Source organism: Lucilia sericata, unplaced genomic scaffold, assembly GCF_015586225.1.
Source record: "Lucilia sericata isolate MDLA Ls3-8-SP2 unplaced genomic scaffold, ASM1558622v1 Contig000064F_arrow, whole genome shotgun sequence".
In the NCBI taxonomy this organism is placed as follows: Eukaryota; Metazoa; Arthropoda; class Insecta; order Diptera; family Calliphoridae; genus Lucilia; species Lucilia sericata.
The window spans coordinates 695,994-765,975 of NW_023994099.1; the positions used below are offsets into that span (position 1 = coordinate 695,994).

The following is a 69,982-nucleotide window of genomic DNA, read 5'->3' on the forward strand; positions in this document are numbered from 1 at the left end:
GATGCTCATAAAAGGCATTATAAACTAATTTTTATTTTTTAATTTTTAAGAAACATTTTGTATAAAAGTATTTTTAATAAAATTTAAAGGTAGAACTATTCTGTTATCCGGAATCTTACATGTTTTGTCCGCAACTTAAATCAGTCCAGTAAACGGCTAAATCGCAGTCTGTAAGTTAAAAACATGATGGTATCGCGGATGGATATTAATCCGCGTTATAATATGTTTCTCATATAAAATGTGTCCTATCTACATAACAAAAAATAAATAAGAAAGTATAGTCGAGCGTGACCGACCATATGATTGCCTAGAGTGTCCCGAGGAATAGCCTTTAAGAATTTCATGTAGGAATACCTTTCAATCGATCATATTAATGTACTGAACAGGAGAAAAATATTTTTTTTTCGATTCGTCCTCAGTTCCCTATCAGCGATTGAAAATCCTGACCTCTTTATAATTTGTGAAAAATAAAATATCTTCGATGTTTTTGAAATGGGTCTCAAAAATTTCGTAATTATGAGCTGATTACGGGAAAAATAATTTTAAAGTTTTTGTAGAGTATTTTTGGTCCTCAAAATGATTTTTTAAAACGCTTTTTATGGAAATAGGTTTAAAAATTGTCGTAATTTTAAAATATGTATACTGAAAAATATTTTAAAATTAGTTTGGTCCATTTCGGAATTTTTTAGATTATTTTGAAAGTTATATGCACTATATATTTATATTTATATTTATAATACACTATATGTTATTTTGCGTACCAGAAATACACTAACGAAAATGTTAATAATGTGAAATAATGGACTGATTTTAATTATTCTCAATAGGCTTCGTCCTTGCGCAAAAAAATTCAAATTATTTTTAAAATTGCCCAAAAGCTTTACATAAACAGGCAGCCAGAGGGGTGGACCGACGAAATGGCTTATTAATGAATATATGGTATAGCGATAAAATATGTACGTCACAAACATGTGTAATGTCAACCAAAATCTCTAAAAGATTTCATAAGAATCTATCCGTAATAACCTTATTCCATATACAATACATATAATTTACCTTTTTAAATTTATTTCAAACACGTTAATGTAATGTTTTGATGATGGGTATGTAAGATTCGATAAAATATACTTACTTTTTTTTAAATTAAAAACTGGGAGAAAACTTAGTATATAAAATTCTTAATAACAGACATTTTTGTAAAATTATAATACTATATGATACACAGAGGGAAAAATACGTTTTAATTTAATTCACATCAAAGTGTTTATAATTTTTCAATAACATCCGTTGTCAAAGTATGTACGCATAGTTGTCAAATCAACAACAAACAATAATAAAATGACAACGATTCGTTTTCGAAATCAATGTTGCAATGACAATGATGCCAAAATTACAACAGTATGAGTCAAAATGATAACTGGGTGTTATTTAAACTTTATACACAACTTTTGCCTAAACGTTAACAAAAGTGGTAAGCTCATCTTTGACAACGGATTGTATCAATTTCGTTACTTTTCTACCGACTTTTCCCTCTGTGATTTTATAACTTTCCATCAATGTTCGGCACGGGTTTCCAATATCAGTAATAAACAAAATAAGACCCATTTAAAGAAAAATCTATACATATATTTTGATAACCTCTAATGTACATATTATGAGTTTTTATTGTTTATTTATTGTTAATACTATTCTGAACTTTTTGTAATGTAATGTTGAAATGAATTACTTCCTCTAACTGGTTGAGTGACCGTCATTACCATACATTGGCAAATGTTAGATCACTAACACTAAGCAACATAAACGGCTACAGTTGACTTGTGTTAAGTCACCCAAATGCAAAGTGATGGCGCCATCAAATGTCAAGAATTCTATTCTGTGATACCAACTAAAACTGACCTAACATTAACACCAACATTTACTTGTTTATTAAAATTTATAACTTATCCATTGTGTTTACTTTCCTATATGTATATTATTCCCCGGATGGAAATTTTATTTGCAAATTTTGTATGAAAAGCACTAAAAAAATATTTAAAAATTAATTAGTTTTCATACAAACTTTTAAACATTAGTTTCTGTCCGATTTGTATACTTGTATTTTAAATTAAATCTGATTTATTCAAAATTTTTATATTTTAATATAATTCAGAAAATAAGATTATTTATGCCGAGTTGATCTTATTTCAAGCTAATTATAACATTTACTGCCAATGATCATCTTCCGGTAAACAAATCGAAAGCACAATTTCATTGGTCATACTATGCGCTTATTCTTTCTGAGAATTTGCCACAAAAACAAATAATAAATTCCTTAATGGGATACAGGCCACAGAAATTCCACACCAAACTCTCATTTATTGAAAACCAAATGAAATCAAACCACTAACACGATGGATGGATGGATGGATGGATGAGCTGATCGACGTATAGAACAGACATGCCAAAACAAACAGAAATTCTTTAGGATGTGTTTTAAGAATGAGCCTCACACAACAATCATATTTTTTTTTGCAAAAAAAAGTACAACTTAAAAGGGACAACGATACATACATATGTATGTATGTATCTGTATGTATGAATTTCTAAAGTTGAGTCGTCAACGGCAATGTCGAATATGAAGGCAAGCATGCGTTGAAAACAAAAGGAGAAATTAATTTTTCAACCAAAAGAAGATCGAATACGATACGTTTGTCTGTTGAAAAAATCCCGAATACTGTACTATATTAGTAGGAATGGTCTCTTCCTAACATTATGTAATTTTTGTTAAATATTAAAATACTATTTAAATATTTGTTATTGGTTTGGTTTATTTATGTATATAAACGTCAATCAATCATAGCAAAAATATTGTCCAAGTTTTAATTGAAAATTTTCAATATTATTATCTTTGGCTAGTGCCAACATTCAGTTAAAAGTTTATTGTTAAAGAAGACTAAAAAATTAGATCCATTTTGGATTATTTTGTTAACGGTGTATATTTAGGTTAAGTTAGGATAGGTTGATAGGCCACTATGTTGTGTGCTCCTTTTTATGAAGAAAAATTAATGAATTATTTTTTAGTGTTTAGAAACTCAGTTTTCTGGACGTAATTCCTAAGAATCTTCCGATCAGTGTTAGTCAGGAATGTTATTTGCGGAATAATATCACTTCCAAGATACTTGGATCTAACTTCGACGAATGCCTGGCAGTGGCAATGAAAGTGCTCCACATGCTCTACATTCGTCTAAATCCGCACGTCCAATTTCGCATAGATGTGCTCGTAATCCTGTGTGTCCACTCAGAATACGTACCATCATACTAACTTCTGACTTGCTCATTTTGAGGAGATTTTTCGTCTTCCTCTGATCATGGTCACCCCATAGGATCTTTGTGGTTCAACCTACTGTTTCATTATTCCAAGAGGCCTTATGGGATTCTCTCACCCATATTTTTAGTTCACCATTTGTCGCGTCGGTTTTGTGTTTGTCAGGTTAACTTCCTAGAGCTCCCTTGCCTTTAAAGCTATTACATTCGCCCTTTTGTTGATGTTCCGCTTGACCAAGAAATTCTATTTGGGATCAGCGTTTCAAAGTTTCCGACATATTCTGTGTCTGGTAAGCGATCAGTCACGTTTCAATGACAATGGTCTGCAATGAAATCCTCAAAGTCAAATTTGTTCTTTATTAGCGAAGTTCGTAATAAGATGGGTGATGTTTTTGTAGCTCTATATAAATATAATGTCATTTTTCGCAATTAAAATAATATGAATTATAATTTATTTCATATTCTTTACAAAATACCACCATTGATTTTATTTGTTCACATATTTCTTAAATTTAAGTTTTTTTCCGAACAGAGCTAAATATTTTCTTATGATTTCAACATATAATTTTGAAGTTCGTTATAAAAAAGGATAATTGTATGAAATTGTACTTGAGGGACTGAAAAAGCAGTCCGTTTTATCTGAGGATTCGTTATGACCGAGTTCTTTATAATAGATTTTTTTTATATGAAAATAGTTACCAAAATATCGGGACTGGATAAATTGTACGTAATAAACGAGAATTCGTTAAAAGCGAGTTTGACTGTATAATAGAATTCAAGATATTAATATACAAAACCTACATATAGTCACCTGAAACGCAAACGGCCCTAACTAACCAAAAATTCAAAATCGATTTTATAGTTGATTAATGTATTGCATCAAAACGAATGTCCGCACAAATTGGACTCCTCCGACCAAAAGTAGCGATTGTATTGACAAAAAACAAAAGGCCCTATCTACAAAAACATTTAAATATTGGAGGTAAAAAGTCCAATTTATCCATTTTTATATCGTCATATGAAATCCAAAAAGCGCTAAGTTACATTGAACAAATTTTTCAGGAGAAGCAAAAAACCGTCTAGGTTTCACTATTAAACAATTTGCTTATTTCCTACAAATAAATCGCGTTGATAGAAACAACATTTTCAATTTGAATAGTTTTTTGCTTCTCCTGTAAAATTTTAAAAATGTTAGATAGGGCCGTTTGCGTTTTAGGTATAGTAAAGGTACATCTATCAAATATTCGTTAAAGTTTTATCGTTAGAACATCTTTTTAATTTGTTTAATCAATTATGTTATATTCAAAAAACATAAAAAATAGTGGTCACAATTTTTGATATCTTATCAAATTCTCCAATAATGTGCTCTGTGATTCCGGTAACTATCCCTTTCTTTTACAAAACACCACTTCGCTTTTTGCAGGCAGTTTAAGTATTAAGGTCTTTTTGCCATTACCCACAAAACGTGCGTTTAAATGTCAGTTTGAACAAATACAAAAAATGCTTACATACCCAGCAAAAACTTACATTTAAAAGCAATGAGTTAAAAATGTAATAAGACCACCTTTCTACACAGGAAAAATAGAGAGTTTCACACAGAAAAACATTTGTTATCTTGCGATCAAATAAAATATGCAAACAAAATAGCAAAGCCGATAATACACACATAAGTACTAATATATCAGGTTTAACGTAAATCATTAGTAGACTCCTTATAACGCTGGAGGTCCACACTACGCGTTTTTGCGTGCTTTACATACCTTCTTCGCATTTTACGTTTCAAGTTACATGTGACGCATTTTGACCGTCAATTTTTTTTGTTTTATTTTCAAAGAATTTCATGCTTTTCTACAACTTTTATTTATATTCTCACCATTTAACATTAATGTATAAATTTGACAAATACACAATAGAAAGAAAGTGGATCTATTTTAAGCATTCTACGCGTCGAGGCATTCATCCTAAAGGTCCAAACACATACAATCCTTTACGACGAACTGCGACTGACAGCTCACAATCAATACGTCCAACTTGTGCACGAAGTAAAAAAGTTGAAACATATTCAACCAAGATATATTAATTATAAGGTACTGTTATCAAAACAGCTGATCGTTTTTTGCTATTATGTTCATTTTTCGCTGTGGTGTTCATTTTGTTAATGTCAAACTGGTTTAATTTTGTATATGTGAATTTTGTGATTAAAGTGAAATTGTGTGATTTGGGTATATTTTTGTGTTTTTAATCTTTAAAAGTTTAAACATCAAAATAAATTATAAATAGATTCAAATTTATAAAAATTTTTTGTTTAATATAAATTCGCTTTGATTTATTTGTCAGATGTTTTTGAAAATTTTCTCTTACAGCCAATTCGCCTTCAAGTGCAAACTACATATAAAAAAATATAACCAATTCGCTTGGTATTCTGAATTCGCCGATGACACTACCTTATAAAATTAATATACCTTGTATTCAACTTTTGCGTACGAAAAAGAAGAAAGAGAAAATGAGAACAAAAACAAAACTGTCAAAATTATTGTTTGTCTTTTTTGTTGTGTATAATTGTGATTTGTGTGTGTGCGAAAAACACCATTTTTATACATTAAATATTTTAAATTGAATATTTTTTATATTTATAAAACATATTTAATTATTTTTTCACTTTATCAACGCAACGATTGGACATCAATTTTTTTACGTTGCATAACTGTCAGACGCAGTTCGTCGTAAAGTATTGTATGTGTTTGGACCTTACCCAGCGGGAAAAAATGGTAGGACTTCGATTTTTAGGCCTTCTAAGAGACATATTTACTCATTCTAAAAGATGCGATACTCATTCCTCATTGCCTTCTCGCGGAAGATATTCCACAAGCACATAGCTTCCCCTTCTTGTAGGATTCATGCACATTACAAGTTGCATTGCAAAACAATGCCAAACAAACAATTATTAAAATTCAAACATGATTGGGTTTGCAATTATTGGCTCTCTAAAATCGACTCTATAAAATTTATTTTGCCCTCTTTTTTATAAACCGCTACCTGAAAACAGAAGAATGTATTTTTTTACATTCCAAATAAAATTTAGTCTTTTGCAAAACTTTATGTTGTAAAGTTCTCGTAAAGTAGGCTTTTATAATTAAAAATACGCATGTGCCAATTTCTTATGTTTAATGTCGAATTTATTAATAATGTCTTCCCTAATAACCCATGCTTCCGCATGCTTTGTAGAATGTCTGCTTAGGTAATTATATTAAAAGTCTTAGGATAAGAATTTATCAATTTTTTATGAAAATTTGTTTTATAAAACTTTGATAAACTCCTATGAATATATCCCTAAAACTTTTATAATAATTTCCTATACAGACAAAGCCTTTGACTGAAGATCTTCTAATATGACTTTAACGGAAGACCATCTTATATACATTACGTTATAGGTCTTCTTATAAGCGTTCAGAGAAAGATCTTCTAATAGGCCTACAACGGAAGACCGTTTAATAGGCCTTTTTATGTAAGCCTTCTATCAGCCCTTTAATAGAAGCGAGAAGGCAAGCACTTGGCTGACAATGACACGCCGTGTAAAATTGAAATGATTTTGCAATGCAGTGGGGTGTGCTTGTGTCTGCAAAATAATGCCTTTAGTAAGGCCTCTTTACTGCCTCTTTTTCCCGCTGGGTAAGTATTTGTGCAGCATACTATTTTTTTGACAGAGCGTAGAATATGAGAAAATATGGACCGCTTCGTGGGACAGCATGCTTAAGAGTTGACGAGGTAAAAGTCATTACCATGTTTTTGTTGGGTGAGTGTAAAAAACAGTTGCTATGTGCAAATCATAGCAAAACTAAAGCTAAAAACGCCGCTTTTCACTACTTCTTCATTGGAGGCAAGTACTTACCACGATCGCTTACAAATAACTCCATAAATAAGGAGTTAAAAAGTAGTTTTGTTTTAAAAATAAAAAATTGCTCACAAAGAATTCGAACCTGGGCTTCTTGTTCCTTAGTTCGCTGTCATACTCACAACACTACTGCTTAGTTATTTTATTGTGCGTCAAATAACGGGTTTCACATTAAAAAAACTATTTATTATCTTTCTGTGTGAGTAAAAAACAGTTGTTAGCGCGCGATTCAATAAAATGTGCAAATAAAACGACAAAACTCAAAATAAAGTACTTACGTATTTGATTATATGTATTAAGTACTTATATTATAAGAGTACTTAAAAGTAATGCAGATGGTAAGTAGTAGTCATTGTAAGTTATGTTTGTAAGTACAAGTTATTACCGAGTTTTTGCTGGGTAAGTACTTTCGTATATGATTATATGTATATATGTAAGTCATTACTAGAGTACTTAAAAGTAATTCAGGCAGTATTTAATTGAGTTGTTGTGTTAGTACAAGCTATTACCAAGTTTTTGCTGGGTAGTTAGATACATACATATGTATATTAGACCGACTCACTCTGTATGGAAAGCAAAAACGGGTTTTTGTTACCCGTCTCAAAATTTGCCTTGCTCTGTTTTATGATGATTCCCAAAATATTTTAATATATTTAAGCGATGACTGTTCGTGGGCTGCACCAAATTTATTTTTTTTAATTTTAGTTTTGTTTTGAAACAATATATCCAATATGGGGTATCGTTTGAAAGGGGTTGTAAAGTTGCGTTCAAAGATGTATTAATCATAAATAACAAATAGCAAATTTTGCACACCACTAGATGTGGCTTTAAAAACCCTTTCAAATGATACCACATATTGTATATTTTGTTAAATAAAATACAGTAAAATTTAAAAAAACAACTAAACAAGTAAGAGTGCTATATTCGGCTGTGCCGAATCTTATATACCCTTCACCATAGTGTATTTAAAAAATATAAATTTTATAAAATTTATATTTATGTACCTATTTAATTTTTCCGATTATATCATTATTATAGCAATAGCAAAACAAGATGAACAACAACAACGCTAAACGAAATAAACACTCAAAAAACAAAATACACAAGGCAGTAAAACCAACAGCCAACCAAACATACAAAACTGAATACACCAAGAAACAAAAACAATATACACAAGGCACTGAAACACACAGCCATCCAAACATACGAAACGAAATACTCGAAAAAAAAAACAAAATACACAACGCAATCAAACCAACAGACATCCAAACATACGAAACTGAATACACCAAGAAACAAAAACAATATGTATACACATGCCAATGAAACACACAGCCATCCAAACATGTGAAACGAAATACTCAATGAATAAGCAGTGTTGTTGTTGTTGCTTATTAATCAAAGCATGAAAAAATTGTCTTTTTTAATGAAATTTTCAGAGGTTGTCTCGGATTTTTGCTTATATCTCCGTCATTTATGGACCGATTTTGCTGATTTTAAATAGCGATCTTCTCGAAAGCTTGTCTAACAGAACTATTGAAGATTCGGATCTCGCCGATATCTGGGGTCCTCTAAAAACTGATTTCAACAGACAGACAGACAGACGGACATGGCTTAATCGACTCCGCTATCTATAAGGATCCAGAATATATATACTTTATAGGGTCGGAAAATTATATTATAGAAACGGAATGACAAACTTATATATACCCTTCTCACGAAGGTGAAGGGTATAAAAAGGACTTTTTTTGTAACCGGTCCAGCTCACGAACGGCCACCGATAGACAAGAAATTTTTTGGGAACCATGATAAAACTAAACAAAGAGTTTTTGAAGCTGGGTAAAATATTGAATTGGACATGAAAAATCTTGTCCTCCATAGGATATTTTCTTGAAAACTGTCCAGCTCACGAACGGACAACACTGAACCCAAAATATTTTGGGAAACATTATATTACATAACAACGAATATTTAGAGGGGGTTAACTCAAGCACCATTTTTTGTGAGTCACTCTAATGTAAATACATTAATACTTCAATCTTAGTTTGTATAGCGAATTTTACTACTTGAGTATCTGCCGTCCGTTGTAACCGTTATGTCAATACCCACATACCCGGGTATGTTTTTCATTTTTGAAATGATATATCTCGAGATCTATATATCGTATCGGCTTGAAATTTGGACTATGCTTTCAGAGTATATCAATTTTCTAAAAATTTTCCAAAAAATAGTTAGATATATATATATATATATATATATATATATATATATATATATATATATATATATATATATATATATATTAAACCGATTTATGACCGATGTTCTATTCTTACCTCGTGTATCAATACCCAACATATATGTACAAATTATATGTCAGTTATCGGACAAAATTTAAGTTTCATTATAAATTGTATGTTTTATTATTAGAATTATATATATTCTTGTATCTTATGAAACAATTGAATTAAACAACAAATTTAGTTTCAAATACAGAGTCATGTGTCTTTATTCATAAATTTGAATGTGATATATTTATTTGTGGACCCTGTAACATTAACAAATATCGGCCGATTTTGATGAAATATTTTTTTTTATTGTATATGACTAAGTAAAGAAAAATTATGCTGATTATAAGAATTTTATTCTCATATAAACAAAAATATTTAAGTTTAAATTTTAAAATTTTAATTTTTGGCCATGACTTAGCAATTTTTTTTTTTGCAAAAAAGTTCCCTACGTACGAAAGTAAAACGATTTTATACATCTTAATAAATAATATATAAAAAGTTTTGTTCAATTATCTTTCCCGGTCACTGAGTAATAGCTTCTTGAAGTCAAAATTTTATAAAGTCAAATTCTGCATAATGTATATTATTCGTTATGAAGGCGTTTTTCTTTATGTTTTCTTGCATACGATATTTTTGTTAATAGGAAAGCAATAAGAAAACTTTAAAAAAATTGCTAAAATTTAATGGTTTATAATCAAAAACTATTTAATTTATATAAAATTAAAAAAAATAATTATCTGAATTATACACTAGAAATGTATAAAAAGATGAAATAGCCATATAAATTGTATGACATACCCGGGTATGTTGGGTATTGATGTACGTAATTTAGCTCGGGTATAGACCTCGGGTATGATCATAAACCATTAAATTTTAGCAATTTTTTTTTAAGTTTTCTTATTGCTTTCCTATTAACAAAAATATCATATGCAAAACACCTAAAGAAAAACGCCTTCATAACGTATAATGTACATTATACAGAATTTGACATTGCAAAATTTTGACTTCAAGCAGCTATTACTCAGTGACCGGGAAAGGTAATTGAACAAAACTTTATATATATTATTTATTAAGATTTTTTGTTTTTGCTTTCGTAAGTAGGGAACTTTTTTGCAAAAAAAGATTGCTAAGTCATGGTCAAAAATTAAAATTTTAACTTAAATATTTTTGGTTTTATGAGAATAAAATTATTATAATCAGCATAATTTTACTTTACTAAGTCATATACAACAAAAAAAATTTACTTTATCAAAATCGGCTCATATTTGTTAATGTTACAGGGTCCACATATATATCACAAATATATATTTATGATTAAAGACACATGACTCTGTATTTGAAACTAAATTTGTTGTTTAATTCAATTGTTTCATAAGATACAAGAATATATATAATTCTAATAATAAAACATAAAATTTATAATGAAACTTAATTTTTGTCCGATAACTGACATATAATTTTTATACATACCGGGGTATGTTGGGTATAGATACACGAGGTAAAAATGGAAAATCGGTCATAAATCGCTAACTAATTTAATGGAAAATGTATAGAAAACATTACTCTGAAAGCATAGTCCAAATTTCAAGCCGATACGATATATAGATTTCGAGGTATATCACTTCAAAAATTAAAAACATACCTGGGTATGTGGGTATTGACATAACGGTTAATAGTATGTATAGTAGGAACGAGACATGATTATTTGCAAGAAAAAAGAAAAAACAATCAATGTGAGCTGAACGGCGACTTACTGCGATTGCTAGGAACGAAATTGACGCGGTCACAGATAACTCTAATACATGTGGCAACTACACAAATAAAAAATAATAAAAAACAGCCATTAATGCCACCAAAATGAAAGCACTTTTCGACTTTTGTTTCTGAGGTTTTCGTTAAATTGAGAAACTCATCAATCAGGTAAATAATAAGCTAATTATAAATAAGCTAAACTGTGATGAATTAAATTAATGAAGGGACGAATGCAAAATAGTAATAAACATCTTTACAATAATCATACAATAATAACAATTTTAAATGTAACAACCTTTGTAAAAGTTGAAAGATTAAGTTTGAAAAATTCCCCACAATTCAATTTGTATTTAAACAAGAAGAAACAAATGTTAACATCCAAAGAAGCGAAAAGAAAGTAGAATTTACTGCATGGAAGTACTAAAAAAGACCTGAAGAAGTAATGATTTTAACACAGGCTTGTCATGGGAGGGTTGTCCTTTCTCAAGAAGTAATTATAATGCTCTTTTTTGGAAGTTATTCGGAAGTGAAATTGTAGTATTATAAAACACAACTAATTTGACTTACATAAATAATATTAACATTAATTACGGTAATAGAAACATTAAATACAAAAGCCCAAATATAAAATTTTTTATCACATAAAAATGTAAGAACAAAAAATATATCTTCAACATTGAAAAAATAGAATTATTTTCGCTTCTTCGGAAGTCTTTAAACATCACTTCCTCAGAAGGTAAAAAAATCAATCAGTGCTACTTTTGAAGTGGTGAAAAATGTTATTCTTTTGGAAGTACATACTTCGTTTTATTTTTGCTGGGTACCATCGCTAACTTTAGCAATAACAACACAATAACAACATATCAAATATACGTGAAAAATAGGGTAAGTATTGACGTTTACAACAAAAAATCACTCGTATACCGAAAATAATAGACATTTTTGAAAATAGAAAAAACTATGGGGACGACTTTAATATGACACATACATATTTTCTAGTTTAGGTTAAGATTTCAATACTTATTGTAAATTTCTATGTAAGAAAGATTCAATAAATAATAACTAAAATGAAAAAAAAAAAAAAAAAAAATATTTTCTAGTGTTCAGTTCAAAAAACCCGATCTTTGGATTATGCCAGTTTTTGTAGTAAATGTGCGATATGTATGTACACACCTTAGGGTGGGTCGAAAATAGGATTTTCTCTCGTAAAAACTTCTAATATTGAAATTAAAAAAGTAAAGTAAAGTATTATTAAATTATTTTGAGGGTAAGAGCATGTGCATCGCCGCAAAGGTTGTAAATGCGATTATATGAAAAAAACACTTTTTGGAGTTTTTAAATTTTTTCACCATTTCACAATTTCACGATTTTGCTATAAAATCGTACAAAACTTGGTTAAAAAAGTTTTGAGTTATTAAAATTTCTCCCGAAAATTTCGTCTTTCAGACAACATATAGAACCCTATTGTCAAAAATACCGACTTTCAAAAGGGCGTAACAACAAATTAGTCATTTCCGCAAGTAAGAAGTCCTAAAAAGCAAGAAGTATTTCGGGAAAACGTAAATTTATGCCAATAATTAAGTAAAAACAAGTACGAAAGTATTGTCGGGCATGGCCGACCATATGATACCCTACACCATCGAGTATGTAAAAAATGTGGATTATTTTTAATAATAAAGCATTTAAGTTATTACCTTAATTCCGAAATATTTTAACAATTTGTTGAGAAAAAGTGATTTTCTAGAAGAGGAGTTATATGGGGTCAAGGGTAAATATTGGCCTATCCTTATAAATTTTGGTAAATGGCTTTACGTTTACATTAAAGTTATGTATGCTGAATCCCCACCAAATTACCCAAAGGGTACTTTGGGTGGGAAATAAAGTCCGATAATTACGAAAATCGTTAGTATTATTAAGACGTATATACAATACAATATTTAACATAATTATTAACTCAAAGGCCCTTTTCGGGGATTGGGTTGTATGGGGGCTACGTGAAATAATGGACCGATTTCAATCATTTTCAATAGGGCCGAAAAACACGTCCTTGGGCCGAAAAACACGTATGGTCCAAATTTCATCAAAATATCTTGAAAATTGCGACCTGTACCTTGCGCTCAAAGTTTACATGAACAGACGGACGGACATGGCTTAATCGACTCAGAAAGTGATTCTGTGTCGATCGGTATACTTTAAGGTGGATGTAGGACCAATATTTTTGTGCGTTACAAATATCAGCACTAACGTTTAATACCCTACCCACTATGGTGTGTAGGGTATAATGATATCAATAGAAATTGTTGCTTATTTTTGATGAAATAAATTGGTATTATTATTTGCGAGTCCATAGAAAGTTATTTCTGATCAAATTTCCGAAATTAAGTATCATTAACCCTTTAAAACCCGGAGTCAAAATAAAAATTCTCGGGGGAATAATTCAATACTTTTTTAACCAATATAAAGTTTTTCTAACTTTGTATACATTACGCTTTTGCTATAAAATGGTGCAAAAGTGAATTTTTTCCATATAAGAGCATTTACTAACTTTGCCGACGATGCGCGGGCTTTTACCCTCAAAATAATTGAATAATATTTTACAGTCTTCCATTAGACGTTGAAATAGAACATAATTTCTCTATTATAAGTTGATTAGAGAGAGTAAAGCCTATTTTCGAACCACCCATACGTAACATGTTGTACTTGTTGTATTTAGTTTTTATTCTGGCTTGAAATCTACTAGATTTGCGTAAACCTCTCAAGATGTTTCCACTGATCTTATTCGTTTTTTGATATTCGAGTTTTCGAACAAATCATGTCATTTTATTTTGATATAAAGAAAATAAAGTAAATTTTCTTTAAATTTAAACAAAAATACAAAATTACAGTTGTAATTGTATAAATTTATTTATTTAATGCCACTAATTTTGAAATTATATTTTGGTCTTTTTTTCACATCGAAATTAAATGAAATCATTCCATTTGCATTTGTAGCTTATAGTTGTATTTGCTTATGTCAAATTTCATTACTCTGATTTTTAAGCCAGTTATGACTGTTTAAACTGTATTGCAGGTGTCACTTGTATGAGGGCCAGGTGAAACCGTGAACCGATCTTGCCCACTACTACATCCTTAATTTCATTTCATTTGTTAGATCCAATTTAAAACTGAAAAAATTAACCTTATAGTAATTAAAGTGAATGTATGTATGTATGTATGTATGTATGTATGTATGTATGTATGTATGTATGTATGTATGTATGTATGTATGTATGTATGTATGTATGTATGTATGTATGTATGTATGTATGTATGTATGTATGTATGTATGTATGTATGTATGTATGTATGTATGTATGTATGTATGTATGTATGTATGTATGTATGTATGTATGTATGTATGTACATTAGGATTATAACTTTTTGCAATTTTGCGAATATCAAAAATACCATAGCAAGACCTTGTAGGGCGGGAACAGATGTTAAGGAATATGATATTATTTTTTCGCGATCGTGAAAAAATTTCCGCACCAAAGGCGATGAAGTGTTGTATAAATATTTTTGCATTTATATTACATTATCTTAAAGAGAAAATTGTTCCTAATGTACATATGCATGGCGGTTACATAGAATAAACAGGCTGCGCTGAATCCGAATCAGACTTTCTGTACCAGAACTGGTATTCGAGATATCGTATCCTGAAATTAAAAAAAAAAAAACGCTATTTTGGTCCTTTTTGAGACGTTATAACAGCGCCAAAACAACTTTATACATATAATGTTGAATGCCATCTTGAAGTTCATTCTACTATAAGCTTTAAAATAATGGTTTAACATCCGACATATCTTCTTACTTCCTCGATACATCTTCAACCAAAAATTGATACAACAATAAATTTACAAATCTATTCGTACCTTTCGCCTTTATTATTTCCCAATTTTTAAAATTTTTTTCTTATAAAAATACTTTTGGAATTGTTTATAAAATCTGCTGTAATTGCTGAGATATCATCATTGAAGTTGATGGATGGACAGACATTGTTAAATCGAATCAGAAAGGGATCCTCAGTTTAGTGTGTATCGAATATTTTTGTTTGTATTACGCTGCAACTAGGGATGCCAATCCCGATCCCGAAAATCGGGATCCTGGGAATTTTTCGCGATTAGGATATCCCAAAACCCGCGACTTTTTAAAATGAATCCTGGGATTTGTTTCAATTTTTTTTTTTATTTTCTTTATTGAGCCATAATTTTTATTAGTTTGAAAATTACGATCTTATTTTTTTGACTTATGCAAAACTAAATTCAGCACAGAAAATTGCATACATATTTGAACCTTTTATTTTTTTAAATAGTATGATTCCATAAACATAGTACATATAAATTGACACATGAAAACCTCATAGGACCTCCTCTGAAAATCACATTGATGTTCATTAGAATGACCGCAAAAAGTCGATGTTGGAATCTTTTTCATCTTAACCCCATAAAATGATTCCGCTTTCCAGATATTGAGATAACTGAAACTTGAGCTCGATTAATAGATGTTAACACATGCCGCTCGTCGCTCAAACTTTGAAAAATCCAAATTTTTGGCCAAAAAGCTAACATATAAAGATATAACTCCAGAACGGTAAATAAGGTAATGGACACGCTTAGTACCTCAAAACAAAGCTAATATTGTATGTACTTCAAAATGTATATTATATACATAATTCTTGCTACTTAAAGTCAAACAGATTTTGTCTCCAAAAACGTGACCTGGTCGCGGTAGGAGCATATTTCGTATACATATTTTGATATTATGTGATAAATATTGCTATTAGGTAAATTTTTATATATTAAGAATTTTTATTATTTAAAGAATCATAATGTACATAGATTCAGTATTTCAAAAAGTTGTAAAACACAAAAATTGGTTGAAAAATGTAAAAGTTATTAAAAATTCCGCAGGCCATTAACGTGTCTTAGAGCGCTTGATTAGGAAATGTGGAAAAAATTAACTTATTTTAGAAAATATTCTAATAAAACTATTTTATATCTATATTTACTCAAATATAAGTTTTTGTCCTTAAAAGATATCGTGAACCTGTCCTCAGCTATGATAAAAAAAAAATTTTTTTTTGACAAATTTAAAAATTTTTGTAATATCACCGGGGGATAAATTAGGCAATAAAACAGTGAAAAAATAGGTCAATACCTCTTATAGTTTAGCTGTACTTGCGATTTGAATTCTGCGAATTTCGCGAAAAACTAATTTGTATTGTTAATATTTTACAAAATATGTCCTAATTCTTTACTGTTATACATTTTAAACAAAATATTTACAGAATATTATTTCTCAGATAATATAAAATATGTCCCTGAAGTTATATATAAATAGGGAAATCCTAAGGCGTAAACTTTGGAGGTCAAAGGTGAAATTTTGCAATATTTGGAAATTCTCATTGTAACATACATATCTAAATATTATTTATTTGTTGACCATATTTATTAAAATTACAGGAATTTATAGTATATTGTCGGGTTTGCAATTTTTAAAATCCCGAATCCTGTCATTTGTAAAAGCCAGTCCCGTTTGGCATCCCTAGCTGCAACAGTACTTCGAAGAATGTCGAATTATTTGTTTCTCACAAGAATTGAGAAATTATAACTTTGACTTCTTTTAAATCTAAAAACATTTGGGTCAAATGGAAATGCATTTTGATTTTATCAAATTAACTTAGGTTTGAACATCTTTATCAATACTATTACTCTGGATATTTGTAAAATATATTTAATGAATCATCTGGTAACCTTGTTTTAACCAAGAGAGAATAGTATTCACAAGATACTATTCGTATGTGTGGATTTTTTTTATAAGAATTTGGTCGCTATAAAGTATCTCACAGATACACATTTATTGTAAGAGAAAAACAACAGCTAGAGATACATGAGAGTGTGCGAGAGAATCAATAATAGTCACTAACAAATTTCTTTGCATTTTCTGAATTTAGTTGGTGTTTAAAACTAGTCCGCACAACACGTTGGCGTATAGTAATAAAGCAAAATAAAATTTAAAGAAAAAAATTTTATAGAATTTATTTTTTATATTTTTATAAAAAAAAATCTGCTGACACACAACTAAACGGTATCAAAGTGTGTGTACAAAAAATACTATATTATCAACAACAACAACAGCCACAATAAAATTCATACAACCAGAAAGAAAAACAACCAAAAAGTCTGAAGAATATGTAATACAAAACGTAAAAATTTAATACTTCGTTTTTTAAAAAAAGTTTAATTTTTTATAATTAATAAAAAAGAATAAGTGAAAACATAATATAAATAAAGAAATAAAGAAAATATTCACATACATATGCATATCATTTGATACAGAACGAATAATTAAATTGAAATAATTTGTTAAAAAAAATAAAGAAGATATTGCACATGTGTATATAATAAATTTGAATATAAGTTATTGATTATTGAAAAAATAAATAAATAAAAAGTGCAAAACAAAAAAAAAAAAAAAAAAAGAAAAATAATTTTCGTGAAACAATTTCCGGGCTGATTTCTTAACATAATTTTGTTTCTTTTTGATTTCGAAGAAAATTTTTAAATAGACAAAAATCATTACGATTTATTTTACATAGAACTGAAAATACATACAATTAAACTTACGTACGAGAGAGTACCGACCGTCCGACGTACAAACAAACATACATTCATTCTGCACGTAATCGGTTGGTTGTACATGTGAATGTGTTTGTATCTTTTTCACTTGTGTGTAGGAATTCTAAAATCCAACTACAGAAACAACGACGACCACAATCCGAGCAGAAAAAGAATCATCATCATAACATTGGACACAAACAATTTTGCTCTTTATTTTGTTGTGCTCTACTGGTGGCCAACCCGAGTCGGTGTATGCTGAATTTAAACATTTTGCCTGTGCTTATTAGAGAGAGAGCGCCAGAGATTGTACTTGTTCGCTTTTTATCGCCTTGCGCTACGAGCCGTAACACAATAAGCCCCACTCCCCCGTTTGGTTCAAGTGCTCCGCTCTTGCGGCTGTCATTTTATGAGTTTAAAAAATAAAACCAAACAGCAACACAACAGCAATCTCAACATTTGATTTGGTTTATTTTTTATTTTTTGTTGGTTTCTTCTCTGCATATTTTGTTAAATAAAGCAAAAATAAAGTAAAACAAGACTTCATGTAACAATAAAAATAAAATCAGAGAGAAAGATTACAAATCGATTGATACTCGTCCCCCATTTAAAAACAACAACTACATCCATCTTCACTGTAAATAACAGTATAGGGGAAAACAATAATAATCCATCAATCGCTTTGGAATTTAAGCGCAACAACAATTGTGGAAAACTTGACAACTTATCAACCAAACCGCCCGCCCGACCATCTGTAGTTCACATTTAAAGAGGAAATCTAAATAGTTCTTTTAAAAATTGAGGATTTATCGCATACCAGTCGTCCGATAGATCTATTATTTCCTCTTACTTGGGCCAAGTGCAATAATAGTAATGATAATTTAACATTGAAAATAATTAAAAGGGTGTTTAAGTAGCGACTGGAAGAGAGATTAAGAGGAGAGAACGAAAAACCATTACACGATTTGTAAAATACAACCGGTGAAATTCGCCCATTATACACTTGCAGAGGTGAAATATTAAATACTACAAGAACACCAACAACAACTGCTGCTGACAACAGCAGCAGAGTGATTTGTTTTTAAAAATTCAAAACACGTAATATTTGTTTGCTGCCTGAATGAATGTTGTTGTACTTAAGAATTTATAAATTTATAAATTTATAAATACTTAACAATTGTTGTGTTTATTAGTTTTCTACAAAATTGCGAACAAACACAAAATAAAATTAAAATAATAAAATAAAATAAAAAGACCAGCAACCAACAACAAACCTCAATTCAAAATTAAATGTGTGAAGAAACCGAGTTAAAGAAATAAAAAACAACTATTTTAAAACGTGGTTAGACTGAAATATATGAAATAAAACAACAACAAAATCGTACCTCATATTGGCATTATACATATGTATGTTGCTGTTGTTGTTTTTTATGTTTTGCCGTATTTGTTTTATGCAGTGAATAGTGAAAAATTAATTATTATTGCTCTTTATTTATGTTCTGTGTTTTTTTGTACGTGTGCTCGGGTGTGTTTTTGTTATTGCTTTTGAGTAAATGTCATAAACATACATACATTTCATACATAAATAACGGTGTATGTGTGTGTATCGGGTGTTTTATGATTTGTTTTTTCGCATAAACCTCTCTAAACAAAATCTATTCTATTCAAAACAAGCAATAATCTAATGATCTATTTTTAAATACATATTAGATATTTAGATGGATAGATACAAAGATACAACAAAACAAAATAAAACAAACTAAACTAAATAAACAAACAAGCGAGCGAGCAAAAATAATAAATAACGAAAAATTAAATAAAAAATAACAACAAGATAAATTCAACAATTTTTCAAATGTAGTTGAAAATAATTTAAATAAATTTCACTAGCAACCTAAACATATCAATTATACTACAATAATTCATACATATAAATAAATAAATACAAAACATAATCAAAAGTTCTCTAAGAACAATATTTTATTTAAAATAAAATCAAATTAAAAATCATAATCATATCAAATTGTTTGAATAATAATAGAAAATAAAATATCACATTTAAATTAAAATAAAATTTAATCAAATGAATTGGATAAAGAAAAGCACAGGCGATCAATAAAAAGCTGCATAATAAATAAATTAATAAATCATGTAAGTTCATATTGATATTATCCAAAAAATTTATATTTGTTATACAGATCGTTCATTCGCTTCAATAGTGTCCTAACTCAATATTGGGTCCTATTTAAAACTGTTTATGAAATATTAAAAAGTCTTGAAATATTCAAAGCCATTTGTTGTGTTATTGCACTATTGAAGTAAATGCTGAATTTAAACAGTTTCATGATATTTGTTTTTCATTTTGAAATTTCGAAGAGTGCGAATCAGATTATTGTTAGTTATATTCGGCTATGTCGAGTTCCATTAAAACATGTGCATTAAAAAATAACACTGATGCTACCTTTTATTGGATTTGAACGTCATTCTTATTTTTTTGTTGGATCAATATGTCACATCATATCAATATGTCGATCATTTACTACAAGATTGGCATAATCCAATATACGGTTTTTATACCCTCCACCACCATCAGTGGTGGTAGAGGGTATATATAAGTTTGTCGTTCCGTGTGTAACACCAAGAAATATTCATCTAAGACCCAAGAAAGTATATATATTCTGGGTCCTTATGAAATTCTGAGTCGATTTAGCTATGTCCGTCTGTCCGTCTGTCTGTCTGTCTGTGTAAAATACGCTCACGTTAAAACTAAGCAAAGGCAATCAACCAAATTCACCCAAAATATTTATTATTATCCTAAGCAGTTTGGTATTGAAAATCAGCAAAATCGGTTCACAACGTAAAAAGTTATGAGTAAAAATTTCAGACTACCTCGAAAAAAAATACGTTTTTTTCATAATTCTTTTGAAATTTTCTCAGAAACTACCAAAGATATTTCGATGAATTTTGTCATACGTTATTTTTTCAGGCAGTGACCAATTATATTCAAAATCTTTACAATCGATCCGATATTTCCCATAGCCCCCATACAAAGGTATATATTCCCGGAAATTAGTTTATCGTTAATAACTCCCTCAAATATATCGGTATCAACACGAAATTTTGTACATGTAAATATAATATGAACAGAAATCATACTGTCAACGTAGATCTCAGTCGGTCCACAATTGGTCATAGCTCCCATATAAGGTCCACTTCCGAAAATCAGCTAAACGCACATATTTCATTGACGAATAAAACTATTGCGATAAAATTCGAGTTGGATATGTCTCGTGTACATACAAATCATTTTACCAAATTTTTTTACGGATCGGTCCATTATTGGTCATAGCTCCCTTATAAGGCCCACTTCCGAAAATCATTTAAAAGCTCATATTTCATTGTCAACTAAAGCTATTTTGATGAAATTCGACACAAATATGTTTAGTCTAAATATAAATCACTCTACGAAATTTTTTCCGGATAGGCCCATAATTGGTCATAGCTCCCAAATAAGGTCCACTGCCGAAAATCACTTAAACGCATATATTTCATTGAATTATAAAGCTATCGGGATAAAATACGACACAAATCTGTTATGTATACATACAAATCATTCTACAAAATTTTTTACGGATCGGTCCATAATTGGTCATAGATCCCATATAAGGACCACTTCCGAAAATCACTTAAAAGAACATATTTCAATACCAAGTAAAGCTATATTGATAAAATTCTACACAAATATGTTTTAACTAAACATGAATCATTCTACGAATTTTTTTCCGGATAGGCCCATAATTGGTCATAGCTCCCATATAAGGTCCACTTCCGAAAATCACTTAAACGCATATATTTCATTGAATTCTAAAGCTATCGGTATAAAATTCGACAGAAATATGTTTTGTGTGCATTCAAATCATTGCACTATTTTTTTACGGATCGGTCCCTTATTGGTCATAGCTCCCATATTAGGCCCACTTCCGAAAATCACTTAAAAGCACATATTTCAATGTCAAGTAAAGCTATCTTGACAAAATTCGACACAAATATGTTTTGCCTAAACATGAATAACTCTACCAAATTTTTTCCCGATAGGCCTATAATTGGTCATAGCTCCCATATAAGGTCCACTTCCGAAAATCACTTAAACGCATATATTTCATTGAATTCTAAAGCTATTGGGATAAAATTCGACTTGAATATGTTCTGTGTACGTACAAATCATTTTATAAATTTTTTACGGGTCGGTCCATTATTGGTCATAACTCCCATATAAGGCCCACCTACGAAAATCACTTAAAAGCACATGTTTCATTATCAAATAAAGCTTTCTTGATAAAATTCGACACAAACATGTTTTGTCCAAATATGAATCACTCTGCGAAATGTTTCCCGAATAGGCCCATAATTGCTCATAGTTCCCATATAAGGTCCACTTCCGAAAATCACTTACACGCATATATTTCATTAAATTCTAAAGCTATAGGGGTAAAATTCGACTTGAATAAGTTTTGTGTACATATGAATCATTTTACCACTTTTTTCTCGGATCGGTCCATTATTGGTCATAGCTTCCATATAAGGTCCACTTCTGAGAGTCACTTAAACACACATATTTCATTGTCAAATAAAGTTAATTTAAGAAAATTTGACACAAATATGTTTTGTCTTTACATAAATCACTCTACGAAATTTTTTGCGGATAGGCATATAAAACATTGTACCAAATTTTTTCTGGATCGGTCCATATTTGGTAATAGGTCCACTTCAAAAAATCCCTTAAACGCACATATTTAATTATCAAATAAAGATATATTGATAAAATATGATTTGTGCACATATGAGTCACTCTGCGAAATTTTTGCGGATAGGCCCTTAATTGCTCATAGCTCCTATATAAATTCCACTTCCTAAAGTCACCTAAACGCACATATTTCATTGATTAATAAAGCTATTGGAGTAAAATTAGACTTGATCTTTTTCTGCATATAAATCATTGTACGAAATTGTTTCGTAATCAGTACATAATTGGTCACAACTCCCATATAAGGACCATATCTGAAAATTACTTAAACGCACATTTTATACATAGATATAAAATTTGACATAAATGTGTATTTTGTATATATGTATGTATATAAATCATTATACGGATTTTTTTCTGGACCGGTCCATAAGTTGTCTTAGCTCCCATATAAGGTTAACTTCTGAAAATCACTTAATAACACTTATTAAATTATTATATCCGGATAAAATTCGACATGAGTATGTTCTGTGTATAGATAAATCATTCTATTAAAATGTTTTCGAACTGGCGTATTAATATAAATTTTTCTGGACCTAATCAAAATTAGTTCGACAAAAATTTTGGCAAGTTATCTAAAAATTAGATAGTTAGATGAGTTTCAATAATAAGTAGCTTGCTGGTGGAGGGTATTTAAGATTCGGCTTAGCCGAATATAGCACTCTAACTTGTTTAACTTAAAATATGTGTCATATTAAAGTCTTTCATATATTATTTTCGGTTTGCGAGTGCTTTTTGTAAACGTTAAAATTAAAACCCAAGGTTTCACGTATATTTGATAAGTAAGTAAATTTAATTAAAGTCCAGATGAGAAACATATTAACGTCAAATTTATATATCAGAAATTCATCGATCTAATTGAAAGATAAATGTCACAAAACATTCCATGCTGTTTTACTCAAAACCATTTCTTATTTATGCCAGTCTTGTAGCAACTGAACGATTTTTCAGATAGGTTTGAATTAGGGTGCCAATCGGGATTGGTTTTTAGGATTCTTAAATAAACCCGGAATTCCGATATCGGTTTCCCGGGATTTCTAAATCCCGAAAAATATAAAAAAATTAAAAAATCTTAATAATTTACCGACAAAAATAAAATTTTCTATTTCATATTGCAATATGAATACACTTAGTAGGTGTTTACTTTCCAATAAGCATTTTGTGAAAAGAAAAACAAACTGAATAGTAGAATAAAAACCTACTTCTGAGCAAAAGCTCAGCTCATGATTTCCAAATTTACAATGGTTTCCAAATTATCCATGATTTCCAAATTGTCTTAAAAAGAGAAGTGCTTAAAAAGAGAAGTGCCGCAATGAAATTCAGCATAAATACATTTTATGTAACCGTAAATTCGTCCTCCAAATTTTATGAGGATCGACTCATATGAAGACTTCCCCCAAGCACATTTCAGAAAAATGGTTTTTTAACAATAAATTGCTAAAATATATCGGAGGCGAGGTATAAATGAACTTAAATGATTTATTATGAAAACTAAATCACATTTTACTCTCATAACTGGCGTAGGGGGTTATATGGTCGGCCGCCTATAATTTCTTACTTGTTATTTTTATATATCCGATAGTAATTATTGCCCTTTTTATTTTTGATACTTCAGCTTGTAAGTTAGTAGACTCATCTTATGTCCAAAAACTGTTAAAATTCTCTTATTTAATACTTTATAATGTATAAAATAGCGGAAAAACACTTAAAAATTTCCCGGGATTTCATTTTTCAAAATCCCGGTTTTCGGTACTTTCAAATCCCGAAAATCCCGAGATTTTCGGGAATCGGGAATTCCCGTTTGGCATACCTAGTCTGAATCAGGGTTGGCAAAATTGGTACATTTGTACTTTTTTGGCCTCCAGTAGGTTAGTGGTTAGTGTTCTAGTCTGGTAGACCGGAGGTGGTGGGTTCGATTCCCACCTGAGGCATCGGTTTAGGAGCGCACATCAGGCCCGATAGAGGCCTAGTTGTATTTCTTCGGATTTGATGTATATATGTACATACTCCTTTCAAACTAACTAACTAACTGGTACAATTCAATCCTCAAAAGTACAATGATACACCAATGACCATTTATGTACAATTTTAAATTTATTTCCTTATTGAAATAATAATCTTAAATTGTACTTCTGACGCAAAGTTCAAAGGACTACCTACTTCGGTAAACTAAACTTCAGAAGAGGAAAATACAATTCTTGTTTATATTCTCTCATATTGTTAATCAACTTGCAAGAGATTACAACCCGGCAAGCAGTAATAATTTCTAATAAAGATTGTACCTACTTCTTTAGGATTTCTTTTTTAACCGATCGCTAAAATTTTAAAAAAATTTGAAGGTTTTTTAAATACTATTTCGAATAGTAGTGACGCTTAGTGGTAGGCTAAGTAGGTGCATTAAGACAGTCCCGCCGAACTCCAACGTAAAATGTTATCTATATGTGTATGCAATTTTATAACTTTTGAGCAGATGTGATCCAAATTTTGACAGTATTTAGTTAGATAACGTAAAATTTAAAAATGAAAGAACATTGAAAACATTCGAAAGTCTTTGTTAGGAGGCGTGAATATAACAATAATATTATTTTGGCTGTGTCGGATCTAATGTATTCATTATTGAAACATATTCAAAATTAAGTTCTTTTTTTGGAAGATGGGTGGTCTTTAGAAATATTGTTTCTATATTAAAGAATATCTAAATTTTCAAACTTCGAAATCGGTTATTTTTTTACCTTGCGGATTTGAGCAAATAGACGTTTGCAATTTGATTTTACATTTCATATTGTTAGTTAATTTTTTCGTTTGATTTTTTAAGCAGAAGGTTCATATTTTCTAAAATAAGTTTTGTGGCCTAAGTTTACATATCTAATTCAATATAAATTTACTATAGCACGTACCCTCTATTACATGCGATTTGAAGAGCCCTGCATTAATGTTTCGTGGAATGCAACTTTCGGTATTCGACAGGATTCGGCTTCCGCCCGTTTTTGGTTAATTTATGACGCTAGATTGCATATTTTGACGACTCTGCATCGCAAAAAGCCATTCTCGGGATTAGTTTTAAAATTTTGAAGAAGTTTAGACATACATTTGTATATGAAGTCGAAAATTTAAGTAGATGGACTCATACAATATTACAACAAATACATCTATTACTACTTATGAAGGGTACTAGTAAATCAACTTATTACAATTCCAGGGAGATCATATAAAACAATGGTAATAAAAAGCACGATCTAATTAGATCGTTTTTAAAGAGTACCAGGGAGCGCAAAATATTCAAATAAAATTTCTATAACTTGGAGATTCAGCAAAGACCGAAATACTAACACAAACAAATCAAACCAAGAGATCGAGAGAAACTACACTAAAGAGAATTGCGAGTAGTGACTGAGAGAACAGTTTTGGATGTTTTTAGAAAAAAAAAACTACAACATCGGTATTTGTATTTATAAGTACAACTTTGAGACGGAGACGTGCGTATTGCATCTGTGTGTAATTATCAATGGCTGATTGCCTAATCTTAATGGTATTGGTTTTGTCTCTTGTATCTGTGTGTTTGCTAGTTGCTTGCTGTTCAATTTCTATTTCTGAGTGTGTGTACTTCAGTCTGCTTGTGGCGCCATGCATGACGCCGCTGTCGTCGTTACTATTATTTCTTTTATTACGTCAGTGGCGCCCACTGGCGCCTGATGTTTAAGCTGCTACCTTCAACTGATTTAATAATTTGTTGCTACTTAGTTCACTTAACAGGGAGTAAAAATTTAATAGTAACTAAATAACTGACTGGCTGGTTGGCTGACTGGCTTGCTTACGAACTGACTGACTAACTCGCCTAACAGACTGATAGACAGCCAGACCAGACCAGAGGAATAGTAGTATGTATGTATATGTTTGTATGTATGTATGCATGAGTTATTATTATTTTTTTATTTCATTTTATTCGTTATTTAGCCTGACTAACTGCACGCAAACAAAAAATATTCAAGTGTGCACAAAGGAAACTTTGTTTCTAGTGCCAGTTAGACGCCGCTAATGTGGTCGTGTTTAGTCTACTCTAACGACATTTTTAGTTTGATGGTTGGTGCCACAAACAAGGTGTGATAAGGAACACAAATTTCAAAATAATTAGATTTTTTCAATAAATTACTATCTTATGAAAACGAATATTGAATATGTTACTAGATATTCTAATGTATGAAATAAACAAAGAGACAGACTGACTGACGGCCGGACAGACGTAAGGATACACAAGACACCAAAACTTTTTATTTCAACCTCCATTTGCTGATTTGTTAGCAGAATGAATGTATAAACACATAAAGTTAGACTGGCTGGATGTCTACTTGGCAATCTGTCTGAATGCTTTGTTGGCTCTTGAGTAGAGTTAACCGACTGTCAGGCATTAAATTTAATGACATGAAAATAAAAAAACAGAGAGAAAAAGAATAATCCAAACTGAACACAACATGAGAGATGAAACTCAGCAGACAACATTAACATTAAACAGTCGGTGTCTATATATTAAATATGTCTGTCTATATTCGTTGATTTCGTTGTCGTCATCGTAACCATTGTCGATAACTTGATGTCGGCTGATGAAGGTATTTACCAACAACTATAACTTTTTTTGAAGTCTTTTACGAAATAAAAAATGTACTATGAGTTCGTGTTCTTTAGTTTTTAGCCTTTCTAGTAGACCTTAAAAGTTCCTTACTATTGTAAATTTGTGTCACATAAAATTAATCATATTTTTATATATGTATGTATATTCGTTACAGCCAAAATAAATTTCATTGTATATATAGAAACTGATAAATCTGTGTGGAATATACAAAAGAATGCTTGAATAAAACGAAGATTTTGCAATATCCATACTACATACAGAACAACATTGAATATTGCAACGTAGAGTAAACGATAAATCGTTAAGACCGAATTCATTTCGGTGGACTCTTTACTGTTTTATTCTAGGTACAATATTGGTAAATTGATGATGATGTAGTATGTATTTCGTTTTTACCTGATTTTATTCTTCAATAGCAACAAATGTTAATTCTGTTGTTTCGTTTTGCACAAAAAATATTTCAACCATAACAAGAAGGAAAAAAAGGAGAACACACATGCAATCATTTATCTGATAAATTTACCACAGGCGCCACGTTACCTATAACATTTAGCAACAATAATAGGAAGTACAATGAACGATTCCTGTCTGTCCGTTTATATGAATGTCGCTTCAAATCCAAAAGAAACTATCTAAAATATACCTAAATTTTAGCAGAGTAATATTAATTTGTTTCAATTACAGAACAAATGCAATGTTTTGCTAACTGAATATTTATTTAGAATTAATTAAAGTCTATAATTATTATAAAATATTTATTTTCTTTTATAATTTCAGATCAATAAGCATTTTGGAAAGTATTGTGTTAACCGTGAAAAGTGTTATATTTTCATCGTAACTCAAAAAATATCCCAACGATATTGCCGTTTTTATTTGTGATAGTTTGTATATCTATGTATCTGTGAATAAGGATAAGTGAGACAAAAATACGCGTTAAAAGAAAGATAAAAGAGAAAGTTAAAGTAAGCGCTCAATATTAGGGGTCGGTAACACGGTGGCCTTCTACGAAAAAATCACTTAAAGCGAATAATGCAAATAGGATAAGATCGATGTTACCACTACATTTAATGTCTCTCCATGAAATTTCAAAGCGAGAAGAAAGAACTATGGCGTTATGCGTCAAAAAACCTAACAGCTCCTGTCCGTGGGACGACCAGACAGCAACCACTGCCGCATCGCCTTCCACATCAACGCCTCCCTCAGCCCCGGGAATTAGCCACAGGGGCGCAACAATATCCCAGGTCAATGTTATTGGGCTGTTGCGACGGCTATGGCGAGAGCTCAATGTCATCGACGTCCACGATGAGCATATTAAGGCAAGAAAATGTCAGTACCCCTCCACCTCCTTACAGTTCTGTGCCTCAGCTGGACTGTTCCACGAATGCAATGGAGCAGGACTATCGCTTGACATTTCGTCAGCATCAGACGTATGCCACAGACGGAGAAACGGAAACTTCTGTCTCGGCGACAGACTCCGATACGGGTTACAGTCGAAAGCAAGCACCCAGCAGAGATGGTTGCAACTACGTAAACACTGGCGACATAATGCTCGTCGACGATTACGAAAAATTGAACGAGACCAGCACGTCCAGCAGTTACCAGTTAACAGCGGAGCTGCAGAAGAAAGCTCGACGTACGTCTCCTCAACCAACAGTCCCAACAAATCCCCCAGTAGTTGTGAACTCAACAACTACAACGTCAGCCTCTTCCACGACATCGTTTGCCGCTACCGCTGCCAAGATTCTAAGGAATTGTTGTGGCGGCACCTTCGGCTCTTCGAACTCCGTTATAACCACCCCTTCCAATACGAATACCAGCCACAACAACAACAATACCTGCAACAAAGTAAATTACGAACACTCCAGAAGTGGTTCAGATCAAATGGCCAACAACGGCAGCATCAACAACTATACACCCGAACAATATTTCAGCACCCTAATGAAACAACTCAAGAACAGTCAAATAACGTCACTGCTAAAAGCAGTGAAATCCCGACACGACCAAGTAATCCCCATCATGCCAGCAACCAGTACCACCTCTTCCACTTCGTCTCAGCGCTGTTGTGTGGCCAACTACCAAACAAATTGTATACTAATACGACGTGCCGAAATTCTCGGCGAAGAACCATATGTGATAGCATGTCGCCTATTTTTTTGGCGAGATCTGAAAAACGCCTCCCAACTAAAACGTCTGCCCGTGTGTCCGAACGAACGCGACCCAGTGTATGTATGTTGCAATCCATTACACTGGTGTCGCATCCTCGAAACAGGTATGTTGCACATTCACTGGTTTATTTTCTTTTTACATCTTTCCATTTCCTCGAAACGCCAACAAACAAAATACATATGCACATGTATGTATATATGTATATCTGTATGAATATACATATGTACGATCTCATACAACGAATGAAGAAATTGCTTTATTCAAAATTTACATTTTTGAAAACGTATAGACATTTTTGCACTCGAATGCATTGAACACAACATACCAAAGGGTAACTATTTCAAATACTTTGAATGTGTCTATAAGCGTTTTTGGCGACGTTTCGCCAACTAAACAAATAATAAAATCAAGCTATAACGAAAACAAATAGCAAAAAAATAAAACGAAAACACAACCACGCGAACTCTATGGCAACGGGTAGAATTTTTTCCTGGCGCCACTTGCTAAATTTACGCAAATCGTTTGTAAAGAATTTAGCCGCCATCATTTACTACTACAAACACGCACTTACACATACTATGTATGATCTCGTACGCAGTGTTACCATATGTCAAGTTTTCCTTTTTTTGCAAGTTTTTTGAGATTCAAAAAAGTTTTCAAGTTTTATTCCAATACAAAAAGTTTTTTGAAAATTTATACAGTTTTTCAGTTTTTATTTTATTTAATCAATAAATAAGTTTAAAATAAAAAAACAATGTTTACCATTAACAAAATAATATTTTATACCATTAATATTCGAGATATTCCTAAAAACTGAAAAAATTTACCGGTGTTGATGACCTTAATCCCTTAGAATAGACGTTAAGGACACAATGAACTTCGACCATATTGTAGAGATTTTGTGCAGCCCATTGGTTCACCATACTAGGCCAAATTCGCGCATGAAAATAAATGGATTAATCGGTGAGTGTTTGAAGATATCATCTGGGTCTGGGTAAGACAAAATCTTCGTGTTTCGAGTTCCCAATGACGGGTAGTTACAAAAGTTCAGAGGTTTCCTCTTGTAGTACACAGAATCTACATAGATTCATCATGACATTTCAAGTGTAAATTTATGGTGTCTAAGACCACAATATCCAGTAATTCCTTGCTACTGATGTTAAGGAAAAGTTCTGTACCAATTATCATTAAGCTATTCAAAATTCCTCAATTTGCTCATTTTTTCACTAATTTTTCTTGGGTATTTTGTAATTTTAGTACAAAAAAAGTTTTTTTTGTTGAAAAAAACTTTTTTTCATAAAAATAAAAAGTTTTCTTCAAAAAATATATGGCAACACTGCTCGTACGCCAATATGAACTCACGCTTGCATACATACATATGTATGCAGTTTCGAAAATCCAAGACATTTTCGTTCAATCACTGATCAATTTTCCACTCTCGCTCGCTCTTCCTCTCTATCATCAAATAAAACATGTTCTCAATGTATTCTTATTTATACATACATTTGTATGTATTTATTTCATTTTAAGAAAACCAGTTTATTATTTTGTAAAATGAATGATTCGTCAGGCATCGGAAAGTCATTTGGAATATTATTAGAAAAACAACTATATACAAACTTTACAATTAATTACTTACAAATAGTAAAATTTTAAGTTTTCATATTAAAGGTTTCATTCGTTATGAAGAAATATTATGGATTTCCTCAAAAATCTTCTTGGACCTTATAGAATATTTTTGGCAACCGTTGCTCTAGTCAAATTGAACAAAATAGCTTAACATCTTTGATTAGTACAAACATGTTGCCAAGTCCATATATCTTATGTAGGGTATTCAATTTGTTTGTTTAGTACATATTTTGAATAAATAATTTTTGGCCGTGAGATCATTGTTAAGAATTTCTATTTTTACTTTATTTACAATAACAACAGTAACAATGGCAAACAGACGATAATACTCCCGTACATTTGTAAGTCAGACAAGTCAACTTAAGTCGAGTCAAGTCACTTAATGGCCATTACTTGATTTAGTTAAAATCAGAGAATATTGTCTAAAACAAACGTTATCTTTGGATAAGTGTCTATCCGTCCGTCTGTCTGTCTGCCTGTCGACGGATGTGTTTATCTGTATGATGTTTTAATGGTTTAATATTCTTATTAGTTGCTGTTTTCGTAGTTGTTGTTGTTTCTGAAGCCAGTTCGTGTATGTTTGCATGTATGTATGTGAGTGCGTATGTTCATATGTACAGAATTAAGTGATTCTTAGTCTATAAAAACAAACAATTTATACTCGCACACAAACATATTGACATGTTAGCTCATTTAGCCAACTTGTTCATTTGCTTTACAATAAAACTTAATAGCACACAGCAATAGCAACAACAATAGCACAAAGAAACAGCAACAATATCAATAATAATAACGACCAACCGACCATCCAATCAACTTACCGACTGACGACGACAGCGGTAGTTGAAAATAATTTAGCGGCAGCAAGAGCAGCAACAAAAATATAATAAAAGTAAAAAAAACACAACAGAGATATACAAACAAACGTATGAATGTATGACCGTTTGTATGAATGTGTATTTAAAATTGTGGTCTGTCGGTCGTTGGCGCCTGAATGCTTGGCGCCACTTTACGTGGATACTGCCATAAATATGACTGACTGAATGTATGTATCTGTGTAAACGCCTGAGAGTGCTTTATAAATTTTTAACGTGTCTGTGTGTGACGTATCTACACTTTCATACATACACACTTAGTCACTCACTAACAAATTCACTCACTCATGGTAGCGAGTGAGTTCGTGAGTAAACAAGTTAGTAAGTTAGTTTAGTTTATTCTTTAGTTAGTTAGTTCAGTTATACACAAATTCATACTTTTTAGTGACGACTATCTTAGTGTGTTTGCATTTGCGTGCATTTCATGAATTATACTACATCTATACATACATACATACAACATATTATCTTTCTTTTGACTGCTTATTGTCAAAGATACTAACTCACTAACTAACTAAGTAGACAGTAAAACTGACCGTCATACAAAATGTTGTCTGACTGCCTGTTATTCAGAAAGCCAAAAAAATGTGTTTATGTTTGATTGTTGTATTGCCTGTAAAGGCAGCAACAGCAGAGGTGGTCTGGCATATTCGACTACAATATTTTTATAACTATGTATTATGTATGTGTATTTGTATGTGTAAAACAATAATACCTTCTACCCTGCAGTATTAAAGTCAATCTTTATCTAGCTGTATATCTACTTAAGCTATGTATAGACTGTTATTAGATCTTACAATGTTGCCAGATCTGACAATGAGGTGGCAATGTACTGACAATGAAAAATTGTTAGCAACCGGTAAATTGTCAGTTCAGACGATTTTAAGAAAACATAGTGTTGTCAATAGAAATAATTTATCTGACAATGGTGTCATTATCAGATACATAAAATTCACACATATGACAATAAAAATTGTTAGATAATTATCTTACAATGGTCTGGCAAACGACTATCAAAATTTTTCAATTGTAACTTGATTTATATATCGAATTCTAATTTCACTAAGAAATTTTAATTTTAAGTTTGACAGATTTTTGGAATTTACAATTCCGAAGAAGACTTCTAAATTCATTGTATAAATATTTTAAATAAAGTTCTTTTTGACACATTTTATAATATCATAAAAAAATATATTTTGCTTATTTTAAAAATATTTTTGAATACAAATTATAACTTGAAAAAAAAAATCGTTAGTAAAATACAGAGCAAATGCAACTGGACTAAAAAAGTATTGGCCTGTGTAATTGAATCAAATTTTGTTGACCTGTGTTATGGTTTAAAGCTATAAATACTTATTTTTTCTTAAACTTAAATATGGCATAAGAATTGTTACGAAAGCTGAGGAAAAAATTTAAAAAAAGTTATAAATGGCTGTTTAAGTTTTCAAAAACATCGAGCACCGCAAGATATAACATGTTGCCTATAGGGACTACAACTTGCAACTTTCGCAGTCTATAAAGTACATATGTATGTGCGTACATACATCTATACTTACGTATGTTTGTATATCTGAATGAGTATATTATTGAATGTCGGCGTGCAAGTAATTTAACCTTAAGTACATATATACATACTTACATACGAATTTGATCGTTTTACTTGTTTAGTGATTTTAACTTGGCCATTTCTGTTGTAATAACTAAGTACATACATATTATTTTGATTGTGTTTAAGTTGTCGATGAGCATAATGACGATGTTCTTGATGTTTTGGTTGATGCAGTTGTTATGTTTTGTTGTTACTGTTGTCTTGTTCTCAAGTTGTTTCCTTTTTTATTTTTTTGTTTCTTTTTAATTTATGTCAGATTCGTGACGTCGTGTGTGCGCTTCAAGGATGGAATCCATTTATTTAACAAACAAACCATGCTCTCAAGTATCATGATTTGTCAGCATTCATTTTAGCCAGAAGCCAATATAAAATCACTTACATACATACAGATATGGAATATACATAAATATGTATGTATGTTTATATGCACAATATAGCTGCAGACAGCTAATACAGAACAGGCATGGGAATTTGTGATCAGAAGACAAATTTACCAAAGATATGTATATATAGACGATTTTAGATCTGACAATGTACTGACAATGAAAAATTGTTAGCATCAAGTAAATTATCAGTTCGGACCATTGTAAGAAAACCTTACCTTACAATTTAAGAACCTTTTGGCGACTGGATAATTAAAGGCTCAAAAACAATTAGTTCATAGCTGCAATATATGTCTTATATTTAAGTAATTGAAATGTCATTATCCACTTCTATTTAATTTTTTTAACAATTTTGTTTCACTTTTACTACACTTTTGTTTGTTTTTTTTTTTAATGCCCAGTGTTTCATAAAATTCGCACAACTGACAAAAAAATATTGTCAGAGAATTATCTTACAATGATCTGGCAATAGCAATGTTACGCCAGATGCCTGACAATATTATTGTTTTACAATATAATGCTTTTTTGACAACGTGGCAAGGCAGCAATTTTCTGAACATTTTTTGACAACATTGTAAGATCTGACAACCGTGTATACATAGTATAATTTAAATAAATGTATAATTAAAGTTTCCATCCTTGATGCATACTTTCTACATACATATATATATAATAATGTACAAAAAAATATTTGTATTTGTGTAAGTATGTCGGTAAATTTGTATTTAAGTTTTCAACAGAAGGCAAACAGATCATTTTATCGCATCAAACATCCAATTTACAGTCATTGAAAGACTTAACTTATCAGTCATAACCGAACTTTCAATAATTCAACTGGAAAGCGATTGAGATTTTTATAAATGTGGAATTAAATTGGGATTCTTTAGATTTTTGTCCATCCAAACAACTATTAATATCAAATACTCGTTAGATTTGAGTTCGGCGTTCAGAAAGTTTTGCATCTAAACATATTGAAGATCTAAACTTTTGCATTTCTTTTATTATGTATAACAGAATTTTGCATCTGATTGCTTTAAAATTTCTTCAATGCAACAAAGCATTCCTCATATTCTCTGTGATTAGGAAAAAATACAAAGGCATACGAAAATGAGCTTAACAAAAGGGTATGCAGTAGGAGAAAGAGGAGTTTTTTTTATTTCTTTTTGTAGGGATCAGACACACAAATCGTGGCAAATTAACTGTGCAAATGGACTCAGTCGCTGACTGCTACTAAATAAGTATGTTTGTTGTACATATTCTTGATTTTTTGTGGTCGCTGACGTTGAAATTGATTGCGATGATACTCGTCGTACTTAGTTGTTGTTTAGGTTTGGTGTTTGTTTATATAATCTTTGATGTTTTTCCTTCGTCAACAACTTGGCGTTTATTTGACCAAGAATTTATATGAACAAACTTACACACATCCGTTTGAATCTTTTTTCTTTTTCGCTTAATTCCTACGAATAAAAAATATTAAATCTTTGCAAAACAGGTAGACGATGAAAACACACAACACCTATGTATGTACATACATATATGTATGTATATATTTATAAAGTATTAAATTATTTAGTAGTTTTATATTTTATACATACATACATATGTATGTATTTATGTTTTTTCGAAGAAATTTTAAATTTTAGTTAAATATTTCTGGAATGATTGACCGGAAATGTTTGAATAATCTAAGTAATATATTTTTCAAAAATTGTCATTATTAAATTTTCCCACGATATACATACATATGTATGTATTTTTATTTACATATTTAAAATAGGTACATTAATATATGATCGTTGACAAAAAATGTTCACTTGATTATTCATGATCTCATAATAAATTCACGGAATATTTTGGTGGTAGCAAATAAGTTTTTTTGCATTGGTTTATAAAACGATTAGTATATTTATTTTGAGATTAAATAAAGAAATAATTTTAAAATGAATGCAATGATGATTATCCTTTAATTCAGAATTCCAAATTAATTTTGGGATACTGACTACAAATATCATGCTCTTAGCTTTACATAACGTTTGTTTTACATTTTCAACAATCATGATGTCAAGAGGCCATCATCATTTCTATTCGTCATCTTCGTAAGCAGCCAACTTTTCAAAAACAACAATCAATGTACATATTTAAGTGAAGTTTAACAAAAAATAATAATAAGCAATGGAACCTTTTTTGCGGCAGTTAATTTAAAAGAGTTAATTTTCAAAGAATCCATAAAAACCTGATTTGACTGACATTAACTTAAAAATGTGCAATATTTAGTGAAAAGGCAATAATACCTTTAATGCTGGTTCTATGCCTTCCATCTTATTGGTCTTGTATTTTATTAACAGAAAGAGTAAAATAATAGCAATAGAAATTTGTGCCTTTTACTAATAATAAATATTAGGAAAATTTTTTGCTAATTTGCAAATTCTTTAGAGTCATCTTAGTACATACCCGAGGTGTCTTACTTTGGGGACCTATGACCGCTCTCTCGGTAGGCACATGAGGTCCAAGTTCAGAACTTAAACTCGACAATACCTCCTCTCTCCACATGTAAAATTTCATCGGACTAACTGTTTAGAAGTTACAGAATTATGTCCCGCTATATTTTTTATGCCACTGTGTTGCTTTTTTGTCAAAGCATATACAATTTTTTCTGTTTTTAATGAAATTTTCAGAGTTTGTCTCGGATTTTTGCTCATATAACCGTTATTAATGCACGGATGTTGCTGATTTTTAATAGCACACTTTTCGAAAGCTTGTCTGACGAAATTATTGATGATTTGGATCATGAAGACAACTGAGGTCTTGAGAAAATTGGTTTAAAGAGACAAACAGACGGACTTTAGCTTTATCGACTCTGCTATCTTTGACGATCCACAATATGCTTATATACTTTATAGGGTCGGAAAATTATATTATATATACCCTTCTCACGATGGTGAAGGATATACAAATTTCTTATTGTAATTGGACACTTTTGATGTTTTATATTCCCAGAAATCAAAATCATAACTGTTTCCTGCTATTATATTGAACAATATTGTACATTTACTCATATACTACAACAAATGTATGGATGTATGTATGTAGTATGATGAATATTATTATTTCATTGTGTTTGTTGCTTGTTTTCGTCTTCTTTCTATCCTTGATATCGGCGGCGGCAAATAATATTCAATGATAAAGTAAAACAAAAAACCAAAAGCAATGATCAATTCCTGGAATTGTAGCGTGTACCATTGATGCATCTTAAAATTGAACAAAAACAACAACAACGACAACAAAAGTCAGAACAAGGAACAGACCATCATTATCCATACAAGACGACGATGTTGATGACTGGCTTAAAAGCTTCGGCGCCATATAGCAACAAACTTGTTATAGCTTTTTTTGTTTTACTGTAATTCTGATTACTTACTACCAATTATTGGGAAAAGAGTTTGTTTTTGTAGTTTAAAAGAATGCAAAGAAAAAAAGGTAAAACGAACTAAATCTTTTAAAATTCAAAGAACATGATTTCAAAAATACACAACCACCACACAAACAGTCAAGCAGTCATTAATTTAATGATCATACTTAAAACTAAACAGGAAATTTGTTTAAGTTTATTTAAGTTCCTGTCATTTTTTTAATGGATTCGTAGTTAACACAGTATGTAATTCAATTAAATTTCATTGAATTGTTTGTAATTTGGAATTTCGAAATTCATGTCATCCATTCCAATTGGAGACCCAATAATTACATTTGCTATTCACGTCTGCCTTACTCTACACCGAAAATAGAAATAGTGTAATTAACCTAGCTAATGTTTTGTTCTGTTTAACATACATTTAATTTATATTTTAATTTTATAACTACATTAATAATCATAATCGTCCAGAAATCCGCCTCCTTAGTTTGGTTTATAATGTGTATTTTAAATGCTCGCTACACGCAACCAAACACTAAGTATTGTTAGGATTCTATTTTAGCAGGACAACAATCAAGATTGAGATCGCGTCTAAATGATATTAAAATTATTATTTACTTTATGTTGTTTTGAGGTCTCCTTTTTTTAGACATTAAAAATTCTGAATAATTTAATTCAGGCTATTTTTTAAACATACAATTACATACAATACAATTCTTCTCGAATTCACCATAAAAATATAACTTGAGTTCTTAAAAAATCATAAAAAACAGACTACGACCATGTTAATATTAAGGCTAGGCCCTGTAATGAACCGATTTGCATAGAATTTATTTCAGTAATTTATTAGCGTAATTTTTGGAAAAAAGTTGGAACATTACAGAATTTTAAATATTATGACCTGTACTCTACATAGAATCAGAAAATTATTTAAACCGATTATTATAATTTAAGGGGGGGTAGAGGACCAATGAAATATTTAATACCCTGCAGTTGTTGGGGGGATGGGGCGTGTGTTATATATCATATTATAAAATATTTTTCCAGTGAATAACAGCTTAATTTTACAAATAAAAAACTGCATAACTTCCGGTGAAAATTCATAGCAAATTTGATAACATTTTATATTTCCAGTGTCAATACATATTTAACCATGTGTTTGTTATTTTCATTAAAATAAATTTCTTGGTGGATAGTATAGAAGTTATTGAAATAACTAGCACTTTAAAATTATAAATAAATTTCTTGGTGGATAGTATAGAAGTTATTGAAATAACTGGCACTTTAAAATTATAAAATTTTTAATACCCATTCTCTCAACCTCAACAATTCATATTGGAAGACTTGATGACATTTCAGCATTTTCCGTTAGGTTGTCTTATTTTTTGTCAGGCAGCTGCTGACCTTTGGCAAAATACATGGGCAATTTATCAAGGGTTTATTAGATTTCTCTAAATGCCCTTTAATTGGACAACTTTATAATATGACGATTTTGTTGGAATTAGATTTGTCAACATATGTATGTATGTATATGGAAATGTTTGTATGAGAACTAGTGGCGAATTTAGTAGGAACTTTGTCATAAAGTGTTTACATAAAAAGTATTAAAACTGCAGGGTTTTACTTTATCATTTTATTCGTCTTTATTAATCTCGCTTGTTTTATGTCTGCTTTTTGTGTGATTTTGATGACGTCGAGTTGTTGTTGCAATTAATTTTTTGTTATGTATTGTAGTTTGCCACTCCTTTTTCGTTTCTGTTGTAGTTTTAATTTTTGGTTTAATTTTTTTCCGTTGAATTTATAGCTTTTAGTAGAGGATTAACATTTTTGTATAGATTTTTGTTAATGGCTTTTGGTGTGATATTAGATTTCAATAAAATCACACACACACACACAGTATTGACGAACAAAAACAATAATAATAAAAGCAAAATAATTTGAATGATTTTTTTAGTTTGATTTGGTGTATGGATTGACAAAATGTATTTTCCAGTGGTTCCGCGTATTGTTGTTTACAAAATCATCAAAAATCTATTTGCTTTTTTAACAGAAAATTGAATATTTAAAGAAAAATTATAATGAATAAAAAACAGTAAATATTGTAATAAGACCTGTTGAAAACGCAATACCTTTTGGGTTAATAGATAAGCATATAACATATGGACACACACGCCCATAGAGAATAGAATTAGGTAGGTTTCGTTTGTTTTGATTCCATTATAAAACGAATACGAGGACAAAATTGGAAAAGGTTTTCTTGTATTTAAATTAAATAAAATCTCGAGGTACTAAGTAATTAAATTCAATGGCTCTTTCTCAATATAGATTTTTAATTTTTCTTCTACTTCTATTCAAATATACATATTTACGAAAATTTCCAGACAACGAATAGATAAAAAATTAATTTTAATTTAATATCAATAAATATTATGAGATTTAATAGCATAATAAAACCATATCATTAAAAAAACTCCAGAATTTGATGTTTTGGTTTAAAATCAATCAACAAATAGGGTTTTAATTATTAAAATATTTAAATATATTTTAAATATTTTGTGTTCCAAATTATTAAGGAAACAAACAAAATTTCCCAAAATAATGAAGTTTAAAGCAATTTGTGAAAAAGAGTGTTAAGCAATTAATTAAGATAGAAAATTTTTAAAAAATGTTGCCATCAAAATATCATTTTCATGAAAATGATAGATTGCGACTATTGAATATAGTCTCTCGAAATATTAAGTTAGAAGTAGAAAAGTAAAACTTAAAAAGTGCTAAAGGCGATCAAATTTTTACTAGCACCCTAATGTATTGAATATTAAAACATATTGTGACAAACAAACCGACAGCCGGAAAAAACAACAACTTTAAAGTAAATTTTTATTTTATGTCTCATTTAAGTTTTGCGCGTGTTTTTAGCCCAGTTTACATTATTTGTGTTAAACAAACAAATTAAAAAAAACGACAACAACAACAAAAGACTTTTTGACGAAAAGTTTATGAATGAGATAGATATTCAATCATTTATTTCGATTTTTATCAAATTGAAATACAAAACCAAATCTATGAATGAATTTTTGAAAGAAATAAAAACGAAAAACACATGTTTACTGATTAAATTAGTTTTATTTTGTTGTTCGATCGATTGATTGAATGGCCCGTTCATCTTACGGTTATTGATCTATAATGATATAATTTATTACTAAATATACATTTATACAAAAATAAAAATAAAAATACGTTGATCCTAAAGAATACATGGTTCATGATCTTATATACCACATACATACATATGTATATGTATGTACATATGTTTGTGTATATCATAATACATTCTAGATACATATGTACATACGTACATAGATAGTATTTATTATTCACGATTATATTCGAATCCAATTTTATTTAAATTTTTACACAGTAAGAATTCCTTTGATATTTTTACTATACTAATATAATAAGTTATAACATACATATCTAACAGATACCTATCTAGATTTCTATAGATAGGATTCTACTCAGTATTTACGAGCAGAATGTCGACCCAATTATTAAAGTGGATTATCAGACATCGAGAATCCTTCTTATTAAAATTAGTTAAATCAGATAACAAATAAAGTTGATATGCATATTTTTTTCTATGAAAATAAATAAGAATATAAGTTTTATTCCATTTGTGTACTAGCTTCTTCAGAGTTGAAAATTTCCAAATAAAGGTTAGTTATTAAAAAAAAAAAACTCCAATTATGTATACAAACCACGTGAAACATTTCTGTAAAGTTAAATTAAATTTATTAAAATTTTTACGAAAAATTCTAAATAATTTAATCATTAACATTAAACTTTTACAATATTTCTAATTACACAATCTAACATATTTTTATTTTCATTTCTTTTTCTTTCAGAAACTGCTCCACCTCCATATCAAAGCCACAATATGAATCGAATCGAAGGTAATTCAAAAATAAATTAAGAAAAACTCCCATGATTGTCAGTTTTAATTTGACTCCAACAGGCGATAGGTCATTTTATTTGGAATTGAAGTACCTATTTCCATACTATATGTATATAGTTTCAAAAATTTGAAAATAGTTCTTAATAACCCAGGAAACAAATAACTTCCAAAGATGCGAAAAATAAGTGAAATTTTATAATTTTTGTCAAAGGAGGGGTTTAATTTTGTATGGTTCCAAATTCACTAACCTATACTTTGGTCTCTGGGTTAAAAATTTGTCGGCCTGTGTAATCAAGCAAAACACCCCACTTACCTTTAGATGAGCGTGCAAAAATTCTGTTTGTATACTTATTACGGTTTACATAAAAATATTTGCAAAAGAAAAATAATTAAATCAAATAAAAAATTATTATTATTTTGGGAAGAAGAAAAAAATGGTGGCGCCGATATTTGCTAAAGCAAACAAACAATACTGACGTCTACTTCCACCTTTGCACTGTTCCACACTTTGTCCCGAGTGCTGCCGCTAGTAGTAGAACGGGCGGGCGCTGCTGTTGATGTTTGTGTTTCTGCGTCGCTTGGTGTTGCTGGTATTTGTGCTGTTTGTTGCCCTAATTCTTTTCACACAACACGTACATTCATTCATTCTTTCATCCATACAAAAGTATGTGGCGATGGAACAAATGTGTATAAATTTGGTGGCGCCGCATTTATTATTCGCAAAAAAAATACAAAACAAACACACTCAGCAGTGTACTTTTTTGCTGCGAACATATACAAACAATGTTGTGTAAACTTGGATTTTATTTAAGTTTTTTTTTCTCACTGTACATTGCACGTCCTTCACATACAACCAGGGATGGAAAATCGAATTAATGTTCGATATCAAAATTAAGTGTCACTGTGTCTGTGAGAACGATCGTTCGCATATTTGGTCTTGCAAGTCAGATCATACACAATAGATTGTTACTACATATTTTCAACGTTTCAAACAAACCCTTCGTACGTATCAACTTTTCCATTTCTGACAAAAATATTTTATTGTTTGTTGCCATATCGTATGCTTTCAGATAGTAGTAGCACTTTTTGAAATAGAGACAAAATTAACAAATTGTTACAAAATTGACCGCAGACAGATATATTGTAATGCTCTGATTTGATCGAAATATTTTTTGGCACGCCATATGAACATTTTCCAAACAAACAGAAATTATTTTGTACCACTAATATTGTCGTAAATACGTACACACATACATATACTTATACTTATTTGATTCTTATTAAATCAAGGAATTTAGATATAAATAAAAAAGGATATATTAAAGGATATATTATTAATATTTAAATAAAATTAAATATTTTTATTTATTATTTATTTCGGTTTATTATGACATTGTTTGGAAAATTAAATAAATATTTAAATAAAATTAAATATTTTTATTTATTATTTATTTCGGTTTATTATGACATTGTTTGGAAGGACAAATATTTCCATTATGTATTTAGATTCTAAATTTTAGAATCAGTGCAGCCAGATGAGGGAATTTATCCCCAAATAGGGGATTTTTTATAGCAATTGGGGATAAAATTTTTGGTTTGGGGCTCTGGGGATTTGTTGGGGATGATCAAACAATTTTAGGGACTTTTTGGGGATACACATTTTTAACCTTTTTACTTTTTTATTTAAAATTGTATTTTATAACTTTTGAGATAATATTAGAAAATACTTAGTATTACAGTGTAAATCAAAACTGAACGTTGTTAAAGGTAACATATAACAAAATCTGTGATCACTTTTATTATTCACTAAAAAAAACTGTCTTTTTGATAGATAACATAAAAGTCTAATATTGCATATAAGGTAGAGAAAAACAATTTAATCTGAAATCACTTTTATTTCCCACAAAACCCCTATATTTTAGTGAAAACATATGTATAAACTTAAAATCTTAAAAACATGTAAGATAGTTGAGTAACTGTACATACATATAATAATAAATCATGAGTCGTACGTATGGACTTATGCATCGATCCTTTTGGAATGTAATACTAAAATAGGAAGAGGGAACTTAATTAGTTTTGCAATTTTATCCTAATACTATAACTTTTAAACGAATTATTGACAATAACCTGTTTTGTTCCATAAAAGAAATTTAATGCTTTTGGAGTTACACATTTTTAAATGTGAGACGGAAACATTTGACTGATATTCTAACATTTCATTGTCAAACAATACCAAATGTTTATTGAAAATTCCAACCATTTAGCACCAACCGAATGGACCTTATCGTGTTTTCAGCAAACAGACGTATAGACATGGGAAGATCATCAAAGTATCTAATAAGGAATAAAAATATATAAATTTTTCGATGATGGGGATTTTTGGGGATAAAAAATAATTATTTGGGGACGAGGACTAAAAAATCTATATAATATGTATTTTTAGAACATTCATCAGAGTAGGGAACACATTCACAATACTAAATACATTTAATAACCGTTCATTTTGTTAACTATGTAATTAAAACACATACTAAACTTATTTATATTATAATCTAAACAAATATTTTTTCTTTTAGGCGAAAATTCACAAAATTTAATAAACTCATCCTCGTTCGGAAGCACAGACCCAGAAAACATTCGACAAAACTATTCCGATCTACGTGTACGAGTTTCCGAATCAGTAACCACTGACGGTGAAGGTAATTTCGAAAAATCTATTTTATATCTAAAACTTTTTAAAATTTGTGCTAAAATTTATATATGTTTTATGAGGATAAACATTTATTTAAATATGTATCATGATTGTCCCTTAAAATAAATAGAAAATAATTGCATTTCCACATTTAGATTTCCTAGTTCCAACTGTTTGATTGAGAGCCATAATCAAAGTCAGGTTTAATTGAAATTGAAAAATTTTCCGTAGAACTTTTTGTAGGCGCAACTACGATATTGTTGTTGTTTCTGTTGTCTCTCTTCTTTGGAATGTATTTAGTATAATAAAATGTATTTAGATTTCGTGAATAGAATAGAAATTAATTCAGTATTTCAAATCAATTCAGCTGCTTGTCTAATTGATCTGTATCGGTTTCTCTTTCTGCAAATTCGGTTTTATTGCTGCTGCTTGTTCTGTTGTGTCTGTCAAGAACAAGTAGTTGCTATTTTTGTTGTTGTATTACAGCTCAAGCGCCGCATACAAATGAACCAAATGCTGTTGTTTGTTTGTTAAAAGAATGTCAAGATTAAGATTTGTCGTTGTTTTCTTATTATTGATGGATGGATAGGTAGATGTTGTATGAATATTGTTGTTGCTGTTGAAAATATCTATCGTCCCTATTTTAAAAATGAAATAACTATGCGCACAACAACAAACATTGTTGCCATTCATTGGCTTGTGTGTTTGACATCAACATCATTAACAAACAGCACAATGTACTTGACTTGGCTTTTAATCAGTTTGAAATTTCTATACGAGTACTTTAAGTTATAACTAATATAACGTTACTGCTGTTGATTTTTTAATTTTATTTTATTTAATATCTTTTTTAATGCACAAACTAAACTTGTTTTTTTTCTTCTTTTGCAAGAATATTGAATTTTTTATGAAATAAATAGAATAAGAGTGTAAGCAAGACAGGCTACAGATACAAACATGTACATGTATGTATGTACATATCGCTCAAGACCGGCATAAATCAAGAACTTCGTTTTGGGTAAAACAGCATTAAATGTTTTATGATATTTGAATACTTTTCTCATTTGAACTTAAACTAAATTTTTACTTATCAAATATGAATATGTATGTATGTATGTACATTGTACATACCTGATAACTTGAGTTTTAGTTTTGACGTTTACAACAAAAACAATTATTTTTCAGTAATTTGCCTAAAATTACGAATTTTTTGAGACCCATTTCGAAAAGATTGCAGATTTTAAAAATTATATAGGTGACTGCGATAAAGCAGCTGTTTATTTTTTATTTTTGTGTAGAGTATGTCATCTGTCAGAAGTTGTTATTGTTTACATTTTATGACTGTTAATTGTTTACATTTAAAGTGACATTATTGACAGTAAGGCTAGTCAATTTAAATTTATATTTTTACGTATATATCAAAGAAATTCACCGTAGAGAAAAACCCATGGTAAAATTTCTGGATAGAATAAAAACAACGATTTTTCAAACTTTCGTATGGATTTTCAAAATTTCTTCAGAATTTTGATCTCATAGACCTATGAAGGGAACGTTTCGATTGATCTAGTAACTACATAGTTGCACTTCTTTACTTCAGATATCCAGAAAAAACAGAGAAATGGTAACTCTAGTGCTCTCTAGTATCTGCACATACACATTCTCCTTCACACATCGATACAATTTAAAAGGCAAAGAGAACAAAACATGAAAATAAAACTCAACTAGCAAGAACAACATTACAAGTATCTGTGTGCCTACTTGGAATAATAATGTTTGTGTGTGTAAAAGACTGAGAGCCGCGACGGCAGCAATGAGTTTCGGCTCACTTGTTTGTTTATTTATTCAATGTTGTCGTCGTTTATCTTACGAATTTGTCGGCGTCAGCCCCACACAATAAACTCTGATGGCGGGGTTTCAAAGGGGATACTTGGGGGCTAGTAGTCATGTTTTCTTAGGCGCCAGGTTGCCGCGTCAAGTCGTCACTTTCTACAATATATTGATGATATTTTAACTTTTCAGCGATTGTGAGTGCGCGATTTTTTTTTTATTTCGTGTTTTTGTTTTTGTATGTTTTTATTTAATTTTTCTTTTTATTTATTTCAACCAAATATTAAGTACAATAAAAAATGTATGGCCCTCTTCCTCATGGTTTTTTGGGTTATTTATTTTAGTTCTTGGAATTTTGAGGTGTGCGGCGGTTAATAGAAAAATAAATATTTCACAATTAATTAAATGTCTGTAAAGTTAGAAAATAATCAACTTTTGCTTTTACGGTTGAAGAGCGATGATCGTTTAAACTTGACCGATCTCCCATTTTTATTTTCTGAACCGATCTTGCAAATAAAAATATACACATACATATGTATGGTATGTAAGTACAATTGTCTGCATGGAGCACATGTTATTTAACAATAGTACTAAATGATAAAATTATATTGTTATTGTATTTTGCTGCTATAAAAGATAATAAAATACATATCTGAGGTCACAATAAATATTGTTAAAATTTAATTGTTGCTACTTATACACATTTTTAAATTATTGTTGCTACATATACACATTTTTAAATTATTTGTTTTAACAGGCGGTTTCTTTAAATCTTACATTTAACAGTTCATCAAGATTTTTAATTTTACCCATGGGTGCTGTGTGTTTAATTTAACTGTATATACTCTTTCTTAATTTTACACGGTCCCTGTGTCTTCTTATCATTATTTTTTTTAGTTTTTTTTTTTTTTTTTTGGTTTGGACGATGGATGATCTCAATGGTTTGATCACGTTTTAAAAATATAGATTTTTTTCACGATTATCAAATTTGACTTTGTTTACATGTACATATGTACGTACCTAGGTATACAGTTAGAATTTCAATCTGTATATTATTCGAATATTCTCTTTATTGATATGATTAGATTTTATTATTTTTACTAAATTTAATTTTAGTTGTAATGCCCACCTCCCAACAAAGTAAAATCTTAAGACGATTTTGCTACACCCGTCTGTCTGTTAAGGACCTAGAGAACGGGAACCAAGAAATGAAATAATTTAAAAATATACAAAATCGGTGGACCACTTTCTTAGAAGAATACCTCTTATGCGGTGCGTACTAATGTACTAACTACAAGAAAAATAAAAAAATATTTTTGAGATCTGGGATCTGAGGCGCAGAGATGGAAAATCGTTGTTTTTTAGTAATCAGCTCAAAAAAGGTAATTTTGGATATTACTTTATACTGAGGTCAAGATTTTTAAGCTCTTCTAGGGAACTTGGAACCATTCAAAAAAAATATTATTTTATTTTTGTCATGTTCAGTACATTAATACCCATCGATTGAGAGGTATTCCTATGTACATGAGATTTTTTGAAATTACTCTAATGAATAATTAGTTCCTTATTACAATTTATCAAAAGTTTATAAAGAATATTTTCATACAAAATGTATTCTATAAACCTTTGATAAATGATTATGAATAAGACCCCTAATATTTAAAACCTTTTTTTGCATTCCTCATAATTTTTTGTTTGCAAAATTCTATGTAGGAAAACATTATTTCTAAATAAGAAATAGAAAAATAATTAATAAAATTAATTTATTTTGAATATTTTTGTTGTTGTAAATGATTGTGATTTTTTGACGCCTAAGTGTTTTTTATATTGTTTATTTATTAGTTTGTATTTATGTGTGTTTGTGTATAAGTGTTTATTAAATAATGAATAAATATATTTTTGTTTTTGCAAATAATTTGTTTAAATTAAACTGGCGCCAGACATTTTTATAACTAAACTAGTGGCTAAACTCGCAAAATAAAATAAAAAAAAAAAACAATTTGTAGAAACGAATTAATAAGAGAATATTTGAATAAAATAAAATAATTTATAAACAATTATTTTATATTTTTTAAAAGGAAATCAAAGATTAAATATTTATTTATTTTTTCTTATTAATTTAATTTTTTGATGTGTTAAATACTCGCTTTATTCACGATTTCAAATAAAGTTTTATAATGCCGACATTTCTTTCCGTTCTGAATAAAATGTGCAAAAGTATTCGCATGACCAAAGTTACAATTCATGAAATTTAATAAAAAAAAAATAATGTCCAGTAAATAATACTTTGTTGTTTCGGAATGACGACAGTTGAATCTAAAGTGATAAGTATTTTAATTTTTATTTTTGATTTTTATTATTATTTTTTATTTTTGCTATTTTAAGGTGCGCCACAGTCTTGAAATATTTTATGTTTTTTGTTGTTATTGCACTTTGTGTGTGTATGTCATTGTATAATTAAGAATATAAACAATAAAAACATTTATATAATATTTATAAATTGACGCCAGGCCAGTCAGTCAATTTCAAATATTTTCTGAACTTTCTATTACTCTTACTTAAAATGTAGTGTATAAATAACATAAAATTAGTTAAATTAGATGGGTCTATTTTAGTAATATGTAATTAAGGTTTAAAGAGATTGTCACTATCAGTACAAGATTCAAATAATAACTTTTGACAAACCAATAATAAGCTGAAGAGTTGTTTTCTTTTTATTGGCGGCAACGGAAGCATTTTGAACGCACTATTTGCTTGTTTTACCTTACCTTTTTCAAATTTAAAGAAAAACAGTTCTGATTAGAATTACATATCAGTTGGAGTTATAAATTATTATAAATTCAATATTTAAAATGAATAAGGTCAACACCATTTGTAATGCAATTTGAAACTTGTGGAATATATAAAATATTACATATGTAATAGTTCCTTTCAGTGTCCGGGGATAGAATGTAGGTTATAAGCCTGTTGGATGGACATTATAGAAGAATCTGAAGTTAAAAGTACTTATGTACATTGTACATATATGTATTCAAATTTTTTATTAATTTTGTGGTATCACAAAAGTGTCTCACTGTGTATAAATTGTTTTGTATATTACAGCATTTGTTATTTTTAGAATTTTGTGGTGTTGGTGTTTCATTTTATTTACATGTTTTAGTTTTTCAATATGTAGTTAGTCCATATAAGAATGAACAAAAAATAAACGCCGAAATGATAAGAAATTAAAGATCCATTATACTGAAATTAATAAAATTTCTTTTAATTTGTATAATTCGGTTCACAAATACATATGTATTTATTAAGGTTATCGAAATGACTTTAAACCGGTTAAAACCCATTTTTTTTTTTTTTTTTTGGTTTTCTAAAGATGTTTTTTCATTTTTACTAATAAAGATGGAAAGCTGAACTAATTATTTTAACAACTCGATAACATTAGAGGCAAGTACTTAGCACTCTCACTTACAAATAAGTTCTTAAATAAGTACTTACAAATAGGGAGTTAAAACTTTGTTTTGTTTTACGCACAAACAAAAATTACCGACACAGAATACGAATATAATTTATTTAAATATATTTTTTTACGCATACTTATGAATGTAAGTTTAAATGTAGAATATACATTCATACATTAATACCCAGCATTTCGGTAGAGTCTTTGCAACCGAAAACTGCAGTCATTTCCATTAACTTCTGACCACCTGATTGGATCTAATTCATTACAATATCCAGACTAGACAATTCAAAAAATTTAAGCGAAAAGGTACATACATTGCCATGCATTGGCTCCTTTTTACTAGCTTTCTGGCTGTCTCTTTGTAATCTAAGGATGACTTCCTCCTAAGACAAGCACACGTTAATGTAGCTAGACACCTGGGTAGACTGTCTCCTCGACTGTCTCTCGGCTGGATACATAACAACCACACGAACGAGCAGATACCTTGCAGTTTTACAGTTATACAAAATACGAAAATGTTTCCAGAAATTAATTACTTCATTTAATCCAAGTCTGTGATCAATTACTTACTTAATATATTACAGGTAATCTAGTGTGTAATCACATTAGTCTTTCTGCAGAGTAGATATTTTATTTTGATTTTACATTTAATTTTTTCATCGGCAGTGATCACGAATTCCTAACAAAATCACAAAGAACTGTTGGGTATTGTCTTGACTCGCCTTTTTAACGTTAGAGTGCGAGTAAAAGTATCTATTGTGTGTTTGTACCCACCCGGTGTCTTTGTATGTTTGTACAAGTATGTGCATTGTGTTGTACTTCCAATTGCAATTTTTTTCTTTTGTATTCTTTTTTACTTATTTTGTTGTTATTATTTTATACACACATTCAAATATCGTGAGTTATTTGCATTAAGTATGATGATGATTGAAAAATGAAATAATGATGAAACTGCAAATGACTATGACTGCTTTTTAGTTGTGGCGACACAAGTTCCGGCGCTAACTAATATGGCGCCTAATGTTATTATTATTGTTTTTTATATGTGTATACATATGTATGTAGTATATGTGTGTGTTATTTATGATAATGCATAGAATAAAATTGTAATAGTCGCATATTTGTTGTATAGGTAAATGGGCAAGTCTAACCGGCTTAATTGGGTCGTGTTAATACAATTTATTCCTCAAATTCTTCTTAACGAAAGAAATTAAAAAAGCGTAATTTTATTTGGAAATGAATTAATAAAAAATAAACACAATAATACGCTTTCAAAGAAGTAGTGAACCAAAACCACAAAGGAACATATGTATGTACGTAATAGACATTAGGGTGGCCTTAACAAACCGTGTAGACATTATTTTTAGTAAATGATGTATGTATATCTATTTGTTTAAAACGTCCCAGCAGTTTGACGAGACAGTCCCGAACTACATATTTAACCTACCACTTAGGGTTACCCCTAGCCACCGACTGTCCAAGTGACTAGTTATTTTAACATGTGCTTGTCGTACGAAGAAGTCAATCGTTACCCCATATATTACGAAGAGACAGACAAAAAAAGCTTAAGTTAGTTTTTTAGCGTCCCCTCTATCGTTTACAAAGAGTACATCCGCAACGAAAGGCGAATTAGACCCAACCAGGTGGTTAGACGTTAGTGGAAATCACTGTCTATTTCGGATGCATTGACTCTGTCGAACTGCTGGGGTATGTATGTATACCCAGGAAAAACTTACATTGAAAAGTAATGAGTTAAAAAGCTAATAAAATCTCTTTTCACTACTTCTTCATTAGCATTTTAAGTAATTATTTTAACACGGTGATGTCATTTGAGGCAAGTACTTCCACGCTCGCTTACAAAAAGGACGTTAAAGAAGAACTTGCAATTTCTCTTACAAAAAGTTGTTTAGTAAGTTGTTTTATTTTTTCATAATAAAAGGAGCCAGCTAGAATACGAACCAGGGAATTCGGTTTGTTAGACAAATGTTCTACTCACTGCTTAGCTATTTTATTGCGCGTCAAATAATGGTTTTCACATACAAATTTAATTTTGTTTTCTTTATTGTAAAGCATAATTCTTAAGTCGCAATCAAATAAAATGTGCAAACAAAATGACAAAGCCGAAAATAAAGTACTTCGATATCAGATTATAAGAAAGTCATCACTAGCAGTCGATAAGTAGTACTCATTGAAAAGAATGTGGTTATGGAAGTACAAACCATTACCGAGTTTTTGCTAGGTACTTTACCGAGGAACGCTCGGGAATAAATGATACTTTATATGATATGGATTAAATTATTGCCCTAATATGGATACATAATTATATACATCCATATGTACATATTTTTGTACAATAATATTTTTATAGTGCCGGCACTATTATAAACACTATAAAAACACCACGCGTTTCTAATTTATTGGTTGCTCTCAATTGTAGCAAAACGAAATAAAAAACTCAAGTTTCATGTTTTTTTTAACATTCTTTTTAATGTTTAGTTTTTATAAAAATTTGTTTGTAGATTGTTTTACAAATGAAAATGTACCAAAATTTAATAAATTTAAAATTTGTTTATCACAATTTAAAAAGTTTGAAATTGGAGCTTTGGAACTGCCGTCTGAAAAATTTTTGGGACAACAAAAACTTCACCCGTCTTATTATGAACTTCGCAAAAATAGACGGGGGAGGTCAATATACTTAACTTTATTTTTCCAAGTACTTTATAAAGTAATAAATAATAATTTTCTAATATAAGGTTCAAAAATTCAATAGACACGGAAACACTTTGAAATTTTCCACAATTCTAAAAAAGTAAAAAGAAATAAATGAAAATATAGAAATGTATAATTTTACTTTATAGAGACAAGAGGAGAGGAATAATTCAAGATACGAAAAGATATTTTCTTTCTTTTTTTTTTTTGACTCACAGAATGTTCAGAGACGTTAACGACGACCGACCGATTGTGATGGCTGGCTGAGCTACATCATCGTTAAATTTAGAATTATTTTTATCTGTGTATCTCCTCGATGTTGTCGTATTAATAATTATTATTGTTGTTCTTTTGGTTGTTGTTATAATTTTGTTGTAGTCTTTTGACCACTTTATCACATTGTAATTTAGACAACAACAATAACATCGAATGTAATTTACATTAACATGGTGTTGTCTACGAATGTGTAAAATATTTACTTAATTCGGTACAATTGGAAAAACATCGACTAAAAAATGCATTATTTTTCATATGAAAACACACTTATTATTATTCATATATGAAATGAGATTTTTTCCTAAAAAAACCACACACAGCACACACACAATTTCAAACTTAAATTTTGCACATTAAAACAAAACGAAATGTTTAAATTTTATGTCCACATTTTTAATTCATCCCATTAAAAATTAACATTAAAACATTCGGCATTTTCAAAGATAACAATAAATCTTAAACTACTTAGGTTATTTTTTGTTATTGTATTACTATTATTATTTTTTTTTATTTCACTATTTTTTCTTTCCTTCTTTCTCTATTATTCAATACAACTACATAAACATGTATACAAATATACAAACATATGTACATAAATATAAACAACGTGAATATGAACAAAATTTTAAACAAAATTGAGATTTATACACCTAACAACAAAAAAATTAATGCATATGAAGTACAATATCACACATTCACTTGAAGACTGGCATAACTCAAAAATTATTTCTGAATCTTCACGAACTAACGGAAGAAATTTATGTTATTTAAGATGTTGATATTAAATATAGTCCCTCGATATGTATAGGTATTGAAAAAAAAAATAAGTTTAATTTCATCTTGATATCAACAGATCTAAGAAATTCAATTAATTGGCTTTTAATTATTTTATAATTTATTTATTTTAAATTTTGAATTAGTCCATATCGTTATGTGTGTGGATGTTTTTTCGTTATTTGCTGTATAATGTCTAGTAGAAGCAAAAGCAAACAAAATCAATGATTGACTGACCGGTTGTACAGGTTTTATTTATTATTTTTTATATTAACTTAATATTAGAAGAACAATTTGCGGTTAAGACATTCACTCCCCTTTCCCTTCCATACTCACATCCATATTTAAGCCGACTGCTTGAAAAGTTATGGTGATCCATTCTAAAAGTTCTATATACATATGTGTGTACATACTTATATATCAAATTTAAACTCATTTATACTTATTTAAAAGGTATATTATTACGCGACATTCAATCAATTCAATTTTAAATAAAAAAAACACGTTAAAATGCACTTGCAGATACAAATTGCTATGGCGGCTATTCAAACATTAAAGACAAGTTAGTAAAAATTTATAATTTTGTGAACCCTTTAAAAAAAGTATATTTTTATAAATAAATTTTTATATATAAGAGTTGCAAAATGTTTTAAAAATTTATATATAGTATTTTAATAATTCAAATTCAATACAAAATTTATTGGAAGAAGTACATAGTAAATTGTTTCCAATACATTCATATATAATATTCTTATTTTAAGGAAGAGCAACAATAACATAACCAAATTGAATTATTCAGAAATATAATTTTTATTCTCTCAGTGTCTCTTTATTTAAACTTTAATTCTCAGACACAAGTTTGTATATGTACACGTTCAAACATACATTCATACATGTATTAATTGAAAACATTATTATTTTTTTGCAGCACTTGTTTTGCGATTTTATTTCAATGTTTACGTAACATGATGGCGCCAAAATTATTGCCATTTGAAAAATGAATAAAAACAAATTAAGAATATTTCTGTTTTATTAGGCTGTTCTGAATCTTAAATATGTTTCGACCATGGATGGAAAACTTGTTGCTATTGTACTTTGGTACATACTTACATACTATTCGATACTCTCACACGACTAATGCAAACAATAATTTTTCTCAAATAATTTTCACTTTTTTAAATGTGTAGAAATAGCTAACAACAATTAAAATTAGTTAGAGTTCTTGTTTGTCAGGCCGGAGGTTGTGGGTGTAATTCCTAGAGACACTTGAAAAGGAACGCACAACCTAGGTGTATTTCTTTGACATACATCCATACATTTCTTTAAAATACATCCTACTTTCAAATTTAAATATCTAAAGAAATTAGGTCCATTATGTCAACTTATAATACTGAAAGCTTCGAGTTTCGAGCTACATACAAATGCATACATATTTACCTATTATATAGCAGTGTCAAATATAAATGATCAGCTCTGTCAAGCCCTAACTTACATGTAATAATTTGAGTTCAATTATAATAAGTTTAGCACATATTAAACGTTTAATTTGTTTCTGTTTTTGATAATGAACATGATTTATAATTTTATTTATAGCTCATGATCCAATAAGAGCTTTATTTTGTTGATATTTGTATATAAAATAAATAATTATTTTGAAAATGATCTCAAGATTGTGAAAATAAAATGTCATGACCTTTGAACCCTTGCTAAAATTGTGGAATTATATGATGCACATGTTTACAGGGGATAGTTTTGGTATTACCTATATGAATCATGTACTCCAATTAATCTTGCAAGGTTATTTATAAAAAAAATTTTATTTTATTAACGGTTTATCAATCAAATTTTGTATGGAAATTTTGTTTTTTAAACCTTGTATAAAATAAAATGTTGTTTATCAATAAGGGGATATAAATTTTTTCATATTTCAACAAATGTATTCTGTAAATTTATTGTATTCTGTAAAATTATCCAAATTTGTTCATATTCTTTTAATTTATAAAACCAATAATTGAATATGTTATTTTATTTTAATTTACAGATCGCCGATGTTCTCCAAATTGGTGTGAAGTTGCATATTGGGAAATGGCACAGCGTGTGGGTGAACGATTTCCAGCTGATACACCGACTATAAACATATTTTCCGATAAACCGTATACATCAACTGGTGACCATAAAGATGGAATGTGTCTGAAGGAATTAATTGAAAAACGTACAACACCTTCGCCCGACGATGTGCAATACACGAGACAAAAAATTGGCCTAGGTATTTACGATTGTTATCATAAGTTCTGAAAGCAATTCAATTTACATTTGTATGCTTATTTTTTATATTTCTCTAGGTGTAACTCTAAGTCAAGAATCTGATGGTGTGTGGCTGTATAATCGTTCGACTGTACCTATATTTGTATACTCTCCTACTTTGACTGAAAGTTGGTATCGAGTTTGTCGCGTTGAACCCGGAGACTGTCTGAGAGCCTTTGACAAATACAGGTATGATGCATAGATTAAGCATTTAAATCATTTTAAGTTTTTACAATATTTTTATTTATTTTAGGGCTCAAAACTTGGAACATCCTGGCCAATTACCAGGCGTACAAACCGGACCTATCGACAAATTCAGTATGCGCATCAGTTTTGGCAAAGGCTGGGGTTGTTATTACAAACGTCCTGACATCACACTCTGCCCTTGCTGGCTGGAGGTGCTTTTCAAACCTCAACGGTGACAGGCATTGCAGCTGGCAAACGGTGAAAAATCTGTGTCATTGGAATCAACGGCAAGAACGGAACGTAAAAACCGTCAAGCAGTTACCTCCAATAGTAAATCGGCAGTAATGATAGAAATAATCAAAACAGCAAAATTGCAACCGCGACAACGAGTGAAAAGAGATGATGAAAATGGTCTCTGTCGCAGTACCGCTACCATCGAAACTAAAGCTCGTAAAAAGCAATGGTCGTCTACAATTTTTATTGGTCATAAGTATTCAATACATCAGTGTAAGCTTCTAAAGCTTAAACTACAAACCACCCTAGTCAAATTGATCAAATGTCTTCTGCTGGAAAATGGATCGATTTCGAGAAATAACAAAATGGCCATGTGATTGCAAGAATTCACAAAAAACGGAGAAACAAGAACAAATGAATACATGAAATAAATAAAACAAACATCAACCACAACTTCAAAAAAGAAAAATAATCAACTCAAGGACTGGAATTATAATTTATAGGATGTTTTTTCTTTTTGTGTTTCAACTTTACATCAGCGATAAACAAACAGATATACGAGTACGAATAGGCTATACAAACATTAATAAATAATTAATTGATTACTAAATTAATTAATTATTTAGTTGTAGACTTTTCTGCAAGAAAACGGTTAAACTGTTTAAAATGGAAATCCTGTGATCCAAGTAACAAAATAAATTTATAAAGAAAAAAAATAAACAAATTAATTTATATATTAAGTACAACTCTACTAATTTTTCTGCTAAAATCAATTGGTTCTATTTACTATTTGCACATACAAAACGACGATAAAGAACAGGTTAACGTTACACTTAAATTCCATATTTAATTTTAAAAAAATTCAAAATGTTTTCAGAGTATCTTTATAAATACATACATATGAATGTATGTATCTATATATGTATTTGTGTTTGTATGTACTCGTGTGTGCATTGTAGTTATGTTTATTTAAGTATTGATACTCTGCTGGCCAGATATCAAATTTATTCTTTTTTTGCAAATTGCGTATCACTTTTTTTACCACTGTAACGCCATCTACATATAATGCTAAAGAACGCTTCGCGTTAATTGTGTTAACCATTGCTGTTACGACTCTACAGTTCAAAACAATATAGAAATCGGAACTTTTAGAATCTAGATGTGTCCTTAATTTCTCTATCAAAGACTGTCCGATACGAAAGGGTCATTCGGTCCAGAATACAGTAATTCGCCCCTATTGTTAAAAACAACATTCAGATTTTTTAACAAAAAATGCATTTATGAAAAACAATCGATAGTTGGCGGAGTTAACTATTGTTAAACACATTACGTTCAGTTTCACTGAGTAAAATTGTATTTAACTAGCTAGGAAGAGAGGAGAAGGCAGAAATATCATTGTGACGTTGTTATTAAAATATTTTTCTAAATTTGAATTATTTCTTTTTTTTTATTATTGTTTTCATTTAATTTAAAAAATGATCATATACGAACATTGTTTTATTTTATGTTGATATGCATCATTTTCTGTTCTATGTTTATGAATTGAACTCTTTTATTTATATTTTTCTAAAGATACTTTCACATTGTTCAAATATTTAAAAACAACACAATATGTAGGAATTTGCTTTAAATATTAGTTAAATATGTATCTTAATAATGTGAACGTAACTTAAGTTATCTTTTTCCAATTTTATGTTTATTCTAGTCATTATACATGTTTAGCCATTGTATGTTGTCCTTCAAAGGCATAATTTCATAATCATTATACGAATCTTAATTGCAAAAGTGTATGCGATTCTAAATTTCTTTGCAAAGATACTCACTTGCATTTCATTCAAAGCGGAAATGCAAAATGAGATACTGTCATTCATCCATAGCAGTAAATAGAAATAATATTTTATTATACATCGTCCTGCCGATAGCCTTAAATCAGACGAATATTATGTTAAGAAGGATATTTTAATAAATATATTAAAATATATTATTGGAGTCATATGTTGTGAGATAAAGTAAAAAGAATGTTGTTTTTACAAATTACAGACTCTGGGGGTAATTATAACTTTGATATATTTTTGAAATTTTCATAAAAAGTAATGACTCAAAATAGCATTTTCGTTGTTAGTTAGTGGACCAGTGAATGCTTCGTAGAGATTCGACAAATTTTAGTTCAACTCTGATTGATAAAACCACATATAGAATCGAGTAGTAATGAGTATTTAAAAAAAAAAAAATAAATGGAAAAGGAAAAATTAAAAAAAAAATTCATTCCATTACTTTATTAATTAGTAACAAATCCATTTGATTGGATTTATATAAAACATTAATGTAAATAACGCGAATATTTTAGAAAACCACACACATGTTCGTACATACATACACGAAATTAATCGGAACTCTCTAACGATTTTGAATAAAACCCAGTTTTTTCATAAAAATAAATAATTAAATAAAAGAACTATCGTTTTTATTTTTCCGAAAAACTAAATAAAAATGTCGACTAAATTAATGCGATCGTCAATTCCTGATATTATTTTTTTTAATATTATAACTAATAGTTAACTTTTTGTATTATTTTTATTTATTGAGAGAACAAGCAAAATTGAAACTTTAAAATAAATACCATTGAAAATCCATTATGAAAATTATAAATTAGTTAAACTAAATTAGATAAATAATAAAAAACGATAAATTTCATACCAGGTTGTTTGTGCATTTGGCGCATGCACTTGTATTCAAATGTCAATCAAGAACTTTGTGTGAAACGGATCAATAAATTATATTCCAAATTGTATTTTAATTGTATAAAATATAATAAATAAATATAAAAAAATAAATAAAACCATTTTCATTAAAATAAAGAAATTGCGAAAATAAATTAACTAAACTAAATGTACGGCTATTGTTAAGTTTTAAGAAATTTTGTACAATAAATGAAATTGAAAACAAAAATATATACCATTAAAAACAAAAACAAAAATACTATATATGTATATTAATGCACACAAATGTCTTTTTCTTGAACTACTCATAATGGAATAAGTAATACAGACAAACATTTCTAATAAAGAAATCGGCTATGACGAATGCTCGGCATAATTATTTTGTTAAAATTTCAACTCCTTTATCTGTATATCTGCGGCCAAAACACCGATTTTGGGAGATATTTTTTGATAGATCGAAAACTTCAAAAAAAGAAAACGACGAATTCTTCCGGAATGAAACCACATTCGGTTTTTAAAGTGGAATTAAAATTTGTATGTAATTAATGTTTTTTCTTAAAGATTCAATAACAAGAACCTTTACTAAAATACGATTCTGGTTTTAAAAGCTAAACAGAATCAATTTTAAATATGTAATATTAATATATTTTTTTGTGAACTATCTACATAATTCGGAATTTGGAGAAGCTAAAACAAAATCGATCGGAATAAAAAAACGGAATTTAAACCATTCCGATCGAAATGTATGACAGACCTAATAACTTGTTTAATGACTAATGTTGGTACTTATGTATGTATGTATAACTTTCGTAATATAGCGTTCTAAAGAGTTAATGATAGAATTTTTGTTTTTGCACCATTTTCTTAGAAAAAATATCACTTTGATAATGCGCAAAGCAAAAAAAATTAAAAAGTGCATCTTTGGATTACTATACTACAGCACACAGTGGGGCAGAATGGAAATTTTTTGGAAATAAATCTGGCATTTCTAAACGGCTGATCCGATCGGGATAAAATTTGGCGTGAGCGTAGCCAAGGAGTATTCGAGTTTAAGTTTTGAAGATGAACCCTGCAGATGCCCCAGGGACGGCGCTGTGGCGGCTCAAAGTAGGGTACCTACGACATGTAAAATTTTTAAACTCGTGCCATTTTTTTGTTTTTCACCCAAATACAAAGATTTTTATATTTTGTGAAAGCGCTCGACGAGATCTTGAAAAATATGCTTGGACATACTACTTATCTCTTATAATATCCGAGTTATAGGCATTTAAAAATTTAGTGATACAAAATTTACCACACCTTGGTCCGCCTTTTTTTGAATACCGGGCGTAATTTTGGACCAAATGGACTCAAAAAATTTCCAATAATATACAAAAAATTTCAGATCAATATTGTTTACAGATCCAAAAATATACGTTTTTTAATTTAAAAATTCAAAAAATTTTAGATTTTTGCCGTTTTTTTGCCAAAAATGTGTCTTAACTCTTTTATTAATAAAATAAAATTTTTATTAAGAACATATAACAATTTTATAGTTTTCTAAAAGGTATCTTTACGCAGAACGCTTTGGCGTAAAAAACTTGTCCTATTTTTTGAAAATGTTGCCACTGCGTCCTTCCGAATATGACCTATTTTTTATCAAAACTTCAACTTTGGGCGACATGTTCTAAAATCCCAAAGCTGGGATCAGAAAACTGAAAGCAGTTTTGGAAACCTCAATATGTTTTCTATTTACTCCAAAAGTATTTTCCCAGCCCTGAAAGAAATGTGGACCCTATGGGCAAAAAAGTAAAAAATCCCATTTTTGGGATTTTCATTCCTATTTTTGGGAATTGCGGGATGCCCTTTGACCTTTTCAATTTTTTTTTTGCATATTCTTATTTGAAATGACAAATTTAACAAGCGTTGAAAATTTCATTGAGTTTTGTTCATAAATAAAGATTTTGTCATATATTACATATTTGTTTTATTTCTAAAACTATGATTTATATCAAAATTTTAATAGGATCGCAGATAGCTACAACAATTTAGTCCATATTTATCCCTTAATATCATTTTTTAGTTAGATATGGAAATTCTCGACCCTTTACAAAAAATTTCAAGCCAATATCTCAATTACATTCAAAAATATGTTCATTTAAACCTGTGTCCTTTAATTTCATCTTTTTCATATTTTAGTATTAAGTATGACAGAACATACATTTGGTGTTGAATAAAATATTTGGACAATTTTTAAAAATTATTTAGTTAATTATTTTATTATAATATTGTATATAAAATAAAAAAAATTATAATTTTATTATGAGCCACGCACAACAACACCTAAATCACCCCACACAAATTACCTTTCCCACCCACCGAAATATAAAACACAATTTAATACAATATCATCAGTTAGTATAATAGCTTTTTTTATTTGAACTGTTTATCTTAAACATAATACAATTAATTCTTACAACCTACTTATATAGTTAATTCCTAACACTACTTATTTTCTATAAAATAATCTGTCATATCGGTATACATATCCAGAAGGTAATATAAGTCCTTTAAATCTTCCTTGTTTTGAGATGATAGAGTTTCATAACAAATCCATCTTTTTCGCATAGTTGAAAGAACAGGATCAGAAGATAGAAGTAAACTATTAAAAATATCTTCATTCTGTGATTGCCTGGAGCATTTTCTTGAGCTGAATAGTTGAACATGCTTAAAATCTCGATTCCTCGCTTCCTGGGCTTCTTCTGTTAACTCTCCAAGTGGAAGAATATTCGATTCAATTATTATTTGACCATGACACAATACTTTGTGTACTGTTGGTGTTAGTTCCCTCCATGGATACAGAGATACAAGTAATTTAGAAATTTCAGATGTGTATTCCCCAAATCGATTTTCATTAATTTTATGTTTACTATTCAGTGCCATTAAAATAGTTTTAACTCTTCGAAGCAACTCCTTGTCGATTCCAGTTATTTTTGAAGTAATTTCAAAATCACGAAAAAACCTTCTCGACGTATTACCGTCATTTGTACTACCGCAACTTGAAAGTGGTTTGTCGATGTTTAATCCCATCTGAACTTTAAATTCTTCTTGGATTATGCTTTTTTCCGCAGTTCTCAGTTCTTTCAATTCTTCATTATTTTTTGTTGATTTAGTAGGATAGTTTGTTTTTTTTTTCCTGGATCGCCTTGTATGATGGTAATATATTGTGTCCTTTTTCATGCAGAGCTTTCCTTAATATTTGGTACTTATTTCGACTGAGACCCAGTTCCAACATAAGCGCTATTGCTTCCTCTTCAGTAAAATTTGATTATGATGTTGGAGTTGGTATACTTTCCACAATTCGCTTAAGTCGTTTTGGTGATGCATTAGGAAGAATAGTTGCAATATGTACGACATCCATATGTTGGTTTTCCTTTTTCAGCATTTCGTTAAATGTATCAGCAATTTCCTCATTTGAGATTGAAAAAAGTTTTTGTGTGACCCTCTTTTTTTTACCTTGAACATAAGTCTTCGTATGACTTGCAAGGCGCTCCTATTGATGTGTTGTAAGTTGAGATTTCCGTAGTAGTTTCCATCCAACTACAAAATTTTAATCGAAATTTCTTTTGATTTCCATCCACAGACTTACTTTTTACATCAAAAAGTTTTAAATTTTTGATATGCCTGTTTTGTCTACTTTTCTACTATATGTAGTTTTTATATAATTTGAAATGTCTTCAATTCTTTCTGGCCCTTTTGAAGATATACTCCATAAAACGGAACACAACTCTTCGTACTTTAATGTAATCTTCATTGTAGATTTATTAAATATGGTACTTAAAATCTGAGAAGTTTACTTATATACCAATTCTTGTCATTTCCGATACAGGTATTCCAAAGTAAAAAATTACGAATTGTCTACCTATTAACATTTAGGACTATATTACTATAACCTGTAATTCAGTCATTGATATTTCTTATTAGTGAATGAATCGAAATTATCATTACCTGTATATTTTTACCTACATGATCATAAACGAAACAGAACAAAATGATCTGTCGAAAAAATTTAGGTAAAAAATAGTTATACATTTTTGAAAATTTAAGCATAATAGGACCTTTCAATTATAAGGATAAGCAAACAAATAGAAAATAGGCAAATATAAGATTTAAATATGTGCTGTCATACTTAATACTAAAATATGAAAAAGATGAAATTAAAGGACACAGGTTTAAATGAACATATTTTTGAATGTAATTGAGATATTGGCTTGAAATTTTTTGTAAAGGGTCGAGAATTTCCATATCTAACTAAAAATGATATTAAGGGATAAATATGGACTAAATTGTTGTAGCTATCTGCGATCCTATTAAAATTTTGATATAAATCATAGTTTTAGAAATTAAACAAATATGTAATATATGACAAAATCTTTATTTATGAACAAAACTCAATGAAATTTTCAACGCTTGTTAAATTTGTCATTTCAAATAAGAATATGCAAAAAAAAATTGAAAAGGTCAAAGGGCATCCCGCAATTCCCAAAAATAGGAATGAAAATCCCAAAAATGGGATTTTTTACTTTTTTGCCCATAGGGTCCACATTTCTTTCAGGGCTGGGAAAATACTTTTGGAGTAAATAGAAAACATATTGAGGTTTCCAAAACTGCTTTCAGTTTTCTGATCCCAGCTTTGGGATTTTAGAACATGTCGCCCAAAGTTGAAGTTTTGATAAAAAATAGGTCATATTCGGAAGGACGCAGTGGCAACATTTTCAAAAAATAGGACAAGTTTTTTACGCCAAAGCGTTCTGCGTAAAGATACCTTTTAGAAAACTATAAAATTGTTATATGTTTTTAATAAAAATTTTATTTTATTAATAAAAGAGTTAAGACACATTTTTGGCAAAAAAACGGCAAAAATCTAAAATTTTTTGAATTTTTAAATTAAAAAACGTATATTTTTGGATCTGTAAACAATATTGATCTGAAATTTTTTGTATATTATTGGAAATTTTGTTGTCTAACTAACAAGAAAAAATTGAGTCCATTTGGTCCAAAATTACGCCCGGTATTCAAAAAAAGGCGGACCAAGGTATGGTAAATTTTGTATCACTAAATTTTTAAATGCCTATAACTCGGATATTATAAGAGATAAGTAGTATGTCCAAGCATATTTTTTCAAGATCTCGTCGAGCGCTTTCACAAAATATAAAAATCTTTGTATTTGGGTGAAAAACAAAAAAATGGCACGAGTTTAAAAATTTTACATGTCGTAGGTACCCTACTTTGAGCCGCCACAGCGCCGTCCCTGGGGCATCTGCAGGGTTCATCTTCAAAACTTAAACTCGAATACTCCTTGGCTACGCTCACGCCAAATTTTATCCCGATCGGATCAGCCGTTTAGAAATGCCAGATTTATTTCCAAAAAATTTCCATTCTGCCCCACTGTGCAGCATTATAAAAGTGTGGAATTAGGCTCATTGTTATTGATTTTTTCTATAAAAAGGTCTGATTTCCTATAGATTCTGCTCTTTAAAAAAATGTGGCTCAACATCAGTGGTTTCCTCCTCAGATATTCAGATGAAGGAAGTGGAATTTTGAAAAATCTATTACAGCATTTTGATCACTGAAATAAAAACATTGTAAAAAGTTATAATATCACAAAATCGGGAAACAGTTTGTTTTGAAACGAAGCCTAATGCACATATATGCTTTATATGTATGTATATGGACAATTTCATATCAAGTCACCCAACTCGAAAAATCGATTTTGATGAAATTTGCACCAATGAAGAAATAGCTATCTGAACTTGGACAATTTTTGCTAGGATCAATAGGTGAAAAGTTACACTCATTTGAATAAAATCCTGTATGACAAAAATGTTCAACTTTGAGCCACTTAAGTCCGGTAGTTCTGGACCGATAGCACTGAAAATTTGTGACTACTATTCAATAGTACTATCCTTGGTGCAAATTTCATCAACATCGGAAGACCTCGATTTTTAATATTGGGTCACTTGACACGAAATGACCCATATAGTAATCACGGGATAGCAAGATCCAAATTTTTCTAAAGATCTGCAACAATATATGGTTAAATCTAGAAAATTGTTAAATAAGATAATTTGTACATATTTGAATTTTTGACACTTTGGCTCAAAGGTTTCGTGAAAACGATATTTTAAATGTTTTAGATTTAAAAGCAACGAGCAATCAAAGTTAAAATTTCTCAAAAAATTGCTTGTGGCAAACCAATAATTAGATTTTGTTCGAAGTACTGTAGCCGCATACCTCAATATTTTAATAAAGTTTCTTCTACACTTTGTTTAGATTTACAGAGTTATGATAAATTTGTGTGCAATCACACACTGTTGCCAACGTGAATATATGTGTGTACTATTTTTTTTTTAATTTTTATACATTTTTTACCAGGAAATCGACGTACCCTCGTATAAATAAAAATGTTTGAGACACATATGACACTATGATGTGCTCGAAAGGGAATAGATATAGGAGGACAACAAAAACTGCTAGAGCAAATGTGAAACTTTTTAAAATACCACTTTTTTACGAAGCACGCTCATAATATTATATTTGAAGGTCTAGAACGTCGCGTGATCGGAATATTTTTTAATTTCCTACTTTAAAATCGGAGGCACATATTTCAAATCTAATTCGCAAAAAATAAATCGAAAAAATTGTGAAGATTTAATTTTAGATTTTTTAAAATATTTTGTGCCAGAAAATGTGAAAATGACCAACTTAAAGAATGTACAGTAGCTGTTCAAAAATTTGATTCATTACTCATCCATATTCGAAAATATCGCAATTTTTGACTAAATTTTTAAGCCTTAATTAAAAATTATGAAAGTGAACGCAAATCGTTACTTCTAAATCCTTGCCTTGTTCATTAGTATTTCAAATCATTATTTTAACACAGTGTTGACATTGGAAGCAATTACTTACCACGCTCGCTTACAAATCACTACTTAAATAAGTACTTGCAAATAAGGATTTAAAAAGTTGTTTTGTTTTAAAAATAAAAAAATGCTCACACGCTGTCATACTCATAACACCATTGCACAGAGGTTTCTAAACTCTGTGCAATGGTGTTTTTGGAAATAATTCGGTATCTCTGAAACTATTGGCCATATCGCAGTGAAATTTTACATGTTTGGAGCTGAGGTGTTTTCGAGTTGATTGACAGCAGTATGTGGTGTAGGTGGACGGAATGGGGGCCAATGGGTAGCTAAAACTACATATATGATTGCAATGAGCTGAAATTTAAATTATAACTACTCCTTGAGAAGATCTATGTTTAGGTTTAATTTTTTTTATTTTTGAAATTTTTTCCCATTTTTCTATTGAAGTCTTTCTTCAATAGAAACAAATTTTCTTCAGGACTTTATATAAGTTTTATATTACCCGGAAAGAGAAGTTAATATAGAAGAGTGTAAAATAAAATCATTTAAGAGGACACTGCCCCCACCAGCCCTATCTAAACATGGCCAATTAAAAAAAATATTTTGATTTAAATAAAATATTTTAAAACCGCAAAGCACCGATCTTTACAAGAGGTCAATATATATGTATATAGCCATATATGTTCTATAAATATATACAAAGTATGTTTACTATCACACGGTAAATAACGTCTTTTACTTTTATCAAAAAACTCAATTTTTGTAACACATTTTTTCCGCTTTAGGAATTTCGTTATTTGTGTATAGAAAATAAGATAATTAGTAACAATATTATTTTAGAAAAACTTGGATCAATATATGTCCAAAATTTTATTACGATATCTTTATCCGTTTAAATTTTACATTAATTAAAATTTTATATTTGTGATGTTAAAAAATTTCAATATTATGATTTTTGGACTTCTTCATAAATGCTGTTCTAATGAAAGATCCATTTTATTATACATCTATTAAAGTTTAATCCCCAAGTCATTACGTTTTCAATGATACCAACTACTTGTATAAGAACTATAAACTTAATCTCCAGAAAGTTCCCAAACACAAGGAAAAGTTTGTAGCGCAAAGCTTCGCATCGCTTGTAGAGCTCACTCTGACATCAGCCTAAGCAATTTTCGCTTATTAGTCCTGCCCCAGAAAAGAAAAATTGTCTATGGTGATTCTAATTTTATTCCATCGGATCTAAAATAAACTGGTGATAAGTTTTAACCCAATCAGATAATGAAAATTCATGGAAGAATTTGATTATCACTGAATTGGTAAAAATTTACAAGTTTTTTTTTTCATTTTAACCAAATTTTTACATATAGTCTCTCTCATACTAAATTAACAACTGGCCGAGTACAAATCAGGGTTTACAAAAGGAAAGGGCTATGACGTTGTTATTAAAATATTTTTCTAAATTTGAATTATTTCTTTTTTTATTATTGTTTTCATTTAATTTAAAAAATGATCATATACGAACATTGTTTTATTTTATGTTGATATGCATCATTTTCTGTTCTATGTTTATGAATTGAACTCTTTTATTTATATTTTTCTAAAGATACTTTCACATTGTTCAAATATTAAAAAAAATACAATATGTAGGAATTTGCTTTAAATATTCGTTAAATATCTTTTTCCAATTTTATATTTATTCTAGTCATTATACATGTTTAACCATTGTATATTGTCCTTTAAAGGCATAATTTCATAATCATTATACGAATCTTAATTGCAAAAGTGTATGTGATTCAAAATATATTTGCAAAGATACTCCCCTGCAGTTCGACAAAGAGTCAATGCATAGGAAAAAGGCAGTGATTTCCACTTATGTTAAACCACCTGGTGGGCTCTAATTCGTCTTTCGTCACGGATGTACTCTTTGTAAACGAGGGTGAAGGCAATCGTCACTTTAGTGTCCCCTTTGTAAGCGAGAGAGGGGACATTTAAAAAACACTTGTCTGTCTCTTTGTAACCTATGGGGTGACGATTGACTTCCTCGTAGGACAAGCACATGTTAAAATATCTAGTCACCTGGAAGTCGGTGGCTAGGGGTAACCCTATGTGGTAGGCTAAATAGGGAGTTCGGGACTGTCCGCCCGAACTGCTGGGTCACTTGCATTTCATTCAAAGCGGAAATGCAAAATGAGATACTGTCATTCATCCATAGCAGTAAATAGAAATAATATTTTTATTACACATCGTCCTGCCGATATCCTTAAATCAGACGAATATTATGTTAAGAAGGATATCTTAATATATTTATTTGAAGTCAAATTTTTACATATAAGAAATAGTTTTTAAAAACATATTTTAAGGAATTGTATCTTCAAAATAATATATAAAACACTAAAATCGAATCAGAAATAACCAACTTATTTATATTAAACAAAAACATTGATTTTATTCGTATTTGGCTCATGTTGGAAAACACATACAAAATTGTTACTCATACGCAACGAATGTTCAATGGGGTAATCAATTGGATAATATTAAATATATTTCCTATAAAAATGCGTATAACTAGGTTATTTCTGACTTGATTTCAGTGGTAAATATCTTATTTTCAAGATCCGTAGACTACGCAAAATTAAAAAAAAAAATTAAAACTATTTCTTATATGGGCAATTCCATGAAAAGGTAAACCATGACTGAAAAAATAAAACCCTTATAACTTCTGCATTTTTGAAGATATTTCAACAAAGACGAAGACTGTTGCACCAAAGACGAAGACTGTTGAACATTTTTGAATCGGTCTATTTTTACACCTCGCCGCCATACAAACGGACCCGAAAATATCACTTTTTAGCTCATAATTCTGTTAATTATAATACTATCCCTTCAAAAATCGGCAGATCTAAAATGTTTATAAGCCTAAACCTTTATACCGATTTTCATAATGATTGCACCTCATTTGACCCTAGTTCCATTCAAAGTTTCATTTCAGAAAAATACTTTCCAAAATATATATTTTATAACCTAAAAAAAATCAGAAGAAAAATCTGTCACATACGATGTGTCACGTACGCTATTTAAAAATGTTAATTATAAAATTATATATATATATATATATATATATATATATATATATATTTTTTTTTTTTTTTTTGTTTAAAAATTATGGATTACTAATAAAAAATGTGTCCCATAGTGTAAGAAATTAAAAAAACAGAATTCGCAGATTTTCGTAAATATTTACATGTACTTTAAAAACACTTCCGTTTTTAGTCATGTGTGATATCGCCATATTTTAATCCATATTTTGGAAAACAAGGTTCCGAATGTGATGATTCCTTTTGCAAATATAGTATTCTTTAAATGGAACAGAATGACAAAATTGTTTCCAAGTACTTCTACAAAATCTATACCACTCTGAAGGCGTGCGAATGTCACATACAATTGTATGGAATTGCCCATATGTAAAAATATTGCTTAAAACGGAAGAAAGTTTTAAATTTTAACCAATTCAGTGATAATTAATCAAATTCGTCCACGAATTTTCATTATCCGGATTGGGTTAAAACTTATCACCAGTTTATTTTAATTCCGATGGAATAAAATTGAACTCACCAAAGACAATTTTTCTTTTCTGGGGCAGGACTAATTGCTTGCAAATCATAAAAAATCATTAAGAATATCAAAAGCGGTATAAGTTTGGGAACTTTCTGGAGATTAAGTTTATAGTTTTATACAAGTATTTGGTAACATTGAAACCTTAATGTCTTGGGGATTAAACTTTAATATATATATAATATAACGGATCTTTTATTAGAACAACATTTACGCAAAAGTTCAAAAATCATAATATTGAAATTTAATTATCTTTTAATTATTACTAGAGTTCGCCCAGTTCTCTTTTTTCAATAAGCCGTGTTGTTTACTTTTTTCTTTTGTTTCTTGCTTTGTTTGTTTTTAATTTCAAGAATACGTACGTGTGACTATTGCTTCTATGTATTAGTAACAACTTTAAACGCTTATAGCTTCGACCAGAACCAATGCTGGAAAAATTGTAGAAATATGCTAAAATAAAATCCTATTTTTGTAGTTCAAATCTATGGTAAAAAATTAACTTTACTGATATTATCAAAGTGTATAATTTGCTTTGATTAATGTTTTCATTTAGAAAATGTGATATGTTTTAGTAAAAGTCCCATCAGAAGTTTAAAACTTCAATTGTCAAAATTAGTTATCAACTATTTTAAAAGTAAAAAATAACGAACATTTCATCTATCAACTTATTATTCCCTACACATATACGCTACCTTCACAATGCTGGAGTACTCTACTGTACACACCAGTAAAGAAATGTTAGCTGTTCAAAATACAGAGTGGAAATGTTCTAATTAATTTGTCAAAACAATAAAAATATTTAAAATAAATAATGTCTTATCTAATTATAAATAAATTTTATTTGGATGTCATTAGTAGTCCATCCATCAGATATATGCTGTATAAATTATCCCTTATAACACTCGACAAAGACTTCAGCAGACCTACATTTATTA

At 29.7% G+C, this 69,982-nt stretch overlaps 1 protein-coding gene across 1 annotated transcript; it reads left to right on the forward strand.

The window, feature by feature from the left end:
* The first annotated feature begins 17,654 nt into the window (after positions 1–17,654).
* Positions 17,655–58,810, forward strand: LOC119616289. Its single transcript, XM_037972635.1, has 7 exons — positions 17,655–20,045; positions 28,103–29,594; positions 41,299–41,346; positions 43,928–44,050; positions 55,128–55,352; positions 55,429–55,579; positions 55,644–58,810. Exons 2-7 carry the CDS (start codon positions 28,403–28,405, stop codon positions 55,810–55,812), a joined length of 1,908 nt encoding a protein of 635 aa, XP_037828563.1. The 5' UTR covers positions 17,655–20,045; positions 28,103–28,402; the 3' UTR covers positions 55,813–58,810.
* The last annotated feature ends 11,172 nt before the right edge of the window (positions 58,811–69,982 follow it).

Bases quoted from the DNA above. Each gene is read 5' to 3' on its own strand.
- LOC119616289 (XM_037972635.1), top strand. From the start codon at position 28,403: ATGAAATTTCAAAGCGAGAAGAAAGAACTATGGCGTTATGCGTCAAAA. The intron at 41,347-43,927 runs GTAATTCAAAAA...TTTTTCTTTTAG, and splicing joins CAATATGAATCGAATCGAAG to GCGAAAATTCACAAAATTTA. The intron at 55,580-55,643 runs GTATGATGCATA...TATTTATTTTAG, and splicing joins AGAGCCTTTGACAAATACAG to GGCTCAAAACTTGGAACATC.